The 72,089-nt window shown below is 38.9% G+C and overlaps 1 protein-coding gene across 1 annotated transcript; it reads left to right on the forward strand.

The window, feature by feature from the left end:
• Nucleotides 1-7,205: 7,205 nt before the first annotated feature.
• Nucleotides 7,206-53,553, forward strand: MDFIC (MyoD family inhibitor domain containing). Its single transcript, XM_063134035.1, has 5 exons — nucleotides 7,206-7,326; nucleotides 7,651-7,812; nucleotides 16,840-16,971; nucleotides 44,817-45,083; nucleotides 52,546-53,553. The coding sequence occupies exons 2-5, from the start codon at nucleotides 7,719-7,721 to the stop codon at nucleotides 52,791-52,793; spliced, it is 741 nt and encodes a 246-aa protein (XP_062990105.1). The 5' UTR covers nucleotides 7,206-7,326; nucleotides 7,651-7,718; the 3' UTR covers nucleotides 52,794-53,553.
• The last annotated feature ends 18,536 nt before the right edge of the window (nucleotides 53,554-72,089 follow it).

A 72,089-nucleotide genomic window follows, 5' to 3' on the forward strand; every position in this document is an offset into this window, starting at 1 on the left:
AGGTAGGGGTAGAAAGGTATTCTTTCACATGGAAAACATTTTTGTGAAAACAAAAAACAGCGTTTGACACTTTTGCAACCGATCTACAAGTTATTACTTTAACACTGTTGAGAAAATGCAGTGTAATTTTATGAGCTCTTACAACTCTATACAAAAACATGTAAAATATAGATTTCGAATGACAGTAGACTGAAACACCACTTGCTTACCGAAATGAAATACCATAATCTAGAAAATCTCATTTTTCCTCTCAGTTGTATTTTACCTATTATGTGTACAAATAACATCTAAAATTACTGTAATTGAAATACACTAGTGTGATAAAATTGTTTCCATTTATTCAGTTTGTTTACTCCATGCATCTGATAGCACTTTTTGTACAGCTGATATTACTGTTTGCTGATGCTGATTGGTACTTTCCTCATAGCCTTCTTCTTCCAGTAGTAATTTCATGCTGTTGCCATTCAATCTACTTTGCTGGAAATCTACTTATAAATAAAGGTTATTCAGAAACTCTGTGAACATGTTTCTAAAGATTTGTGTGTGTGTGTTTTAAAGTACATAATCTGTGATGGAACTATTTAGATAGTGGAGCATTATTCAAACTTAGATTTCATGTTATAATTCTTCCTTAGATTTGCATCGCTCCTTGTAAAGTTTGGTTCTGATATCATAATTGCTGCAATGTAATTTAGCTGCCAACACTACATTTTCTAAATATATCAGAATATAATAAATTATTAGTTGATGTTTTGTTGTGATGACATGTCATATCATTTACTTCATTCTACGATCTCTTCTCATTTTCCACAAGATGAATACTGTGTAAATTAAATGAAACATACTTCCTATTAAATGAGTTTAGGATTGCAGGCATAATTCCCATCTCCAGTGCTATTAAACTAATGGGATTAAATCTTAAAGATTTAACTTAAAATTAAGTTTTTCATTGTAACTGAGCTATGGACAGTTAAAAATGTAAATTTAAATTCTTATCTTCTGCTCATATCCATTAAATCTGGGTTACAAATTTAACAGAGGAAATTTGGGCAGGTTACCTGTGAAAAGTAAAGGAATCTTTTTGTCTCCTTTATTGAATCAGAACAGGCAGTATTTAAATTAAAGGAAGCAAACTTTGCAGTAACTCAAGATTGTTATTCAGCCTATACAGTCAGCAAACAAAGATAAAAGTATGGGACGTTTGTTGGTTTGATAAATTGCAACATTTATGGAGAAATGCTAGGTTGGTCTCTTCTATTCAGATGTTTTAATACCATGATGGAGGAATGATTTCTAATAGACACTTAATTAAGTTACAAACCTAGTTTGCTTTCAAGGTTTCAAGTTACAGACAAGACAGAGACAAGGCAGTAAATGAGAAATACATGCTCCCTTAGGAATTAAAAAACCAAACTGGAATACATGTCTGTATTTCTAGTTCAGTTTAGGCCTCATAAAGTACTTTAACAGATGACAATAGAAAAATTAAGTCCCTTGTAGTCTATGCAGAGACGACTAGTTTGAGAGCACAATAATTCAGTCAGTTGAAAACAAATATATGTTGATATATTTTGAACAAGGGCCCCCATCTCTCATCTTGAGAGGATTTGGTTATGTACATATTCTGCCAAACCACCCTCCACTGGAGAATTTCTGCTCCACTGTGGGCCATCAACATATTAAGTCAGTAACTATATTTGGGCCAATGTAGGCTTTAAAATGACTAGAAGCAAGCTTTTAAGTTCCACAGTTCCAGTAATTGTAAGAAACCTCATCACGAAATCCTTAAAATACACTTGGACCTTAGCTAGACCTAAGGTTTATCCCGAGATTGTCCCGGGGGTCATCCCTGTTCATGTAAATGACACACAGGATATCCTGGGAGTAGGCAGGGACGACCCCGGGATATTTTAGGACTGCAGTTTAATTGTTTTAACATTAGAGCTTGCTCCTGTAGGCATAAGTTAAATTTTGAAAGAGCAGATGCAGCCTAACATTGTCTGTTTTCACTATAGAAGATGGACCGGATGAGGGCAAACAAATTGAAGCTTAATCCAGACAAGACAGAGGTGCTCCTGGTCAGTCAAAAGGCAGATAAGGGAATAGGGATTCAGCTTGTGCTGGATGGGGTTCCACACACCCTCAAGACACAGCTCCGCAGCTTCTGTGTACTTCTGAATTCAGCCCTGAGCCTGGATGCCCAGGTTTCAGCAGTGGCCAAGAGTGCACTTGCACACTTAAAGCTAGTGTGCCATCTGTGCTTGTTCCTAGAGATGTCGGATCTGGCTACGGTGGCACATGCCATAGTTACATCCCGATTGGATTACTGTAACGCGCTCTACGTGGGGCTGCCTTTAAAGGGTGTTTGGAAACTTCAGCTGGTTCAAAGAGCTGCAGCCAGAGTGTTGACCTGGGCTGGTTAGAGGGAGCATACAACTCCCCTGTTAAAACAGCTCCACTGGCTTCCAGTCTGTTTCCGGGCCTAATTCAAAGTGCTGGTTATGACTTATAAAGCCCTATACGACTTGGGGCCAGGTTATCTGAAAGACTGTATTCTCCCTTACTAGCCTGACCTTTCTTTGACATCTTCAGGGGAAGCCCTTCTCTCAGTCCCACCACCATCACAGGCATGCTTGATGGGAGAGGGCCTTCTCAGTGGCTTCTCCAGTGCTCTGGAACTCTCTTCCCAGGGAAGCTAGACTGGATCCCTCCTTGATGTGCTTTTGGAGGCAGGCAAAACCTTTTTTGTTCGAATAATCAGGAACTCTGTCTATGCCTAGAACTCTTAAAATTGCTATGTATTTTAAATGTTTTAATATTGAAACATATTTAATTATATTTTTAACTTTTGTGTATTTTTATTTATTGGTTTTAACTGTATATGTTTTAATTTTGTAAAGCTTCCTTGAGGCACAGCACTGGGCAAAAGGTGGGATAATAATAATAATAATAATAATAATAATAATAATAATAATAATAATAATGCAAATACTTGTGCCTGAACTGATTTGTTCAAGAAAGTAACCTGAAGAATTGAGGTAAATAGTAGAGACAAAAGATGAAGTTCTAGGTCTTATTGACAAATTAAAAATTGACAAATCACCAGGTCTATAAGGTATCCATTGAGAATTCTTGAAGAACTCAAAAATGAAATTGTTGATTTAATAAAAATAATTAGCTTGTTCCTAAGATCAGTTTTTTTATCTGAGGACTGGAAAGTAGTCATTGTAACAATTTATAAGAAGTGATCCAGGGCAGATTCAGGAAATCACATGCTGGTTAGCTTAATGTTTGTTCTGGATAAATTGGTGGAAATCACAGTTTAAGATGAAATTATCATGCATACAGAATAGACAGTTCTCAAAATGAAAGGATGGAAGGATCCGCTGGGGATTATCCTTGTTCATAAATGATCTAGAATTAGGAATGAGCAGTGAACTGGGTAACTTGGTGGATGGCACCAAATTATTCAGGGTAGTTAAAAACAAAAAGAGATTGCAAAGAGCTGCAAAAGGTACCTCCAAATTGGGTTAGTATTGGGGGTCTTTGCTGGTAGTGACTGACAAGGAAAGAGATATTTGGGTTTGTTTTATTTATTACATTTATATCCCACCTTTCAAGGAACTCAAGGCAATGTTACATAATCCTCATTCTCTTAATTTTTATTCATAGAATCATAGAATCATAGAATAGCAGAGTTGGAAGGGGGCTACAAGGCCATCGAGTCCAACCCCCTGCTCAATGCAGGAATCCACCCTAAAGCATCCCCAACAGATGCTTGTCCAGCTGCCTCTTGAAGGCCTCTAGTGTGGAAGAGCCCACAACCTCCCTAGGTAACTGATTCCATTGTCGTACTGCTCTAACAGTCAGGAAGTTTTTCCTGCTGTCCAGCTGGAATCTGGCTTGCTTTAACTTGAGCCCATTATTCCGTGTCCTGCACTCTGGGAGTATTGAGAAGAGATCCTGGCCCTCCTCTGTGTGACAACCTTTTAAGTATTTGAAGAGTACTATCATGTCTCCCCTCAATCTTCTCTTCTCCAGGCTAAACATGCCCAGTTCTTTCAGTCTCTCTTCATAGGGCTTTGTTTCCAGATCCCTGATCATCCTGGTTGCTCTCCTCTGAACACGCTCCAGCGTGTTCAGAGTTGTTATCTCACAATAACAACTCTGTGAGGTAAGTCTGTGACTGGCCCAAAGACACCCAGTGAGTTTCCATGGCCGAATGGGGACTAGGAACCTGGATCTCCTGAATCCCAGTCCAACACTAACCATTACAACACACTGGCTCTCACACTGGATTGAGGTGAATAGCTCAATGAAAATGTCAATCCAGTGCACAGCAGCTGTGAAAAAGGCAAAATCCATTTTTGAGCTCACTGGGAAAGGAATGAAAAATAAAACTACCAGTATCATATAACACATTTATGATGTGACCACACTTGGAATACTGTGTACAGTTCTGGTTACCACACCCCAAAAGGGATATTGTAGAGCTGGAAAAGGACAGCCAAAATGATAAGGGAGATAAAGCAAATACTATTATGAGGAAAGTTTACAATGTTTGATGCTTTATCATTTAGGAAAAAAGCAACCAAAGGAGCACATTTGTATAAAATTATGCATGGTATGGAGAAAGCACACATATTTTTCTCCCTTTCTCATAATACTAGAATCCAGGATTCAGAACAGCTCCCCCTCCCTAAATACTGCTTCACATTATTCATTGCATAAATTATGAGATTTGTTTCCAAATTTGGCTACCAACCTAGACGCTTTAAAAGAGGGTTAGACAAATTCATGGAGGTTAAGGCTATCTATCACCACACTTACCTGCAAGGGGATTTGTCTGTTGTGGTAATAGGAGGGCAACTGCCAACTTTAGTTGTGCCAGGTCCGAGTAGTGGTGAGGCCCAGTGTGTGTAAATCTTGCAATGGCTGATGATCATGGCCATTATGAGATCTTCAAGACCAAAATCTTGCGATGCACATGATTCTAACCTTGTGAGAACAGAACATGGGGCAGGCCACGTGACCCAGCCTCATTGTGCAAACCCTGCTCCTACAAATTCAGGGTTATCCAAGGCATATGCTGGTCATCCCATTGGGGGCTAGGAAGGATAATTTTTGTGTCAACAGGGGATTGACATGTTTCCCATCTTCCTGGGGGTATCATCTTATAAGTTTTGCAGTGGTGCACATAATCATCACACCTTTAGCAAACATGGAACAAAGCAGAGTGTGGGGGCTATTCTTAATGTAGTCAAAATGCCATAACTCAGAGCATCAGAGTTAGCAAACTTTGGGCAACTACTGGAGAGTGGGAAGCATGGTGAAACCAACTGAGGCCCAGTATAAGGATAAGGACACAACAGAATAAAAGGCTCAGGCTTAAGCCAACTCTTGGGTGGTGGGTGGGAGGGTCAGTCAAATACAGCATGAACAGCTAGACTAGTCCCTTAGATAAGATAGAATAATAGGTTAGTGCTTGGGTGTCCACCTCTTCCGTGTTGAACGTAACAGGATTCTGGACTAGATAGGCCTTTAATCTGAACCAGCAGGGCTCTTCTTACATTGCTGAGGGAGATAATCATAGTGCCACTAAGTATACTGAGTATGTGTTAGTAGATAAGAATTGTGAAAACTGAGCAATGAAAACTGGTTACCTGTATTTCCTTCAAAATAAAAGTGCCAGGTGTTAAAACAATTTTTTTTAAAGTGTGCTTAACTTAGCTTCCAGTTTGACCCTAAATCTGACCAAGTTCAATGGGACTCAGGCTGCAATCCTATGTCCGCTTACGTGGAAGTAGGTCCCATTGAATTCGGTGGAACATAGTTCTTTTGGAGTGCAATCCTATGTATGTTTAGAGAGAAAAAGTCCTACAACTTCCAGCATTCCCTCAGCCAGCCTCTGTTTATGTGGCATTTTTCTGGGGGCAAGCCTGGAGGTATGCCAGCAGAAATGTGACCACACTTATACTATGTACAGTTCTCATCACGGCACCTAAAAAAGGACATTGTAGCGTTGGGGGAAAAAGGGGCAACTAAAATGATAAAGGAGCTTGAGCAACTCCCCTATGAGGAAAGGTTGCAACAGCTGGGATTGTTTAGCTTAGAAACAGGTAAGGGAAGACATGACATAGATGTAAAAAAGTATGCAAGGTGTGGAAAAAGCAGATATGAAGACACTTTCCTCCCCTACCCATAATACTAGAATCCCAGGGGAGGAAATAATAGTAAGAGAGGATGAGCAAAGAAACACAGGTGACTGCTCACATCTGCCTCTAGGTAGCATTGTGGGCCCAATGGGTTGTATCCAATGTTAGTCCTATTTAAGAAGACCCATTGAAATGGGTCAAGTTAGACTAATGTTGGATACAACTCAGCCTTCCCTACTGCGGTGCCCAGAGTGGGTAAGTATGAGAAGCTGCTTGCCCTAGAAGGCGCAGAACAATCCTGGAGGCCTGAAAGGGAGAGATTCCACAGATCCTATGGCTGCTGTGTGTGCAGGGGGCATGTGGGTTCCAGCCTCTGTTGAGAGGAGGGGGGGATTTTATTTACTGAACCATCAGATCTCTTCACCAGTAGGCAGCTTTTCCTTGAAATAAACAAGTCAGCATTAAGTACCCTTTTCAAATATGTATTAACATCACAAATAGTTAGGCCCTAAGACAGGTTTACTTGGGACCAGGCCTTTCCCATTTTAGGGCCAAAACAGACATGGCTTTAAATCCGTATCTAGCTCCTATGTCTTTTCCTTCATTCTTACTCTAGAGTAGGCACAGGCCTCCCAATCCATATTAGGAGCCTAGCATGGGGGCTTTGGAGATCTGGATTGGGGGGCCCTGCACCTAGAGTAGAAATGAAAAGACGTCGCTGCTACAACACACATTGAAAGAAAGGTCTGTTTTGGCCTTTAGGAATGACCAAGAAGCAGCGTTGCTCTTTTCTGCTGCCAGCCTGAAGTGTCCGGGGGGGGTTCCTCTCAAATGATAAAGCGGCGTGCGGGGAGAGCAAGCCAGGTCCAAATTTGTGGTTGTGGGGGAAGGGCGCGAAACTTGTGCCGAAGCTGAAGAGGCTTCCTGCGCTGGGAGGCTCCGTCTAGGCCCGGGCAAGAGGCTGCCTGGGGGGCGGGGTGCTGCTGTTGCAGCTGCATGTGAAACTAGCGGGAGGGAAAGAGGAGGTGGCCGCCGAGCGAGAGGGGAGATGTTAGGGAAGCAGCTGGGCTGAGAAGTGCTTCTGCGAAGTCCCCCCCCCCTTCCTTCTCCCAAGCGGGGAGGGAGAGGCAAGTATTTCTCCGCGCCCCCGTCCCGCCGAAGAAATGCCAAGGTAAGAGCGCTGAAGTTTTGCTTTTCTGCGGAGGCAACGGTTGTTTTCCACGCCTCCCCTACTCTGAGAGGCCTGAGGCGCAAACTTCCTTCGCGGTGTCCTCGGTAGTGCGCTCTTTCTCGCGCTCGCCTGCGTGTTTGGGCGAAAACTACCCAAAAGGGGAGGCAGGGAGACCCGCGCTGCGCCTGCTGTCGCCGAGAGTTTGCAAAGTTGGGGCTTCTTTTGTGGCGGCGCATCTGCCTTTGCCTCCGAGCGACTCAGACGGGCGGGCGTGTGAGCGCGCGTAAAATCCCTCTGAAAGACTTCATTTGTTTGTCCCTTCAGGGTCGTGTGTTAGCCTTGTCGAGAGGGGAGGTATACGCTCTTTATTACTCGGAGGAGAGAGCTGGCAGATGTCCCAAGCGAGAGAACCTCTTCCTCCGGGGCCTGAAGGGCCAGAGCGTGCAGCGCCGGCTGAAAACAGCTTTTTGATCTCACTCCCTCGAGGTGAGTTGCTTGAAAGTTTCTTTGGAAGCGCGGCGACGGCTTAACAGCTGAAACTGGGTTTTATGTATGGGGTTTGTAAGGGGTGGGGGTTGGCTTTTCCATACCATATAGCGCCCCCCTCCACATCCTGCTAGGGAGGGGGCATTCCTCTTTAACGCTGCCACAGAATGATCAGTTTGTGCCTCATGTCTCACTTCCTTTTCCAGTTCAAAACACTAGATACGCCTTCCCCAACCTGGTGCCTTCCAGATGTTTCGGATGACAACATTATTTCTGACAGTCGGCTGTGCTAGTTGAAGCTGGTGGAAGTTGAAGTTCAAAACAATTGGGAGGGCACCCGGTTGGGGAAGGCGTATTTAGTGTTGGAGAAGGTTGCACTAGATGCATGCAGAAAGTTACTGCTACTCTTTCTGCCCTGCTTTCCTGGCCTTTTGCTTATTGCCACACCTCCCAAATTCCAAGGCTGGCTGAGGAATGCAGAAGTAATGTGTACTATACCTCATTCACTTTGTAAGTCAATTGTAGTTCTTTTGAAGCTCTGGGGTAGGGTGTTAAGATGCTCCTAGGTCATCTCTCTCTTTTCTCTGTCTCTCCCCCCCCCCCCCCCAAATCTGCAGGTGTTAACATAGACAACTGCTCCAAAGTATACACTTGCCCGTTTAATTTCCTATTAATGCAATAGAATATGTGCTTGGGTGGTTAACTTTGGTTGGCATGTTAAGATTGAAGCATGTATGGTTATATTGGAGGATGGTCACCTGGGGGGGGATCTACACTATTGCTTTTAAAGTGCTTTAAAGCACTTTGAAAACGTTTTGAAACCTGTATGTGCAGTGTGTCCTGGGCCCCAACAGTTGTCAAAACTGTTAAAAGCGCTTTAAAGCAGTAGTGTAGATTCCCTCCCCAAATCATTCGTCTTTTTGTGTTAGCAGCAGAAAAGTTGGCTTTTGGATTCTCTTTTGCTATAAATAAAATGAGAGACGTTTAGGCCCTTCTCTCCCTTTTAAGACAGCATTTGGTGTCTTCTTCTTCTTCTTCTTCTTCTTCTTCTTCTTTAGGGGGTTGGACTCAATGGCCTTTTAGGCCCCTTCCAACTCTACTATTCTATGATTCCTTGATTTTTATTCTTCTACAACCAGCAATTTGGATTTAAAGGACACAGAATGATGTAAAACAGTCTTTGAAGACCAAAGAAATATGTGCCCTGTTCCACAACTGTTTAATGGTAATCTTGCATGGGTGATATTTTGCAGCAGCAATCTAAACGTGTTGATGAGTTTGGGGCGCTACAAATATCTGTTAATAGTAGTAATAATAATAAATAATCATTTATCCTGCTTGTGGAAGGGCTTGGATTACCCTTGCCATGTAGTATTCTGCAGACTCAAAATGTTAGAGAGGAGATAGAGAAAATACATTGCAGCCCAATCCAGGCCTTGTTTACTCAGCATTTTGCCCACATAAAATTGTCGCCTCTTACTAAAACTTCAGTCCTATGCACTATTATAGCTTCATCCCTGTTTCCTTGAATTATCTTGAATTACCTGTTTCCCTTGAATTATCCCCTACAGCGCTAAGCTGTCACCATTATTGTTAGCTAAATCACACCCCGGACGGCGCTCTAAAGATCCTTTGCATACCAGGAAAAGGGTTTAAGGGGGAAATGTAAAAAAATCATTAAAAAATCAACTGATGACCCAATCCAATTAAAATTTGGTATGCTTAAAGCTCTCCTTAATATCTATTACTGTGCCAATTTTGATGTTTTTATCTTTAAAACTTGCGCAGATGTAAGCATTTGTTTAATTTGTACTTTAACCATATTAAATACTGCTCCTGCGCCCCTAGTGGCCGCTCGGAAAACAACAAATGATTTGCTCCAAAACTAGTAGCAAACTAGGTTGGGGCTTTTGGCTTTATAGCACAATTAAAGCAGGATGCATGGGAGTACTTCACAGTCAAAGCAGATTATAAACTGGAAAACTTCAGAGTACTTCACAATAAAAGCAGATTATAAACTGGAAAACTTTGGAGTCCTTTGCACGCAATTCGCAGTGATTGCACAGTATAACGCTGGTGTGATAAAGCTCTAGGTTCACTGAACATATATCCCACTGAACATAGTGGGGTTACTTCTAAGTAAAACTGAGACTGCAGTCTATTGCACAAAGAGCTGCTGTGGAGATTACTGCAGCTGGCTTTTCATGGCCTTAAAGGCCTAACTGCATGTTATGTTAATAGCATGGCTGGCAGCCACATCATGGTATTTCTGAAGTTTAATCCTAGGTGCATAAGGAGGATATCAGTTGGGGCCATAGCACATGGGATTTAACCTTTCCCTGTTTAGATGTGATCTTGATGCAAATGCCCCCTCTCCTCCACTGTCTCTTTTCTGTCACTAAGGGCAGTGCTGGAAGGGGGCAACTTTGATTTGGATTGTAGCTGGGAAGGGAAGGGTAAAACCTCCCCTTCCCGTGTACATCAGTCCCAGTGGAAATCTGGGACCCCCCCTGCTTAGGATTTTTTGAAAAATAATCCTGATAGGGTGGTAAACCACCTCATTAATGTAATGCCCAAAGAGTGCCTTAACTAACTTTTTCTGGTGAACCAGCTGCACCTCTTCTTTCCTGGCAAATTTGGATCTCCCCACAGTTATTCATGCCCTAGTGATTTCCAGGCTGGTCTACTGCAATACGCCCTACGTAGAGTTTCCCTTAAAAAAGTGTTGTGCAAGATGCTGCTACCAGTTTATTGTCTGGAGCCTGGAGCTGACTATTGTGAGCTTATTGATTTTGTTAAATCTGTACTGATTTTTAGCGCTCTGTTTCTTTCCAGCCTCTATTTAAACTGCTATTGTTGACTTTAATGCTTTAAATGGCCTGGGATGTGGTGATCCCAAGGACTGCTTTTTTCTATACATGCCACCAGGTGTGCTCTATGTAACATCCGAGGGCTTGTTTTGGGTGCCTCTGCTAAGAAAAGTTTGGTGGATGTCCTCCAAGAGCAAGGTCTTTTCTTTTTTTTTTCTTTTTCTTTTTTTTTTTGAATATTTTTATTATTGAAACAACAAACACAAATCAAAATCACTTAATACAAGATATTATCATACCTTACTATCATATATTCAATATTAACCTATTAAACATAATATAATAAACATAACAGTGCTCCCCCCACCTCGGGATCTCATTCTTGTTTCCAAAAACTCATAGTTTCATCTGTTGGTGGAACCCCCCTTCCTTTAGAAAATACAAACTCCAGGAACTTTTTCCATATACTCTCAAAATCATTCGTTTTTACTATGCCTCTTTGCATTTTTATATTACATGTCAATTTATCGTTTATAGCAATGTCCCACACTTCTTTATACCATTCTTCAATACAATAATCTCCTGTAATTTTCCAATTCCTAGTTACTATCAACCTCGCAGCTGTCAGTAGGTTCGTTATCAATTCTTTCATTTCTTTATTACATTTAGGATCATCATGCAGTGAGAGTAATGCAATCCTTGGTGTAACTTCTACTTTAAATCCCACAATCTGTTCAATCTCATAAAACACCATCTTCCATAACTTTTGCACATGTATACAATCCCACCACATATGTAAATACGTTCCCTTTTCTCCACAACCCCTCCAACAATCTGCTGAAAGCTGTTTATTAATCTTATTTAATCTAACCGGAGTTAAGTACCACCTCCATACAAGTTTATAGTAATTCTCCTTTATTCTTACTGACATATTTCTCAACACTCTCTGTCTCCATAGTCCATCCCACCTCTGTTGTCCTATTTGTATCTTCAAATCAGTCTCCCAAACCATTTTCCCAGCACTATCCAGCCCTCCTTTCTCAACTAATATATTATATATTTGACTCACTAACCCCTTTATCCCTATGTTTTGTCCCTTATCTATTTCTTTTTGTTCAATTAATTCCTCAAATTTCAATGATGCAAGGTCTTTTCAATGATGGCACCAACATTGCAGGATGCCTTCCCCACAGAGATACACTAGGCTCTGACACTGTGTACTTTCAGGTGTCAGACCAAAATCTGGCTCTTTCAGGAAGGCTTTGACTAAATTGATTCTGCTGATATTTCTGTGTTTCCCCCCCCCTGTTTTAATTTGTGGTGTAATTTGAACAAACTGGATCTAGTCCAGCATTCTGTTCACACAGTGGCCAACCAGCTGTCGACCAGGAACCCACAAACAGGACACGAGTGCAACAGCATCCTCCCACCTATGTTCCCCAGCAACTGGGGTACATACCCTGTTTCCCCAAAAATAAGACAGTGTCTTGTATTAATTTTTGCTCCCAAAGATGCGCTAGGTCTTATTTTCAGGGGATGTCTTATTTTTCCATGAAGAAGAATACGGTACATATTTATTGTTGAACAAAAAAAAGGTCTTCGGGGGATGGCTTATATTACAGCGAGAGGCAAAACTGGAAGTAGGTCTTATTTTCGGGGGATGTCTTACTTTCGGGGAAACAGGGTAGGCATACTGACTCTGCTACTGGAGGTAGCACATAGCTATCAGGACTAGTATACATTGATAGCCTTCTCCTCCAGGAATTTAACCCCCTTTTAAAGTGATTCATTATGCACTATTTATGTGTTTCCCTGTTGGGGTAGTATTTTCTGTTATATTTTATTTTCCTGCTGCTGTTTTGTATTTTTGCATTAGTTGTTTTTGTTATGTATCTTCTGTGTTTTATTTTAAAGGATCTATATAATCGAGGAGAGGAGTCCCACTTCCTATGTTACCGTTGTACACAAATTGTTTACTTTTGTGTACAGTGTTACTGTTGTACACAAATGGTTGCTGCCATGTCACACAAATTGTTTACTTGTATGAGTAATTTTATACAAAAGTAAGCCAGCTGCACCAAATTCTGCAACAGTTCAGATTTTAGCACATGTGTTGTTGGGATTTGTGGGTAATTCCTGTCGGTCCCTTTTTTCTTCACACTTAATCTGGGCGATGCATTTCCTGATCACTGCAGCCCTGTCTCAATTGACTAAACGCTGAATATCATGTGTTCCTTGTAAAAGAGTATATTTTTCATAATTTCATGTGACTGTTTCAATCTCTGCAAACAGCAGAACTCTTTTATGTGATACTTTCTGTGTTAATAAGGTACAAAAAGCTCATCCTTGATGCGATTTTGGACATATTGATCACATTTGCATGCCACAACAACCCAGGAAATCCTGGGATGTTGTGAATAAAGTTGTGAGTGAGTGGGTGTGCTAGCTCTTGACACTCGATCACACCCACTGCAAGTGGGAGGAGCTAAATAACCCAGGGATAAGTGTCCTTTGGTTGTTTATCCTCTTAGAAGCAAATGGGTAGTGGAGTCTGCACATTCTAGTTCCCACTTTGTTAACAACAACCTATGGTTTAAAACAACAACCCTGTTGTGACATCTGAAGGCAGCTATTTAGTCACTTTTTATACTGTTTGTTTCATACTTTGAATGGTTTTAATTTTTGTGAACCTCCCAGAGAACTTCGGCTATTGGTCGGTATAAAAATTCAATAAATAAATAAAATAAATGAATAAATAAATATCCTAGAAGTATCAGGTCAGTGTTCCATAGGCTGAAGCCACTGTGTGGCATCTACCAGCATATGGGTACCTAATTTACTTCAAACTCATGGAAATGAAAATTCCTTAATTGTGTGAAGTATTGTGCACATGGCCAAAGGCTATTGTGTCACATTTCTTAGTGGTTCCCCAATTGTGAAATGTCCTTCCCAGAAAGATTCGCCAGGTGCCTGACTTTCGACATTTTCCCAAGCTTTTTTAGATGCAGTTTTAATTATGCTGACTGTTCTTTGCTGTATTTATGGTTTTGTGGCTTTTAGATTATTATATATTTTGTTTCATTCTTTTTGTAAGAATATAATTGGGAAGGGAATATAACTGTTGAGTGGTGTAAAAATACTTACAATAACAATAACTTGAGAAATTCTCTGACAAACTGTCCCACAAACAATTGTAGAATAAAGCCAGGCAATTCAAAGCCAGCTGCAAGTCCATGCCTTGCTTGCTGCCATTGATAAACTGCACCTGGACTTGTTGGTCACAGTATGTTGGTGGATTTTGTGACAGTTCCTACCTACCATTCCTCTAAATATTTAAATAACCTTGCAGGACACTACTTCCCCCACCATCACAAATAAGTGAAACTTGGTGCAAGCAGATACCCTCTGACCCCCCAAAATCCAAGTTTAAACACTAATCAATTGAAAAACAAATACACTCAATTAGGAAGATGATCTCTTTAACTTCCATCTAAGTGGGAGTTCAGATCTGTGACCAATGCAGGGGCAGCAAGACCAAAATCTCAGCCAGGTGAACATATACTATAATATTTATTTATTTACAATAGTTGTATACTGCTCCCCATTCAAAATTTTGGAGCGGTGTACGAGATAAAATAAAATAAAAACAATAAAACACCTTAAAATAGATTTTTAAAAGAAGTAAAATGAAGAGTGAACCGTGGCTGGTCATTAAGAAAAGGCTTCCTGGAACAATGACATTTTCAGGAGGCGTGGAAAGGAATACAAAGTTGGCCCCTGCCTGACCTCCAGAGGCAAGGAATTCCATAGGAGGGGGGCTACCATATGCAATGTGGAAAGAGGAATCTAGGTTAACTACACAATGACTCAGGCCGCTTGACTCTCTTTGGAATGGAACCTGGTGCCCTTTCCCACACAGTTGATTGGACTATAGCAGAGGTGACAAAATTCAGGCTTGCAGGATCCACTTTATTTTTGGATAGAACCCTGAAGTCCACCAACCAGAGCCAGGTGCAAAATAGTGGCTCAGGCAAGTAGACATATGCTCAGAATTAAGGAGCAGATTGCTTTTGAATTTATGCACCATCAGTTTCAGAACTGAGCTTGCAAGTCCTTTCACACAAGAATCATCTGCTGGTTTTCTTCCAAGCAGTCCCCCCCCCTCCCCCGGCAACCTAATTTGGGAGGGGGGCAGGAAGGAGATTTTTAGTTGTTGCTGTTGTTACACAGTTGGAACACAGAAACCCTGCTGTAAATCACCAGAGATTGACCAGTATATGCTAATCTATCTTCTGCCCACCTCTTGTCTATAGCTTCTCGGCCCAAGTCAGCAGTTGTGTTGCCTTTGTAGAAGGAGGTTAGCAGGAGCCAGTAATATCTGCAAAGGGGTGGAAAGACAATAGTCCATTCTCCGCACAGTGGACTGATGTAGTTGCATTCCAAAGAGAGAGAGGAAGTGGCTCTCTGGGTTCCTGGGTGCTGATCTGAATTTGTTTAATATTAATTTGGAGAACAATAATAAATAAGTACAGTGATACAATTTAAAGAAAATTGCATTGCTGCTTCTTAGCGCCTCTTTGATCAGAGACGATGTTCCCATGTCCGACCCATAATGCCAACGTTGCAGCTGCCTAAAAGTGCCACACAAGTTCAGACAAAGCATTCTTCAAATCAAGCAAGGCAGAGCTATGTGTGACTGGATTATTTTCTTCAACGTAGGTGCACGTGGCCCTGATTTGGATCAGGAACATGGTGTTTTGGGAGAGTGGGATTTAAGCTCCCCCTTCCTGTTTTTGGCCCAAAATTTCATCATGGAATCAATGGAGATGTGTTTGGGTTTTTTTTAACCCCCTCTGCAGAAATGCTGGGGATTAAATTTGCGGGGGGGGGGGAATGGGGAACCTCCTGGAGGGCCACAGTCCTGATCCAAATTGGGGCCATGCCTGCTTTCGCTTAAGTGTATAATTTGAAGAACATTTAGTTTGGCCCTCAGACTTGTATCTTGGGATCTGTAGCCTGAACTCGAGGTGTCCTAGGAGATATGTCAGTGGGGATGGGGTGAGGTGGAGTTCTGTTCTGTAATGCAGAGAATAATTGATACGAAACTGGACTTAGCAGTTTTCTGAGGAGGTTTTTGCTATACAGAAACTCACCAGAGTAAGTTAGGTTGTAACTATGTTTGTAAACTTGGAACACTTGTGGAACTAGAGAGGAAGTGCAAATATAGCACCCTAATTTAGAATAGCACACCATCTCTTGTAAAGATAGATATGCTTTGGAGATATCTATCTTGAAAACATGGGATTTTTGCTTTTGCTGTGCTGTGATAAAAATATTTCAGCAAATTTCACAATTACTCTTATTTCCCAGATCCTGTATCACACTTTACTGGTAACTTGTTTACTGTTATGAGTAATAGGATACCCCTGTTGAGCAATTTACTAAGATTTCTCAGTTTTATTAAATACTACTGTTTTGAGTGATGAGTCATACCTTCTGACTTATGTTCATCTTGATTCTAATATAGCTATGAATGTATTAGTATTAGCTAAGAACATGCAAAATTTCTAAAATGCTTAAGTGTTAGTGTCGCAAGACACACTTTGACATTTAGTTTCGTATGCATCATTTCAGTTAATAATGTGCATGTGGCAATGATATTTTTTTTCTGAAGTCAAACCTAAACCATCATCTTGCCATTTGGTTTTAGCTTAGACCATCTTGGTCTGTTTAGTCTAGCAGTAATCTTGGATTCTTTTCAGCCAGCATGGATCTTTATATATATATATATATATATATATATCTCCATGCTAGAGTCCCAGTCTGCTAGATACAGATTTCAAGTGATGTCTGTTTCGGTTCACAACCTGAGAAAATCAGAAGATCTTCAGAAGATCCTTTTACTGCTGCACATGCCTATGGTCTTTAGATTATGGTTCAATGAAGAAAATTTGCGGGGGAGCAGTGTTCTTAAGTTGTTAAGACATTTACTTATCTTCTTATAAACTTTCGGGAGATTACTGCTGTGGTATTTTAGTTAACCATAATCTCTTGGCCAGTACTTAACTCCTGCACCTTTAGCCCGGCGTTGAACCACAAATGATTTATAAGAGAATGCTTTGGCAAATTCCCATTGAAAGAGTAGCTTGTAAATGAGTAGGTAAATCTTCTTAAATTGGTGACTATAGCTTAATCTTTATTGCTTGTTGTTATTTAGAAAAATGTGGTGGAGACAGAACAGCTGTAGGAGCAAGAGAGATAACAGAAACTTCCAGTAACCAAATTATACAAGCAGAAACACAAGACCAGCCTGTTTGGGGAAATTGCACTGATGATGACCTCATCAGAAGTAAGTATTTCCAGAACTAATTGCTGCTGTTTAGACTTGCCTTTTTAGTGTAATCTGGGTATGGACTGTTGATTTAGTTAAATCTGTGTCAAATGCTTTTGTGTCAAACCATAATATGTGTGTCAATGGAATTTCTTCCCAGGCATGATTTTTGTCAGTCTTCATCATTGAAGAGTAAACATCATGTTACAAAGTGGCTGTTTTGGTGACTTGAGTAAACATGCATTATACCATGTCAGGGAGAGCTGTGTAATTCATATTTTAAGACACTGTAATGCTCTTTTCCATTCATTCATGGCAACGTAAATGCCTACAGTACTGAACAAACTTCAGAATTGTCAGCCTTAGTGTGTGTGTATGTGCATATGTATGCATATATATATTTGTGTGCGCACGTGTATATATATATTTGTGTGTGTGCATGTATGTATGTATTCCACACACGCTATAAGAGAGAACATATGTTAAAATACTCTATGGAAAACCAGTGTTTTATGTTTTCAAGTGATATGTCAAAAAAAATCCCACTTTAGCACTTGGCAATTGTAGAACTTGTTTGTTATAAATAAATAATAGATACTGTATGGTGGTCTGGTGGATTGGCAGAATTCTTAGTTTCTGATGATGGATTGACCATAAGGTTAGTGATGGCTTTAAAAGGGAGTTGGATAAATTCCTGGAGGAGAAGGCTATCAATGGCTACTAGTTGTGATGGCTATATGCTAGCTCCAGTACCAGAGACAGTAAGCCTATGTACACCAGTTGATAGGGAACATGGGTGGGAGAGTGCTGTTGCACCAAGTCCTGCTTGTGGGTTCCTGATCGATAGCTGGTTGGCCATAAAATAGTTTATCTGTTCTACTCAATAGTTTTATCCTGCAAATGCAGCTTCAATAGCTCAACAGGTTATGAAAAGCCATTGTTTTTTAGTTCATGTTTGTGCTCTAATGTGCACATGAAGCTCTCTGCTAACATGGACTTCTACTTGTGTAGGCAGCGCTTAATTGAGTCTGGTTGGTGAATGGGAGAGAACGCACAGTCATAGCTAGGATGATAAATTAGCCACAACTTTACTGACTCACTTGAATAGGCTTGACTGTGGCATAGGGTGTGGATCCTGTCATTGGCCAGTCCACCTGCTGGCTGATTCCTCTTCCTGGCCCACATGCCAGGGGCAGTGGTGGTGGATGGTAGGGCCAGGGACACACCATGGCATGGACCACTAATGTGAGCCCCTTTCCACCACTACAGACATGGCCAGTTTGCAGCCCCCATTTTGGTCTCCAAAGTCCCCGAGATCCCTTATGGGAATCCTCAGTGTGGGAGACCAGGGAACCCAATCTTGCTACCACTCACCAATGGATCCAGCCCAATACCTATCACACCTATCTAAGTTGTGACAAATGTTATGAAATGAAGCATCCGCAAAGAATTTACTGATATTCCAGATCAACTTATTTACAATGGAATTAATCTTGCAATGGGAAAGGCGAAAGCCCCTGCACGGTCTTTGCCAATTGGTAAAATTCCTTCCCCATCCCATTTAACTGGTGACTACTTTTGCCACTGCAAGATATCTTACTACCAGGAATGGGTGGGTGGGTAAGTCAGCAACTACAATCCTGGAGCCATATGGGAGGTCTGCCTTTGGGAGCCTCAGGTTGAACTGGACTCAGAACAAAGGAGAGATCTCATTCTGCTTGGTCTGCTTCTTTGGCCCCACCTAATCAACACATTGATTGGTCCAGCAGTCCCCTCCTGGGAAGGAGATGGTGCCACTGAAGCTGTGCAACCACTCCTCACCAGCCTTTTCTGCCATTTCCTTCACAAATCATGGCTCCCCATTAAGAGGGTAACTTAGCTCTTAGCACTGAATGTTCACAAAATTGAAGGGAGTCATCATGTGTAAAAACACCTGTGTGAATCGGAGGCTCAAGATTGGGATTATTGCTTATATGTTGTTATGCGGCATGGTATTCTTAGGGTGCCCACAAAAGTCCTGCAACTGCCAGAATCCCCCAGCCAGCCAGCCTCAGTTGTTAAAAGTGTCATTCTCACTTCTAGCTTCTTCCTGCATTTCTGTCTAAACATGCGTACGATTGCACCTGTAATGGGTCATTCTAATGATTTACTAAAACTATATTGGCATTCTATAATAAACAAGTATTTACAGTACTGCATAGAAAATGAAATCGGTCAAAAGCAAACATTTTGAGTTTTAGACTAACTCTGTTCAGACGACATGCTTAAGCCATGGTGGTTAAGCATTTTGAGCTAAACATTAAGGTGGAGCATGTCTTATGAACCATGAATTAGTGTGTTGTGTGGTCGTTAGTAACCATGGTAGCTACATAACCACGGTTTAAATACGCTCACTAACCATTTGCTGCAAAAGGGTTAACGGCCTAACCATGGCTTAGCCTGTTCTGAACAGACTCATTGTGATTCTGTTCACATGACATGCTTAGCCACGGTGGTTAAGCATTTTGAGCTAAACATTATGGCCTAGTGTGTCATGTGAACCATTTCTAATCATGGAGGCTACATAACCATTTGCTGCAAAAGGGTTAGCGGCATAACCATGGCTTAGTGTGTTGTTTGAACAGGCCCAACAATGTTTAAAAATCAAGAACTAATGTAAGGTTGACTTGTCAAGGAACTTGTTTTTCTGTATTAAACCTAACATAAGATTCAATTTAATTTGTCAAGAACTTTGCTTTCTGTTGACTGCTACTTCAATTACCCTGTATTCCCCCCCCCCCCCTTGATTGGATTGTTTATCCACCTACACAGTTTCAAATATTGCTTCTTTTGTTTTAAGGCTTTCCAAGTTCATTTTAAGCTTTCACATTATAAATGTTTCCAGATGTCCCTCCCCCCTACATTTTTAAACAATGCAGCAAGATAGTAAACTTTGGCCAACTTTATTGATGAGTATTCACAAATACATTATCATGGTGACCAGGGATTTAATTCTGGTGATCAAAATTGTGGTACTGTCTGCCATCTGAAAAAGCTACGGTATTTAGCCCTTTGACAAGGACTTTTTAAAATCTGTTTTTTACTTCTTTTGGTCTAGTTTAGACGAGCATCTGCTTCTCACCCCTGCGTCTCCATGTCAGCAGAATTCTGTTCCAGTCTTGTCTCCATTTCTCCTGATTCTCTTCTTTTCACCGTGTTCCTTTCTGCACTCACTACTGCTACCCATAATGGCAGTCCATGTTTTTCCTTCCTACTGAGTGAGCTGGTATTTTGTTCTTCCTGTCACCAAATACGTCTTTGCTGTCTGAAAACCCTACTTAGCATTCTTTGGGTTTAGACAATGACTGGGTTTGCATGATCACTGCAGCTCACTGTGGATTATGGTGCATGCTGGTGGCCATTTTGAATATCCGTTGGGGAGTTGCCGTGGTTTGCCATGTCATCTGCTTCCGGGTGGCTGGAGTTTTGGGAGGGGGAACCCAGCTCTAACAATGTGTGCAGCCTGTGCTTGAATGACACAGCAACCTATGGCAACCCAAATAATCTGTGGTGGGCTGCAGTGATCGTGTGAATCAGCCCACTGCTATATAATCTTACAGTAGGTTCTGATGGCTCTTCATGGCTCTCCTTTTCCATTGTATGGCTGGGAAAAGTGAAGTGCCTTTTCTTTGTCCAGGAGCGTCACTTGAACTGCTTGAACTTTTTGGTTGCACTCATGTCCCACTGTGAGAAATTGGTGTGGCTGGCAAACACTGTTTTCAGGTTTTTTAAAACATTTCTTAAAACATGGGATACCATACACATGTCTGATCTAGTAAAATTGTTGACAAACAAGGCAGTGTTTAGGAATGTTTTAACATGATTGCTATTATAAGATGCAACTTTTATTAATCTTCAGCTATCAGTTAGTTTACTTAAAAATTACTTTTTATTTTAATTCATTTGTGGTTTCTTAAAAGTTTGACTTGATTGTTGTTGTTGTTGTTGTTGCTGTAATTAAATTTCTTAGATTCCTTTGTCAGAAAAAGACCCAAGGTGACTTACAATAGAACTAAAGCATACAAAAATTTAAAACAGCTATAACAATTATTCATGAAAACACAGTTAATGGAAGTTCAAGAAAATGTAAGAAGATAAAATTCTCATGGTATGCATGGTTGCGAAGAGTGCTAATGAAGGCATACTGTTGTCATCATATTTTCCATCTGCTTTGATTTTATTTCCTCCAAGCTGCAATGTCAATATGCTCTTGATCATTTCAGTATGAGATTTGGGCACCTGTATGATTTTGTGTTGAAAAAGACCTTTTTCTTGAAACAAGAAGTTGCCTGATTGTATTATCACTCACGTTCCAAAAATAAAACCTTTTCTGCCAAATTTCAGTAATTTATTTGTTTTTCTGGTACATTTCCCCCTTTGTTTCACTGGAATATTACTGCCAAATTCTAATAGCAGAAGTGAATTCAGCACAGTTTGTTCGTTATTCTATCTATAGCAATAAGCACTATAAGTTGAAGGAGCAGCAGGCATGGGAAATTCTAGTCGCTTGTACACTTGTTCAGATTTAATCTTCCTGTTGCTCAAACAGGACTTCAGCTTTGTGATATTTAAGAAAACAAGAAGCATCTCCCATATATTCAAACTGTCATGAATAATTGATTAATAATAATCCAGTTCTCAAGATTAAATAGCCTATTATATGCCGAAGTTTTACAGATAGAAAGGTCACTGCCATCCATCACTTCAGCTTCAAATTTATCCTCTTCTTCACTAAACATCCACCTGGTTCTTTCTGGAAAGGGGTATTTTCATCCATATGGAGAGGATAAACTTGTGTTGGATATGTTTTGCTGTCTGATAAGCCTTCTATTCACTAAGAAGAGGAATTTAAGTGTACCCAGAAAGACTTAAAATGAATGCCTTTTAAGGTAATGCATAGTGCGCTATTAAAAAGATAATCCTCCATAGTGCTTGAGAAACTGAAGTGGCTGTTTTTTCAGTGTCCCCATTTGCAAGTATTAGTAAATTGTTCTCTGAGGGCTAATCATTTAGGGTTGATTCACACGATCTGTCTTTCCTGTGTGATGATTAGATGTACAATAGCTTTTGTCAAATCTCTATTGCATATAGGTTCCTAGTAGTGGAGGTTCCTACATGGGCTAGTTTATGTTGAGGCCCCAGTGAAAAGACACTGGAGGCTAATTTGTGCCAAAGTTATTCACCCAATCAGATGAAGTGTTAGTTACCAAATGGTGATTTTAATCATGCACAGAACATTCACCCATTGAATAATTATATGATGTTTTCAGGTGACTGTAATGTGGGAACCATACTTGAATGAAAAAGCACTATTAGCATATTTCCGTAATGTGCTTTGTATCAGTTTTTCTGTTTGAAAGAATTACCCACATACACTGATCTTAAATCTGAGCGGTAGGCATGGGCTACCATTCTTCTAACTATTCAAAATGTGTTGGTTCTGTTAACAGTGGTGATTCTAAAATGCAGTGAATATACAGGCAGTGTATCATCCAGACAGAATAACTTTGCTTTCCTGGATAAGATTGATATTACTTTTGCTACTTTTATTATTTATGTGACTAAGATTTGCAAAACTGTGTATACTTGTTCGGGAGTAAGCCACAGTTAACATAATGGGGTTTACTTGAGGGTAAGCATGCATAGGTTTGCACTACATGTACAGTCACCAGCCTGAAAAGTTTTAGGTAATGGCAACCCCAGATTTGAAAATCCCTTTCAGCAAAGCAAGGACCTAATTCTTTTACTCTTTCCCTCTTCTTTTGTTCATACTTCCATACCTCTGATCAGAAACACTGAATTTTTGAAGCTTTCGAAGTAAACCACAGAAAGAACTATATTAAGTTTGAAGCAAGTGATAGCTGTAATGCATTCTTATGAAGCCTGCCAAAATTATGATGCATTTTATGCTAAGTTGTATACTTCAGCAGAGCTCCAATGTGTTGGTAGTTGTATGATGCACAAGAAATAGGAGCCTGCCCACACTTTACCTGAAATAATACTGTGGAGTGAGTGAGTTGATGTTGTGGTAGTCTGCAATTTTCTGCAATAATGATATATTCAATTAGCCATATTTAGCATTTGAAACACAAAATTAGATACTTTGTCAAAACTCTGAGGCAAAGGATGTAGTCTTAGTGCTTCTTGGTTGAAAAATGTTAACCATCTCTAAAATGAACAGTATAACAAAATATTTTAAACAAAAATGTATGGTAATCTGCTTAAGTGTCAACAGATTTATACTTATTATACATTACTATATGAAGATAGTACGGTATGAAATAGATGCAATCTAGATTTCTATTTGAGTAGTTTACAAGCTGTTCTTGTGAGTTTACACCAGCCTTTTATTTAATTAATTAATTTCTATCAGATGGGCAACAGAGGATAGGGGGAACCTATCCTCAACAGGGTGTTCCAGAGCCTGGGAACACCCATGGAGAAGGCTCTGACTCATGTCCCCTCCAAGCATGCCACTGATGATGTCAGTACTGAGACAGGCCTCCCCCAAAGATTTTAAAATCAGGCAAGCTGATATAGGAGAAGATGGGTTTTCAAGTAGCCTGGCCCAAATATGTATAGGTCATAAACATTACCTTGAATTATGCCCGGAAAGAGCTAGCCGGTGAAGCTGATATAACAAGGGAATTGCATCATTTCTGAAACTATCCCTGGTGAACTGTCTGGCTGCAGCATTCTAGACCAGCTTGGTCCACCACAGTCCCATGACAACCCAATATAAAGCACATTACAGTAGTCCAAACATACGTAGGAATGAGAAAAGTACCAGTCTGCAAAACTGTCACCAGTCTACATGCCCACATGGGTTTGTATACCAAGGGCCAGCTAGAATGGGCAGTCAAGGCAAACAGCTCACCTTAGGGTAAATTGCTGACTTAAATTGATTGAAATAAATCTTCAGATTTAAATCTGGAGTGGGTGGTGTTCTATCGGTAGAGAAAAACTCTCATAGGCATCTAATTCCACCTGTCTTGGAATGTGGTGAACCAGGCTGGAGACTAACCAGAATCTGGATGAATTTTGTCATGTATCTGGAGGTTTTGAAACATTGTAGGGCTTATCAAATAGAGATCGAGGTCTTATAGCACAATATCATTGTGAAATGTTGGTGTAGGGGGCCTGATAATTATGAGTTCATCAGAAGCCATGCTCCTGGTGGTTTTGCATAGACCTATGGCCCAATTTTATTTATTTACTGCATTTCTTTACCGCCGAATAGCCGAAACTCTGGGTGGTTCACAAAAATCAAAACCATAAGTACAATTTGAAGTATAAAACCTAAACCACAATGAAAAAATACAATATAAAAGTACAACCAGAATAAAACCGAGCAGCAATACAAAGATCTAAAATGCAGATTTAAAACAGGAATGTTAAAAGACTAAGGTAATGATAAAATGTTAAAATACTGGGAAAATAAAAAAGGTCTTCACGTGGTGTCAAAAAAAGTATTATGTAGGTGCCAGGTGAAGCTCTCTTGGGAGCTCATTCCAGAGCCGGGGTGCCACAGCAGAGAAGTCCCTCCTCCTGGTATCCACCTACCTCACTTCTTTTGGCAGGGGTTCACGGAGAAGGAAGTGAGGCAGGTGGCTACTAGGAGGGCTTTGTCCGCTGTGGCACCCCAGTTGTGGAATGTGCTCCCCAGAGAGGTCCGCCTGGCGCCTACACTGTACTCCTTTTGTCTCCAGCTGAAGACCTTTTTATTCTCTCAGTATTTTAACACTTAATTTTAACTTAAATTTAAATTTTACTGTTTTAACTCGTATTTTAATCTTATTTCAAATCCTGGTTGTGCTTTTTATACTGTATTTTGTATTTGTGCTTTTAACCTGTTGGTTGTTTTATTATGGTTTTAATTTTTGTGAACCGCCCAGAGAGCCTCGGCTATTGGGCGGTATAAAAATGTAATAAATAAAATAAAATAAATAAGGACTCCTGAAGATGACCTTAGGGTCTAGGCAGGTACATATGGGAGGAGGCGTTCCTTCAGGTAACCTGGCCCCAAGCCATTTAGGGCTTTAAATGTTAATACCAGCACTTTCAGTTGGGCCCGGACATGGACTGGCAGCCAGTGAAGCTGGAAAAGGACTGGCATAATTGGCCAGTCCCCTTTAGCAATCTTGTTGCCCTGTTTTGTACCAGCTGAAGTTTCCGGATCAATTGGAGTTCACTCAGAAAAGAGCCTTTAGTATGGCCCCCTTTCTATGGAACTTCCTGCCCTGATGATCAGGCAGGCGCTGTGTTGTTTCCAGCTTTATTCCAGGAAGCCTTCCTTGGCTGACCAGCCATGGTTTTTATTGGCATTCTGTTTTTAAAAGTAACAATTTTTAATGTGGTATTTATTTTGTTTATCTTTTTATTATTCACCGCTTCGGAATCTGTTTAGATGTGTGTGTGTGTGTGTGTGTGTGTGTGTATGCTGTAAATAAAAAAAAGTCTATAAAAGTCTCTCAGACTGCTAAGTTTTAGTGAGTGGATTTCAGCTCCAAGATAGATTTTAGGATGGGATCTGGATGTTCAGTGGAAATGTGGACCAAGAATCTAGTTCTGCAGAATTAATACAGGAGCTGAAACTAGTAGTTATGGGCATCTCCAATTCCAATGTCATGATGACTACTAGCATTGGGCCATAAGGCCTTTTCTCTGGCAGTTTCCTAGTCCTTCTTTCAGAGCTGGAACATGTTTTAAGTGCTTTTATAGTTCGTATCAGGTGAAGGTGTGTTTATAGTTTTAAATTTAAAATGTAGTGATACAGTGGTTAGTGCTACCTCTTATAAACATAAGAGGGTGGGTAGTAGATCTGGTTTCATTCTCTTTTGTGATGAGCAGAGGGCATACAAGTTGGAACTGCTCCTCCTTTGAATTTGTACCAGGCATATATGCCAATTATGCCATGTTCTGTGTGACTTTATGCTTCTCGTTTGAACCAGAGGGAATGAGGTACCTATTTGCATATTGACTTGTGTTTCTGTGCTAAAAAATATCTTGTGCCAGGTTATAAAACCGTGGAAATAATGGGCCTAATTCGTTCTTGCACTATAGCAGAAGGTCATGTTTCTTGTTTTATCCTTGTTTACAGTATTTTGGAAAAAATAACCTTATAAACCTTTAAGTTCATTCAAAAGCATTAGTTGTATTGGAAATATTTGTAAATGTAATATGCACTAAATAAGCATTGCTAAGATAATTTTGATTTTTTCTATATGTGTTGAAAAAGAACAACTTTTAATTTAAATAAACTCACCTTTTAAAAAACATTTCTCCATGGCATAACAAGAATACTGCAATTCTTTAAAATGTTGAAGATAAAGGAGAATGTTTTACTGATATTTGATGCCCATTCAGTTAATTCCTCAAGATAAGGACTTCTGAGTATCCCTAGCCTCTGCTATATTGAAACTATGCGAGCATAATGATTTCATAGAGATTTATATCTTCCTCTGTGAACTGAGAGGAGGATCAGAATTTTAACTTGCTTGGGAAAAAAATATATAGCATGGATAATTTCATTCCATTATGGTGTCTTTACCATCTCCACCGTGAATGTTCTGATACAAATTTACAGGAGCAAAATGAGGGATTCCTCCCACCCTTTCTCAGTTTTGAAGTCCTGTGCTTGCTATCTGTAGAAAATATGACACCCTATAGTTGAGTAGTAAGAAAGAATGCTGAAAACTGGTATGTGGCTGAATTGTTTGGCACTGGTGTCAAATAGCTTACACTTGACTTCCTTTTAGGAAAGCGAGTCCATAACTTTTTCTATAATCCATGGCCAATAATTTTTCCTGCTTTACTGTAGCAGAGTATTCATATGATAGGCAGACACAAATTGCTTTAGTATTGTAGTAAAAAAAAACCTTTTGTCATCTCATGGTTAGGACTCTCTCTATGTTAGGTTCTCTGGTGTTAGATGTTCCAAAGTCACCATGTTCCTCAAATATAGTAAATTTTGAGGCCGTACACCTAAAATTATTAATCTTATAGTTGAAATTGTATATAGAGGAATAGTGCATGTGTACTGTAGCATAATATCGAATTTATTGGAATGTTAGTCTGCAATGTACAAGTGCTTAATGTGAAGCTATGAATGGTTGCCCTACCATCCATTGGCAAGTAGGCTCCTTGATCTGCCTAGAGCTCGTGTTTTTCTGCTGCTATGATACGCTAGCTTTTTAAATATGATTTTAAGGGCGCAATTGTAACAGGATGCCCACCAGCCTCTGAACTCAGTTGATGAGCATTCTATACAGAGCGGGAGGAGCGCAGATGTGATATTCCCCTTTGCACTTCCCCAACTCTGCATTTTTGCTAGATGGGCTTTTTTGCCCATCTACTAGGGCTCTGCTGAGCAGGAGGAAAGGAGGCTGGGGAGGCCGGAGGATTCTTCATAAGCTGGCCTCCCCAGTCCTGTCCCCGTCCCACCCACAGAACTGCCCCCCTTTTTTTTGTCCTCTCCAAGGTCACCTTTGTGATTGCGCTGGCTGCGAGGGGGAGAGGGTGGGGAGCCCAGCGCAGAGCACCAAATCTTGCAGCTGCCATTGACAGGAGGAGTGAGGTAGGCAGCAATGGGGTAGAAGAGGAAGAATGAGGAGATGGATTGATGATAACCCCAGAAATGGAAAGACCTACACCGCAAAGAGCCCCCCACCCAATAGAGCAACCTACAGTATTCAGAAGGGAACTGCATTAACTCCAAACCCAACATATAACACACTGCCCTGTTAAACCATGATTTGCTGCATCATCCATAACTTCTGTGAGTTGAGGAGTAATCTCCTGGAGAAGTACCCACAGCTTCTTGTTCTGGTGTTGAAGAAGATGCTGTTCTGGTGAGTGGCAAGCACACACTTCTTGATCCTTGCCTGGAATGTGCCAACCATCAGAAGGTGAGGACGATCCAGTCCACTATTGCCCACTTCATCTGGAATTACGGATGTCCAGATTTTATGAAATCCATCCTGCGGATGTTTTGTGGATTGTGTGGTGGTGTTCATTCTGGCAGTCGTTCACAGATGGATTTGAATTCATACCCCCCCCCAATTATGCAGAAAAATGTGTATAGAATTCCATAAGAAGGTTTGCAACAATTTACATAATTTATTTAGAGTATTGTCCCCTATTCCATTCAACTTTCCCCTGGGTATATTTTACAGCATGGAATATGTCTCAGGAGAAACTTGTGCATTTTCCTGCAAATAAATTTGTGTAAAATTTGAGAAAGTTGAGAAAAATAAATCTGAAATTCCATGGACTTCGTGAAGCCTAAGGAGGCTGGTCAGCAGCCGATTCTGTAGGTCAGATTCTTAGAAATCCAAACGCATTTTAGTCCATCTTGAATTTCTCCAACATCTCTATCTGGGGCCCACTGCTCCCCCCCCCACCTCCCAAGTTGGTATTGATCCCAGAACTGCAAAGTAGCCCTGTGATGACCACTTACAAATGTTATGATTTAGCTCTCCCACGCTTCTCTTCTCTTCTCTTAAACTACACGCTTGTAGTTTAATAAACTGCTTTCACCTGTTTTTCTACTTATTAACCAGTAAAGTTTGTCTTTGAATTACATTCTGCTGTGATTAGAGCATTACTGTTTAGAGGTGCCAATGCCTGAACTGTTAGTTGCAGGATTTGGGGTGTGTGGCTTTGTAAAGAAACTCATGTGAACACAGCAGTAAGATAGTGGTTGTCAGACATGTTTCCTTTCCCCAGGTTAATGGTGAGATGTTTTCATTGTGGGTCATCAAAATGGAATTGTACAGTTTCTGGCGTGTATGTGAGTGAATTTAGTGTAATGCTTTGTGGATTTTGTCTATAGAATCTTCACTGCAATACTTTTCTGAAGGCTGCAAAGCTCTGTTGGCCAATTGGGGAGGTTTGTTGGGGTGGGGAGAGATGGTTGGAGGGGAGATACATGGACTGGTTATTATTGTACACACATCAGTATTTCCCTTCTCTGCAAAGTCAGACGTGTGGTAGCTCCATTGAGAAATCCACAGCAGTTTCTGTTGGCAGAGAGATACTCCCTTCCCAGGTTTCCCCAGGGTAGAAAGGTATTGAAGATTTCTGTAGACAAGGCTTCTGGCTGTGTGCCTTGGAAGTGGGATGGGGTGGGGAAGGAAGATGAGCTTGCCAGTCTCTGAGTGCTGCCAGGAAGAGATGAGAACATTTCCATGGCATGTTTCTCCAGTAGCCCAGTGGTAAGCAAGGAGCTGACGTGGTGAAGCCATGCCGCTCCTACAGTGCCATGAAGGCATTTGGGAGGGAGCAGGCAGAAGGAGTGGGTGAAAAGCAGACCAGTAATGGGGGGAAACCCCACAATAATTTGTTTTGTCATCTGTGATTCATGGCTAAAGCCACAAACCATGGCTTACACAAACTGTGGTTTTGTGTTACACACAAATGTGACCATAGTCTGACTTGAGTAGTTCATTTTGCATGAATGCAGAAAAATCTTCTAGAAAATGTGCTTTTTTCTTTTTTGCTTTAGTAATTTAGATTTATTTAGGCCTTGTATATGGGGCAGAAAATACTTTAGCTTGGAAGGTGTTTTTTTACTAGCCTCCACTTAAGTAGGTTAGGAAGAAAAACTCTTTTATCGAGGGGGCTGGCGGAAGAGAAATTAATGTCTCCATCCCTTGTTTGCCAGCCTGCTGCATTTCCGTAGTTAAAAAATTGTTGAAAAATCAGCCACACTTCACTTCCTCTGTGGCCATCATGCAAACAAATTGAGCTGGTAGAGGAGGGAATGAGAAAACCATTTCTCCTCTGGCAGACAGCATGCTCATCTGCATGGAATTATATCCATTTGTTTGAGGGGAATTCCTTGTCACCTGTGGTGACCAAGGGATTAGTTAAGGCAGACTTCCCCAGCCTGATGCCCTCAGATGTTTTAGGTCACAACTCTGAGCATTCCTAACCATTGGTCTTGCTGGCTGGAGCTGATGGGTGTTGAAGTCCAGAACATGTAAGGGACCCCAGGTTGGGGACGGCTGAGTTAAAATTCCTTAAAGTCTCTGAAGATCCACATTTTAGTCTTGTTTTTAAAATAATCTGTAGTCTGCAGGTTCTGTTTTCTTGTTTTATAGTATTTCATTGTGTTTTTATTGTCAATTTGCATTTGTTGTTGTTTATTCGTTCAGTCGCTTCCGACTCTTCGTGACTTCATAGACCAGCCCACGCCAGAGCTTTCTGTCGGCCGTCGCCACCCCTAGCTCCCCCAAGGTCAAGTCTGTCACCTCCAGAATATCATCCATCCATCTTGCCCTTGGTCGGCCCCTCTTCCTTTTGCCTTCCACTTTCCCTAGCATCAGCCTCTTCTCCAGGGTGTCCTGTCTTCTCATTATGTGGCGAAAGTACTTCAGTTTTGCCTTTAGTATCATTCCCTCAAGTGAGCAGTCTGGCTTTATTTCCTGGAGTATCGACTGGTTTGATCTTCTTGCAGTCCAAGGCACTCTCAGAATTTTCCTCCAACACCACAGTTCAAAAGCATCTATCTTCCTTCGCTCAGCCTTCCTTATGGTCCAGCTCTCGTAGCCATAGGTTACTATGGGGAATATACTTTTGTATTTTTTTAAGTCTTGCACTCCACCTTGAGAGGGTACTACCCTTCAAGGGAGCCTAAAAAGAATTTTAAATAAAATAAATAAAGTAGCACCTGTTAATAACCAAATTATGTGACTATTGAAGATCAAGGCTGTCATCTGATTTTAAAAGTCTTGGGTTGCAATCCAGTGATTCTACCTGACACTAAGTGCGACGTAACAGACCCTTTACACTAGGTCTGTCACATAAACCCTTCTCATGCCAAGCACCACCACTTGAAAACCTGAGGGAGGGTTAAATAAAACTTTTCCCCTAGCTATGAGGGAAAGAGGTTTAATATAGGGTCTCTCAAAATATTCTGTGGGAATACTCTGGTGTGGGTGTTTAATAACTGTAAGGCAGGTAAATAATGCTAAGCTGCCACGTGGTATTTGGTAGCTAACAAAATAAAAATAAGTTTATTGTTGTTTAAAAGCTTTAAATCAAAATATAATACTTTCAATCCTGCCTGATCTCAACTTTCCACACACCAATGACCTCACTTTCTTCCAGGGTGGATAAAAATCAATGATTTTTTAAAAAATAAAAAAAATGGATTTTTAAAAATTTAAATCAGATTTTTTTAAATAAAATGCTTTTTGAGGAAAAAATCTATCTAAAGATAGTTTTCTATTTACATTATAGTCCAAAGGTTATTCACCATGAAATAAGGATTCATTTTTAATTCTGTAGCATGAGGCTGTATATTCATGCAATGTTTAAATTTTTTGATAAATGAATTCCATTAATCCATTCACAATGTCATGCTCTTCCAGAGGTTTCTTTAAGATTATTGGGCAATTTTTCTATCTAGAAGATATTATCACAGATGCTTAATTTACAGTTCTCAAAACTGTGAATTCGTGTCTGCAAAGATCACAATCCCATTTTTCCTTTGCAAATCTTTGTACACAGAATCAACCCTTTACCTCTTGTGCTAAGTTTCAAAAAAAGCAATGAATACATTGTTGGGAGTGGAATAGATCTGCATAAGAAGCTAAGATTAAAACTAATCTGAAAAGTTGTTATTCTAAAAATGAAACCATCTGGTCGTAAATATTAAGATTATACGAGCAAGAATGAGTCTTTGGTAACTCTGAGTTGTGTAAAATATAGTGAGGAAGAGTGCACTTTTTGGGGAGGGGAAGTCACATGATTAAATCCAGTCTTTCTGAGTAGTCATTTAAATAGTGATTTAAATAATAATTTAAATCAAATTGATTTAAATCAAATCCACCCTGCTTTCTTCACACCAATTCTAAATCTCTAGAATCCAAACTCTTAAACTATAACTCAACAACTCTCCTCACATGTACTCAAACTCACATACCTCACAAACTCCCAACACTCTCCTTAAATACTCCTTTCCCCCCATCTATGACATCATAAACCACACCCACGGAGTTCTAACATTCCATACTTACCAGACATACTAATCTAGACATATACACTATACTCAATTGTGGGGTAACGCCACACTAAGCTTCGTTGAACATGGCATATACTGTGTCACCTGCCCAGGAATTTTGACACTGAATGGCAATGGCTCTCAAGGCCTTCAAGCAGGGTTCTTTCTTAATCCTACCTGGAGATGCCAGGGATCAAACTTGGAACCTTTTGCATGCAAAGTATGTGCTCTGCCACTGAGATATGTTACCTCCAATCATGCATGGAATTATATACATTTGCCTGTATGGAAGGCATACATACTTGGAATACATGAGAGAGCATGCACTGGATTGATTTTATTTGATCAACTAATTATTTTTTGTAAACCCATAAGTTTGTATATATAGGTACAAACAATAATTTTGAAGCAGAAACCCTACTTTTGTTTTGAGTTGTTGCATAGATGTTTCATAGAGGTGGCATCTTGGGGGCATTCTGTTCAATAGGAGTGAGGAGGGGAAATTCCTCTTTTTAAGCTGGCAATTGCAGTTTTTATAAGTACTTGCATTGAAAGTAACTTTTTTAAAAAAAAACATTTTCTGCATGATTAATCAGGGCATGTTTTTTTAGTTAATAAGGAGGATTTTAAAAATTGATTAATATAACTGATTAGTTGATTAAATGCTGCAGTCCTATTAAAAAATAGAACTTTTAATAAAGGTTCCAATATGAACTCAAATTGAAATTCCTTAATATTTGTACTTCTATGCTTTTAAACAAAGACTAGGGCCATGTTGAGTACTTTTTGCTAAATTATGTAGCTTGAAGTCATTTTAATGGCATGTCATAGTTTGTTGTGCCTCTAATAATGGCAGTGTTAGTAATTTCCATGGAGCTCAAGAACAACAAAACATAGACGGTTTTAGCTTAGAGTCTATCCACACCTATTCCATGCTATTTCACAGTAAACCATATGTTACTGTTCCTTGATACAAATCCTTCTCTATGAATTGACTTGTTTAAAGGGGTACTAAATTCCCTCACCCTATGAACTGTGTGTCTTTCTTAACTTGCATAGCCTTTATTATCCCCATCCTGATATTTAACAGCATCTCTCGTTAATTTAATTCATTTTGTCTCAGGTTCCATCTCTGGTATTTCCACTGGAAGAGATATCAGCAGTTGCTAGGAAAGACCTGTTTCTGAGACCCCATAGAGTTTTTACTGGACAGAGGAAATCTAAACTTTTGAAAGCTAGATGGACCAATGGTCTGACTCAAGATCAAGCGACTTCACTTGTTAATGTGTGCTATGCTGGTCCCTTGATCTCTTCTCTCTATCCTACGCCTGGCACCGACGTTATACTCTTTTCGACGCCAGGTGAAAAACTTTTTATTTTGCTAGTATTTTAACATTTTATCATCTCAGTCTTTTAACTTTGCTTTTTTAAATCTGTATTTTAAATCTTTGTATTTTTGCGTGGTTTTATTCTGGTTGTATTTTTATATTGTGTTTTTACATTGTGGTTTAAGTTGTATATATTAAATTGTACTTACAGTTTTTATTTTTGTCAACTACCTAGAGAGCTTCGCCTATTGGGCGGTATAGAAATGCAATAAAAATAAATAAATAAATAATGCTGCCCCTGCATCTGAAGGAGGCACCAACTGGGCCATCCACATCCTATTCTGTGTGTCTTGCACACTGTCAGAAGGTGGAAATGCAGACAACACGTGATGTGGCCCCCATGTCATAATTCTAGTAGTCTCAAAGCAAAAATGAATTGTAAGGCGTTAATGATACAATTCCCCTCTCAACAAGTACCAAACTGCTGGAACCTTTAATAGCATTACTGGCATATCCAGTGTTGATTGCAATGCTTATGTGTAATGGTCTAGTAGGTATAGTATTTGGGCATTGTAAACCTAAAGTACTGTCATAAAACAAATTAACTGAGAAAACAAAAAAATAAAGGAACATATCCTGGTATGTAAAAGAGTTAACGGAATATTAAAAAAAAAAACCTTAGAGGAATAACCACCTGCCTTGCCCTGAGACCTCATAAATTTTTATGTGACAGAAAACAAAACACCCTTGATAATGTGATTAATGAAGGTGTAAGATGCTGATCAAGAATACTAATGTGTAAAATGTTAGGGAGACTATAAATTAGTGTTATAAAATGTTGATCACTGTTGTAATTGGTCATAAAATTAGTGGTTCCAGTTAAGTACAATGAACATGTACAAAACCAGAGGAACAAATGCATTGATTTCTTCCCTATCATTTGGCAACTTCAGAATTCATTCAAGGAATTTCATAGTTTGCACTGAACAGAGTGTTTCATTCCCTCATGGGCTCATTGTGGCTAGAGTTTTTTTTTTTAAAGCTAAATGACTACTGAGACGGAATTTCAGAGATTGTTTTCCTACTAGTGATATAACAGCTGTATCCTGAGCATCCATTCTGGCGACAGAAACCTGATGCAACCTGGGCAAAACAGCTGCCATGGCAAAATGGCTGTGTGTTTTACAAATTTGTATTAGAATATATTGGATTCAAACGGTCTTATGCCTACCGAGACCCTTGAGGAACATTTTTGGCACTGTCCAGTAGATGGGGATCAGAAAAGGACCAAGTGTAAGCATTTGATAGAATCATGTTCAACTGAAACCTACCCTCCTGTAACTTAAGCACGCTCTATCTTGTCCTGCACTTTGGGCAGCAGAGTACAATTCTTTGCCCTTTTCTTGGCGTCAGCATTTCATATATTTGAAGAGTGCTATCGTGTCTCTCCCCCACACCACCCCAGGCCCATTTTTCTCTTCTCTATACCTTGAGAGCCAGTATTGTGTAATGCTTAGAGTGTTGGACTGGGACTTGGGAGATCTGGCTTTAGTCCTCACTCAGCAGTGAAGCTCACTGGGTGACTTTGGGCCTCTCACTGACTCTCAGTTTAACTTACTTCACAGGTTGTTGGGATAAAATGGAGAGGAGGAGGACCAAGTAAGTCACCTTGGATTCCTTGCAAGAGGGGGGAAAAGGCAGGATATAAATGTAAACAACAACAACAACTTTCCCCTCATTGAACTTGTTTTCCATACTCTGTGCCATCTCCATTGCCCTTGTCTGAACCTTTGCCAATTTGTCTATAACCTTCTTAAAGTGTGGCACCCGGAATTGAACATGGTGCTCTGGTTGAGATTGGACTAGAGTAGAATAAAGTGGAAATATTACTGCTTGTAACTTGGAAGTGAGTTTCATGGATGAGTGACGATTTCAATCTGGCTCTCTCCAGTCCTTTTCGAAATGCTCCAGCCACAGTACCTCATTGGCTCTCAACCACTATATCAGTCTAAGTGGCCATTTTTCAACTATTTTGCCCCCAGAGTAGGATATTTTAAAGCTCAACTAAAAACTTTTCTTTTTCCTAAAGCTTTTAAAACTTGATGTTGTGCAGACTTCTACTGTTACTTTCTACTGTTAGTTTTACCCTACCCTGTGCCTGCTTACCCTACCCTGTACCTGTTTGCATTCTCTTCCCCTCCTTATTGTTTTACTATGAATTTATTAGATTGTAAGCCTATGCGGCAGGGTCTTGCTATTTACTGCTTTACTCTGTACAGCACCATGTACACTGATGGTGCTATATAAATAAATAAATAATAATAATAATAATAATAATAATAATAATAATAATAATAATAATATAGGGCTTCCATTTTTAATTAAAACCAATTGAAAATCAGTAATGTTGTAAAATTATATTGTGAAAAGGTTTCCCCCCTTTTTAAAAAATGAACCCCAGTTTTTCAGATTGCCTTTGAACATAACCTCAGATAAAACCAGAGCAAGTTCCTGAGATGCTTAACTTAGAGCTAGGGCAGAGAATATGTAAACATATTTTTGTCTTTATTTCTAAGGATTTCTTTTCTTTTAATTTGCTCTATGATTTTACTTGGTCAGTTACTTGGTTTCTCATATGTACTATGCAGATACCTGAGGTTTATCAACTTTGTCACCCTGAAGATTTATTTGGCACTGCCCATAGTTAACCCCATGTAGTGTTGAAATTCTTTTGGCTTAAGAATCCTATCACAAATCTATGTAGTAAGGTTTATTCCTGGGGTGACCTGCAAAAATGCCCTAAATAGAGATATTGATTGCAGATTTTTCTCACGTGACTGTTACCATCACACAGTTTCTCCTTCTCTGCTCAATGAAAAAGATGTTACAGTATAGAATATCTTTTTTTCTCTTCTATGAATAGTTTTAGACCCATCCAAACAAACCTCAGTATGAGCTTTCTAAAAAAAATTAAAATACTAATGTACAGTTTTGCCAAAGTACTTCTTCATAAAGGAAATCCTGTTTCATAATAATATTTCTTGTAAAACATGATGGGGTTCCAAAGAAATAGTTGATGGCTGATAGTTGGTACTTCTGTTTTCTTTGTAAAGTCAGCATGGTATAAAAAATTCAGTATGAAAAATTGATTTTAAAAAGATGGATTGTACCTTGATCATTTCTTGTTGTTTAGTTAATGTATGCTTTCTGAGATGCAGAAGGTGCAGTATATGCTCCTTATTTCCTAGGAAATATTCAAAAATAATTGCTGACAAAAGCCACTTTGCAGGTTGACTCAGAGGTATAGCTTGTAACTTGAATGTTAATATTCTAGATGGCTGTGCAGAGCTATCTATTGAAGTAGTTTGAAGATTTGAATGGAGGCTAGTCAGAATTTTAAAGTTATACATTGTTATTGGCATTGTATTTTTGACTTATATAGACATTTTGGAAAACCAAAATGGATGACCCTCTTTCATGATGGACATATACAATTTTAGATTAAATTTCAGAAAGAAGGCAACAATAATATAGTTCCCACCCCACCACCTACCCAAAGCTGGTAGTTGGACAATATAGGCTTGAATGGCAATTATCATACAATGAATACATTTCCTGCCATGTCGTTTATTTTCCAAGGGATCTGGAAATCGTACAGCATTACACAAAAAAGAAATTACATGTATTTCTAAGTGTTGAGTCCAAGGAAATGTTTTAGATGATAAATGCAAGGCTTAGTTCACACAATGTTATATGTGGACAAGCCTCTGTGAGTGAAGACTTGAACCCGAGTTTTACTTTTCCTGATTCTTGGTTTGTCTTTACATACAATCCAGGAATCCTGATTTAAAATAAGATCTAATTTTTTAAACTATCCAGATTCATAATCAATGTTTTGAAGTTGGCAACTGATTTTTTTTTAATCCATGGTTCCTGTATCATCTCTAATGACAAGCCAGGAATAGGAGAAAGCAAAAGGGAATTATAGTTTAGTCCTCCTCACAGCCAAACAAGCAGGGAAGGCTGAGCATTTAAGCCTGAGACTTGGTCTGGCTCACAGAGGCAGTGGACCTGTTCACATGTCACGTTAACCTATGGTGGCTTACAAGCTATGCACAGAAGCTTATTTTGCAAATAGTCTATTGTGCTCTGACAGATGATCGGATAAATAAGCTACACAGTGTAGTTTATTCCCCCACTTGCCCCTCCTCCTCTTGTAGTCCTTCTGCCAGGCTGGGCAGATATCTCAGCTTCCTTTGTGGATTGTCAAACTCCTTTCTCTGCCCATGTGTGTGGGACTATGGATTTTTAATGGAAAAGTGAGGATTTATCCACACATAAAACAAATGGTTTCCTTTCCTTCCCCTTCCTCTGCTGAGATAAGGGGTGGCCGGACTGGAATAGAGGAAAGCATACACTGCATGAAAAAATGTGTGTGTGTGTCCAACTCCCTGAAAGATTGCAGGAATGGGATGAAACTTAATATATAGGTTTCTCTTATGGGGAGCCACCAACGTATTACTGGGTAAATGTGGAACTTTGCATTTTCTTGGAACAGTTTGGATTTATCTACGGATACTAGGGAAATGCACGGGGGGACTTATTTGGAGTTGGAGACACAGCTGAATGTGGCAGGAAAACAAGTTTGCTCAGTGATTGTTTACGAGGAACAGAACGGCAGCAGCATTTTTGGCTGCTCTTGCCAAGTGGCTCTGTAGGCGATCTACACTAACCCACCATAGGTAAAATGACCCTTCCTGTAAACCTTTGCTTCTCAGGGTGGCTTAGTTAGGGGAAATAACCCACCATTGGTGGGAAAGAGCAAACAAATGATATGCTAAACCATCATGGATTAAATAGATGGTGCTATATAAATAAATAATAATAATAATAAACCATTGTGGTTTATTTAACCTATTGGGGTTTAACATCTCGTCGAAACCCAGTCATTGTGTAAATAATGGTTTATTGTTATGTGCAAACCAGGCCATTGAAAGATTCAGACAATCTAATACAATCCCCTTATACTAACCTAACACTTCCCTACCGTATACTTTTCAGGTTCAACAAAAGGAGCCCCCTAAGTTCTTCTATTAAAGAATTGTGAATTCAACAGTCCGAGTGCTTTCATAAAACAAAATCACATGCAAATATTGAAATGAATTTTTAATAAAGAAAAGAAACAATAATTATGGGATTCCCTATGGATAAAACAGGATAGAGAAAATCTCAATATATCTAATCCATAGCTCATTCCTGTAATAGAAGGCCACACTAAAATCCATATTTTTAGAAAAAATATGCAATATCTAGAAATATACTCTGAGAATAAGCTTATTACAAAATAGTCCAGTTTTTTTGCTTCGAACCTGCATATTTCTCCATTTTTTAAAAAAAATATTACTTTAAAATAAATACTGCATATACTAACTGTGGCACCTAAAGTTTCTGTACAAAAATAAAAACAAGTTGTCTCTATAGTTTTACAATGTAATAGTGTACAATGTGGTGATTGAGTACTAAACAGATAACTAAAGGTTACAATATTGTAGGATTCTGACAGCAAGTGTGTTATAATGTTTGTTGCCCTCAACTGGAAACCCTGTCGTTCAAATCACCCCTTTGCCTTAGGCAAGCCACGTTCTGTTATTATACACACACACACACACACACACACACACACACACACACACACACACCAGTCTTCAATATAAGGATGATAGTCCTGACCTACTATACATGGTTTTTATTATCATTGCTGAGATAATCTACAAGATATGCTTTGCAAACTCAGTATATATCTGTTTAGTTATTATTTATAAGGATAGAATGCTTGGTAAATTTCTTTGCATTGTGCTACACTGTGCTGCACTGTGAACTATCTAAGGTTTTTCATAGGATATTTTACTTCTACTCATTATGAAAAATACATAAAAACCAATTCACGTTTTCCTATTTTAATAGTTTTTTTCTGAAATAAATTATGATACAAACATTACACACATATTTCCAGATTCCTAAATATCACAGAAATTAAATATATTTTAAATCAAGCACAGTAAAATTCACCTAAAGTAAGATGCTACCTCCCGTATCTGAGACAGTAAGCCTGTGTGCACCAGTTGCTGGGGAACATGGGTGAGAGGGTGCTGTTGCACCATGTCCTGCTTTGTTGGTCCCTGGTTGACAGCTGGTTGGCCACTGTGTGAACAGAGTGCTGGACTAGATGGACCCTCGGTCTGATCCAGCATGGCTCTTCTTATGTTCATAATTAATATACTAGTTTAATTTTTGCATTCAGGAGCAAATGTTAGCATCATGTACCGTTTCTAATACATTCCCTCTTATGCTAAAATCTGAAGACTGTGTGTTTCACAGTCCTTATTGCCATGTTTTCATAGGTACTTGAACGCATTTTAATTTGTTTGAGACTTTTACATATAAATAAAGCAGTGAAAATAAGTTTGTATAGACACATAGACGCCACAAAATGTATTCAACAAAGGCTTCATATTTTTTGTCTGCTGGAAATCGCAGTGAGTTTGAAATCTGAATAGGGATGTGCAAAATCACTTTGCTCCAAGTCTCCAAAATCTTCGTAATAAATATGCGTTAAAATACTGGAAGTATTTTATGCTATCTACTAACTTCACAATTAAATTACTGTGTGAAGTTGGTTAAGTAACACAAAAGTTATTATATTAAGGTGTGCTTTATGAAGAGGCCAATGACAGTGCTGCAGTGAAACATGCTAATAGATTATATGCTGCAGCAATATATTGCCTTTTTATTGCTTTTCCACAGGCAGCAGATTCATGTATAGTTATTACTGGCTACATTATCTGCTAGTTTTCTATCAAAAGTGATTCATTCTATTGAATCATTAGTCCAATACTTACCATTCTTGGTGAAAATTCACTAGTATTAACACACTGCATAAAACATTGACCTAAATCCATTGGGTTTGCTACACCTTGAGAACATTTTAACCTTGGCAGCACACAATTTCTTAAGATAGTTTAAACTATCTATTGTGAATATTTAACAAGACAGTATTCTATGTTGTGCTGTGTTTTTTAACACACACACTTGGTGACCACTGCCATCTTCAATTTAAGATGCTGAATGTTCATAAATCTAGTATGGGAAATATTGATGTGTATTGCATTAGTTGCTGAATAACAAGAATAAAAATTTGCTCATACATAGTGTAAAAATGGGGTCTTTTGTAGCAGCACATGGTGTGTTTAGAATGATATAACAGACACTGAATGTTCACATATCAAACAAAATGCCATCTTTCTGTAGAAAAGAGGTGTCAAAAAGTTTCTTTGTACCTTTAACGCATGTGATTATGTAGTACAAAATGCAGAGTTTGTAAAATTTCTTGAATATACAGGCAAAAAATGAATAATTCAAAACAACTCATAAGTTCTACATTCTATTGTATCTTTTATAACGCAGGCAGAAGATAGCATTGTGTTCCCAGTAGAGCTGAATTTGCACAAGTTACACCTCTGAAAATGCCAGATGGTCTATGGTCTACTTTTGAGAGCTGTCACATATGTAAAGATTTGAAAAAAAGAAAAGAAAAGAAAGACAGCTGAATGAGAGCAGCGGATCATTAAAGGGAGAGTGAGAGTCCCTGGGTATCACTGTGTTTTAAGAAAGCGTTGTGTCGTTTCCCGTATTACGCTTTTCTTTCTTTTTCTTTTCTCTTTTTTTAAGATATACACAACCTTTAAAAATAAAGTAAAAACACTTCTGTGTTAAACTGAATGGTTGTGACTTAATCTTAAAAACTGTCAAATGCTTTTTATTCTTTATACTAGAATGCAGTCATATGGTTCCTAATTGGTTTCAAGTGTATTTTAACCATAAGATTCAAGTCTCCCTGGTGAAAAATTATCAATAAAGTTAAAATAAATTTAAATTGGTATAACTAATACATTTGGGGGTTTTATTCACTTTTGATTTGACCTACATATCGTATGTGAATACTCTAAAGCCAGTCAGCTAAAAAGTTGTATGTTAATGTTAAAAGACTGAAATAAGAGTACTTTGGGAGTAGAATTTATCTCTTGATCATAGTAAAAATAATAAAATTAAACTAAAACAAATAATTTTGCATGGTTTGGTTTCTCCATGATTTTCCATTGCCCATTAATTGGCAAAATACACTGGATGTTTAAGAAAGAAAATATGATCATGTGCCATATATTGTAATATGATACTGAAAGGTAAACAATTGCAAACAACCACTTACAATTTTGCTAGATTCTAAAGGTCATAACTGTCAATTCTAATAGCTTTGTCATTTAGATTTACAGAATTCTTCCTGTGTTCTCTCCACTTATTTATTGATGAACAAAAACGGCTCTCCCAACAACTGAGTTATTGATGGAGCATAACATTTTATATCCAAGAATTCCAAGTAATATATCTACTTGCCAGACTGTTACCTGGCAAGATGCTTCCGCATCCCTGAAATGATTACCTCTTTATTAAAACCTGCATAGGATGAAAATGGAACAAGATTAAATTAGTCTTGCATAGGAAAGGGGAATGTTGAGTTCTGTTCTATGCCAGTGATTGAGGAAGTTGTCTGTCCGCACATTAAAAGGAATATTCTATATAAAAGCTATCATATAAGTTTTTGCTAATATCTTTGGAGATTTCCTTTTGTCAGTGAATTACCAGAATACTTGTGATTACTTGGAGGTACTTGAAATAAATTTATCTTTCTGTGAATGAGTGAAGCTTTGGTATTGTGTCCTTACTTCTAAAAGGCCAAGTCAACCAAAAGATTTGGGGATGGTTGTTGTTATTTTTGTTTTTGTTTTCCTAACCTGCCTGTCCACATATACCTAGTTAGTCATGAATCCTAAAAAGAAAATAGAAAAAAAAACTTTTGTAGAGTTTTGTTGTTTGTCAGACACACTTATTGTACTGGTTTTATCAATTTGACAAACATTTTTCTTTTTTAACGTTTTAGATACTATTAACATTCTTACAAATTAGGATTTTGTTTACAGCTCAAGAAATATTGCTTTGTGTGTGGGGTGGGTATATATGCACAGATGTAAAGGAGCATTGTGATCTGGTTTGCTCTCTTTTGATAGCTGGGTTGGTGCATCAAGGTCTACACAGCTAGGTAGACGATAGTTAATATGAAATCCTCCTAGCCATTCTGTTTTCTTTCAGAAGTTTACTAAGTCTTGCTAATGTTCATGGTTGGTTGGTGTTATTGTGCATGCTTCTTCTTTTTTAAACTGACCTTTTGATCTGTGAGGTCTCACTATTGGATTAGGAGGCTGGACCTTGAGTCCTGTCAGGATACGGCCTGTTCTCCGTAGTGTGGGGGAAGGGGTTTTGGGGTTAGGGTTTTTGAGGTTAAGGGCCATGGCTAGACTAGGCCTACACCCCGGGATCGTCCTGGGATCATCACTGTGCATCAAAATGACACACAGGGGATTCTGGGATCAGGCAGGGACGACCCCTCCATTTGCCTCAGATAATCCTTAGGTCTAGCTAAGGCCAAGTTCAGAATCTGAAGAAATAGAAGAAGGACTAGAAGTATATCAGCCAAGACAGAATGTGGGGGAAAAGATTCCCCAAGACTCTTAAGGAGTCAAGGATGAATCTTCCCAGGTGCTTCAGACAGGATGCCGAAGGCTCAGGGTCTATTCTCCCTCCACTCCTGGGAAAGACTCGGTCGCAGGGGGATTTGATGTTTTGTGATGCACCTACCTTGATGGCAGATTCCAGAAGGGAAAGCTGGTAGTCTCTTTTACCTCCCTATGGGAATGATCCTATGGATTTCCTCAAAGTTGCAATGCATCAGTATTATTTCACACAGTTTTAAACAAGGAAATTCTGGGAGACATATAGGAATTTGGAGTGTGATGCTATCAACAATGATAAATAAATAAGGTTTTGATTTTCTGTTAGTAATGGTGACTTTTTGTTGTGTTTGTTGGCTCTTATGCTTCGCCTTTGTGAGTCGTCTGCTTTTCTTTTAATCATTGTGGGTTTTAGCATCATTGTTTTAATTCTGTCATTTTTACATTAGATAAAATTAAACAGCATTGGGAACTTGCCAGCTGAAATGCAGCCTAAAACTATAGTAAATAAATAATGTGGCTTAATTTTAATCCATGTTTAGAGAATCCTGTTTTGGCTCAGGATATTCAATTGTATCTCTCCTAGCTTCAGAGCCCTAAGTTTTCTAATTTTTAAGACAAAAATCCTCAAAGTAATTTTTAAGATGAACTCTGCATGACTTGTATTTTCTTACAACAAATAAGTATATTCTAGGATATATTTATTAAATATATTTATCCCTCTGATTTAAGAGTTGAGCTTACTAATTTGTTTCTGCTCCTAAAGTCCTGGAAATTGTAAGTAAGAACATAAGAAGAGCCATGCTGGATCAGACCAAGGGTCCATCTAATCTGTTCACACAGTGGCCAACCAGACCTAGGCCAGGGACCAACAAGGCAGAACATGGTGCAACAGCACTCTCCCACCCATGTTCCCCAGCAACTGGTGCACACAGGCATACTGCCTCGAATACTGGAGTAGAGGCTGCTCCCTTAAACTTTCATTCCACGCAACTGTAAAGATACTGGATAGTAATGCAAGTCAAGTTCTGAATTATGCTTAAGGGGAGAATCCAACAAAAGTTCTGATTTCATAAATGATTACAGATCTTAGGTTTACAAAATGGTTCCCTAGTGCTCTTGCAACCACTTGCACAATGGGAAAATGAAGCGGATTTTTGCTACCATAGCAATTCCTTCCTTTAATGGTATGTTGTATTTAGGCCTATTTCATTCTTTTTACCACTTATGGCGAAATGAAATGAAATATGGGAAACCTGTATTTGGATCTCCCAATTTGTTATCTAATTGGGAGATCCACACCACACACACAGACACACACACACAATCGGCAGCACCAGTGGTAAACGGTGATTTGGATTGAAGCCTCAGCATTGAAGGGAGGGAGCAATTCAACCCTTTCCGCCCCATGCCATTTTTCTGATCTAATCTCCTCTCCTCAAGTTGATACTTGCCCCATTTTCGCTAGTAGACTAAATAGCAGATTTAGGAAATTTGTGGTTTAGATTGGGAAAAATGTGTAGAGGGTGGCAGTTAACCCTCTAAAGATTTGCAGTCTAGCACACCCTTGATGGTTGTTTTTGTTTTGTTTTTGAGACTCCATGCATCCCCAGTTTGTCTTGGGCTTTCAACCCCAATCTTCTCCCTTTGCAGTTTGGGAGTGAGTGACATGCTAAGAACAGCAAGATGAAACCTGATGGGGATAAATGGGATCCTCAGATTTTCATACTTAAAGGGGTCTGTGTTCTCTAATATATGCAAGCTTTTGTTTTTTGTTAACCTGTAGTGATTGACTAAAGAAAAGGAAGAGCATACTCTGCACAGATGCGAAGTAACCACTCTCTTTTGCTTTCTCTCCTTATAAAGCACAACCTCAACGTTTGCCTCAACCAAATGCTTTGGCACTTGAAAAATGTAAAGAAGAAACTGGCAAAATATTAAATGGGCATGCAAGCCTGAGTAATGGAAGTAGATTTCACAATGGAGTCAAACGTGGTGCACCAGATAGCAGAAAATTCTCAGCACCTGTTTCCCAAAAAATGCACAGGAAAATTCAGTCCAGCTTGTCTGTCAACAGTGAAAGCAGCAAGAAAAGCTCTGCGTATTCTCATAAGCCAGGTTCTTTACCCGAAGGTAAGCTGAAACCTTATAAGTAAACTGAACACAGAATAACCAAAACCTATTCCCGCTAATAATTACACAATCAACTAAAAATAATTGAAGAGCATGAGTCGTGCTCCAGAAGCAAATAGAAATCATTACAATAAAACGTAAGTTACTTCCCCAAAGGAAAATATTAAGCATTTGTAGGAAATTGAATGAGAGATTTCCTGCTTTCAAACATATGTGCACCTTACTATTGATCGTATGTTTGGATGGAGGAGTTCTGAATTGCTAACTGACTGGCAGTGTCCTCGCAGATGCAGCCCAGAGTGGAAATGCTTTGATTTAGGAGATTGGCAAATACTTTAAGTACCTGTAATGGTTAATTCTTTGTGGATGAAATTTTGTCACTGAAAATGGCTTAATGCATTTCCCAAGTCCTATATATTCTGACCAGAAGGTATTCAAAACCTAGGCCAGTATTTTAATTACCACCATCTACTTCTATATGCATGTATAAATGCTTTTTATTCCTCCCCTGCCCCACCGCCCAGTGCACAGTATATATCTGCAAAGTAAATATATTTCCTCCTCTTCTCCTCCTCCTTCTCCTCCTCCTCCTTCTTCTGTTGTTCTTGCTGCCCGCAATTACTCCAATGGCCCTAGAGTTCCTGAACCTATTTTTAATCTGCTGATTTCCCTTTCAGTGCCAGTGTACTCAGCAGACTGCTTTGTCTGTTAAACAGAGGCTGGCAAATTCTCTTATTTTTGATGGTACTAGCATGTTACTTCACACTAGAAGTCTGTCTGTCTCTGCAAATTTTGGGGGAAAGGTTAGGAGGCTTAAAGGCCCAAACACACAGGTTCAGAGATAAAGAATATGAAGTGTTTTTAGTTGTATGGACTCATTCCTGGGAAGCAGGATAAGAGGCTAAAAGAAAAGAAAGGAGGGGAACAAGGCAGGATATACATTTTGGACCCAATCAGTAAGTCTCCTGTATTGTTATAAAAAATCCAGGTGAATTTTAACAAGCTTAAATGAGAACTGTGTAGACTTTTTCAATTTATTTTGGTATTGGTTTGTAATATTACATGGACCAACTGTAGGGGAAGTAGATAAATTGTCAGAAGCTGATCTTGGCTGCTTCCTTATCTTGTCCAGCTTTTGTCCCTTAAAATTTTACATTACAGAACATGATAAACCTACCTTTACAGGTCATTACTGGGTTAGCCAGCTATCACTAACAGGCTTGGTCATGGAAACTATGTAGTTCTCACTGTAGTTTGATTTTCGGAAGGAGCCCCCTGCACTATTAACAACTCTGTATTGGGTTGAAAAATCAGAGAAGGAGGCGAAGAAGAATCTCTTATAGTCATAGTAAAAAATATTTGGGGTTAGAAGTAATTCCTGACAATTCCTTGAAATTTATTTTACCATACATGAATCACTGCATATGTTTAAAATATGTAAATTTTGTTATATTGCTATTACATTGCAGAACCTTAGTGAGTCAAAGCCATGATTTCACATAATACTAGTCTTTGTAAAACATTATTTTACCTGTCAGAGCATTTTTACGCACTCAGAAATACTGTTTGTTAACAGTCCACCCCTAAACTGTACCATTTCAGATTGTAAATTGGAGATTGCATGTTTAATGCTCCCTTATAGTACATTCCACTCACACACATGCATACACATACATGTCTTGCAATTGAAAAAGCTAGTTCGGGAAAATAGGCTAAGCTTATTTTGGCAATACGGTGGCATTCTTGACAAGACAGCTTTGATGTATGGGAAACTCTCACCTGAAGTATTAGTCTAGGAAGGGCTGGACCATATAATATTCTGAATACGACAATTGAAATATTTTTAAATCAGTTTTTATTGTGGGGATATGAGATAGCTCGTATCCCAGGTCTCCTCTCCTCCCCATCCACTGGAACGCCTCTTTTCCTCCCTCTCAGAGATCGATTTTCTGACCTAAGAGTCCACCTGGTGCATTCCTTTCCATGTCTGTTGTGGTGGTCGATGTTGCTTCTCCAGCTCTGCTTCTGAGGTTGAAGTGATGTCTCTGACCTTGGAGGGGGAGAACCCCACTGTCCTATGACCTTGCAGATGATGGCTGGGGGCCATAGGAATGCTCCCTTAACCTCTTTACCATGTAGCCTCCAGTTATTTTTTTGCAAGCAAGGAGTGTTTGGATGTACAATGTTTATCAACTTGAGAATATGCAGATAATGCAGCAACTTAATTCAACAGGTTCAAAGTGCTAAGACTACTTTTTTAAAAATAAATAAATTGCAACTGGTTTTTTTTGTTAAAAACTACATCCATTCCCCCAATGACTTATAAAGGGAGAGATTCAATTTAAAGGATTGGATCTCTCTCTCTCTCTCTCTGTTTGTCTATCTATCTATCTATCTAATGATCAGGGATAAATATGTATATGAATATTTTTGTGTTAGTAAAGTTAAATAATAAAACCGATATTTCAGTCAGCTTTTATTTTTTAGTATATCATCAGCTTATACCCCATTCTAAAAGCTTTTTGTTACATACGAACAGTTAAGACTATTTTGGCTGAGGCTTGACTACCCCCCCCCCCAGGGTTATTGGCATTCATTGTTTAACCTTGGCCTTCAACTTGCCTCTGTTTGGTGTCTATACAAGTCTTGTAACCCCTGCTGAGACTTCTGTTCCCATCTCTGCATGGGCCTTGAGTGAAGCCTTGTTGAGGACCTCAGCTGCCACTTTGATAGTGGTTTTGTCCGTTTGATTCTTGCTGTGATAGAGCAGAATACTTAGAGGTTTCTTTTGAATTTCCTGATCTCTCTGTGAATATAGCTAGATAAAACCTGACCCAGGCCAGCATTTTGTAACTGAGCATACTTTCCATAAAACTCTTCCATTAAGACTTAGAAATTGACCTCTCTCCCCTAATCATGACATTTTTGACCTTTTAACAAAATTATGCAGTTTGTCATTGAGTCCTCCTTGCTGAAGAATTGGAAGGCAGTCAGTGCCACACTAGTTTTCAAAAAGTGATCCAGGAGGGAAACAGAAAATTGCATTCCCATTACCGTAATATCTATTTGAGATAAACTAGTAGGAAACAGTATTGAAACTAGAATTTATATTAAACATATGGAAGAATAAGTCTTGTTGACAAAGAATTAGCATGGCTTCTGTGAAGAGAAGTTTTGCCTCACCATTTTTTTTTAGTATTCTTTGACTGTGTAATCAAACATAAAGATGATTTGGTGTCATTGTGTATTTGGACTTACTGAAAGTCCCTTACCAAAGGCTCCCATGGAATAAGAGGAAGGGTGACTTTATGGATTAGTTTATTAACAAATCACAAAAAGTGATACATGTTGAGGCAAAGAAAGAAAACAAATACCAAGATCACATATAATCTGATGTTATTTGAGCTGGTGTGATTAACTAAGAAAGAGCTAGGAGGCATGGTAGATACTAGATGAAAATATCAAATAAACATGTAGTAATGAAAAATAAAATTCCCTGCTAGGGATTATTTGGAAAGGGGTTAAAACATTGCCAGAGCAATAATGCTTTATTATATCTTGCATTTGGAATACTGTGTATACTTCTAGCCTCCCCATCTCCAAGATGGTTAAAAAAGATTGCATTGGAAAAGTTGCCAATGAAAGTAATCAAATGATCAAGAGGTTTGAACAACTTCTGCATGAGGAAAGGCTAAAGTATATGGGACTGTTAATTAGAAGAAAGATGACTCAGGCTGCAATCCTATATCCATTTACCTGGGAATAAGTCCCATTGAACTCAGTGAGACTTACTACTTAAGTAGGCATGTATAGGATTTTAATGCAAGGTGTTTTGGGTAGGGACACACACACAGGTATATCTCATAGGACGCTAGAATTTGTTGTCATCCAATGAAATTGGTTGGCAGTAAATTAGAGAATTCCATAACACTTGCTTAAATGAGTTTAAAGGGACCTTGGTAAAATTCATGGAAGATTTGCTTATCAATGGCTATTGGACATTATAGGTAAATGGAACATCTGTGTTCAGAGATAATATACCCAAAGAGGGAGAGCTTTTGCCATTGTTCTCACACTGGTTAGAAGACGGACACTAGACTCTGGGTCTCATTCAGCCGGGCTACACTTACTTATGTTCTGATTAACATTATGGATATTAGCTTATTGTTGGATAGTGCCAAGAAAACTCCTTCGATAAGGCTGTGTGAGAGAGCTTTATTGACTTTAAACAGTTCAGTTTTATGTTGTATATATTTAGATTTCAAAGATGGGAAGTGTTTGTTTTGAATCATCTTGGCCTTTAGAGGTTTTTGTTGTTGTTGCTATCTTCTCCCACTCCCAAGATTGAGCATTTCCTCAAATGTCTTGTAGCTCAAAGTAATTGGGAATTTATGCATTTGGAGCCAAGAAGTGCCTGTGACATCAAGGGAATGTGGATAGTTTCTGTAACATAGAACTCTGGAACCTTACAGATGTGTTGACAGTGAAAATTAAAATGCCTCCCTACATGGAACAGGACCATTTTAGTGAATAATTGAAAGGTGTCTGTTTTGTAATATGCTTGTGCATCCCCTTCTCCCAATGAATACTGGGTAAAAACGTTCCATACATCCTGCTGTAACAGTGTCAGTGAAAACATTCACATTATTGGGAAAATGGAGACACTGGAGGATTAAATCCTTTCACTTTTGTTGTGTTGCCATTTTAAGCAGCTGATGAGACCAGACAGGCCAGATATTTACTCAATAGAATCTTGATCAGGTTTCTGATTCTGAAATACATCATGCTTTTGGACAGAATTATCCATAGTCAGGAAAGCTCCTTTTAGGCATCCATGAGAATTTGTGTGTTTCCAGTGGGACATCTAATAACAACAACAACAAAAACAACAACAACAACAACAACAACAACAATAATAATAATAATAATAATATTTCTTACCCGCCTCTCCGTTTTGATCGAGGTGGGGAACAGCAGTAAGTATAAAATACATAAAATACTGATTAAAAACATAGTATACACTGTTAAAACATCCTAAAAGCATCCTAAAATTCCACTGGTTTTCTGGTTTTCTTTCCTTGAACAGCAGCATCTCCTGCTTTTCAAACTCTGAATTTCAAGAGTATTTACTGTGCCATGTGATGTAGGGGGCTGGTTTGGGGAAGGGAAAAAGTGAAGCAGTATTCTGTATATCAGGCCTAACGCCAGTGCTCACTCTGGCCATACATAGCTTCAGTGAGCCTCTACTAAATGGAGTGGAAATCTCTGGCCTATAGACCAGAATTAGCCCGTGGGGGTTCTTGATCTGACCAATTTCTTCTCCAGGACCTAAACCCCCTCTCCTGGCAGGGAAAAGTTCTTACCTGCAATCAACAACGGATCAGAGCATTTCTGTGCAGCACAGGGGGAAAAAAGGAAGCTTTGTGCAGCAGGGAAACACTCTTAGCTCTGGCCAGCTCCTGACTGGAGATAAGAGCTTTTCCCTGCAGAAGAGAGGGTTGGGGCCAGATTCAATACTGCTTATTTCAGAAGAGACATGGAGAAGCCTTATTCTGCTTTCTTCTGAGTAGGCGTAAAATTGGTAATAACATTTGGCTCCACCTGCTTGCCTTGGCTTTGTCCTTGGCCATGCCCACTGATGGAATTCAGCCCTTAGGATCTTTCCCAGATTGGAATTAGGCCTTTGTGCTGAAAAAGGTTCCCACCCAATCTTTACTATGTTCTAAGTTACCATGTAAACTATGGAGGAAAATTGTTTAGGAAGGTTGTTTTGTCTGTGTAAGCTTGAAATAGAATAGCAAAACATCGCTCTCGGAGGTGCCTAACCTGAGCAAATGAAATGTTGTTTTTTAACTCTTCTTTTTATCACAATATGCATTAAGAGTAACCACAGTTAGAATCATTATAGTGCCCCGTGTTTTCTGTGGGCATACATACACCACTTTAGCCATTGCTAATTATCCCAGAATAAAGTATCATTATTTAGACCACTGCTTTTTGTCTGCTTACATAAATAGATTGCAATGGCTCTATTCAGAACTGCAATGAAACTGCTTCTTAAAAAATTATCTATATTGCCCTACCCAACTCCCCAGGGTCCCCCCTGCCTTTTTCAAACTGGGTTTCATTTTGGAAGCCTGAAAACTGAGCCAATAATATCTCCCAGTTATTTTGGCTATTGTATTTGCATCACCATATGTTTGCATTCTACTTACAATACTTACACTTTGATATTACTGACATTTTCTTAATCAGATGTATATCTTATGGTTTGTTTTTTGAAAAAAGGTTTTGTTTTACTTTGTTTTATTGTAATTTTAACGTTTTGAAAATTTCATTGGGAACCTGTAGAAAGGCAGGGTATAAATCAAATAAATATTTTTTCTCTTGTGATTTGCATTGAACTGTATTAAAATAAGCTAATTTTCTTGAGTGGGTGTTGAAGCCCATACAACTATTTGCTCCTCTCTGTTCCTCCTTTACACTATATATACTCAGAGAGCAAATTGTATTAGATTTATTCAAGTATAATTACCATGACAACAAGCTAATTAATCCCCATCAGTCTGGCTTTGGGCCTCTTCACTGATCTTGTAGTCCCTGGCTTCAATTCACATGTCATATCTGCTGAGCTTTGGATGAAGGTCACTTATAGGAACATTTATTCTTCATATAAAGAACCCAACCACTCCCCTTATTTTACCATCTAGCTCATTGGTGTTTCTATTCCCTGTTTTGTGACTCATGACTACTATTCATGCTACATTCAGCCTTAAGTGTTTGTATACTTCTGTCTATTGCTTGTAGGACTGAGCTAACAAATGGGAGTAAAACTATTTAAGCCAGAATGTCTATATATGCAAATTTCAAATATCTTATGATTAAAGAACATTCTAAAAATGCTACAGATTTTAGAAGTTCCTGAAGTTTTATATTCTTGTACTGTTATGTGGGGTGGGGTGGGTGGGTTCTGTTTAAATTTTTGAATACAAAGAATGGCTGAGATTAAATGTAATTTACGAGCCGGAAATTGTAATGTGCATGTTTTGCCCATCAGAAATTGACCATTAATCAAAAATTAATTTAAACTTTGTACCCAAAATGTTTTTGTCCGCAATCCCAATTCCTCTTTATCTGCTAGAATGGATATGCTTTAGATTTGTATCTTAATGTTTGCTGGCTGGAGTAATGTCAACGCCCTGTTGCCATTTTTGTTTGTGCTAAAATTAGTTATAGTCTGTAAATACATTTTGCATCTCAATTCTGAGCCTCTGAAATCTTTGGGCAGCACATAAGCAGAAGACAAGGAATGTGAGCTATGTAATGTGGGAGGAAAGATGTAGCATTTGTTTGGATTGCGGTTTGTAAAAGTCCCTTTTCTTTTCTTTCTAGAGAGGGCACTTGGATGTAGTATTAACCTTTTACTTCCTCTTCTTTCTCCCCGCCCTCCCAATTTCTCAAGATTGCTGTGTGCACTGTATCTTGGCCTGCTTGTTCTGCGAATTCATCACCCTCTGTAGCCTTGTCTTGGGACAAGCGTCATGTGGTGTCTGCACAGCGGAGGCCTGCTGCTGTTGCTGCGGAGAGGAAATGGGAGATGACTGCAACTGCCCATGTGACATGGACTGTGGTATAATGGATGCCTGTTGTGAATCATCAGACTGTTTGGAAATCTGCATGGAATGCTGTGGGATTTGTTTCCCATCATAATTTTTTTATTTATCCTTTGTATTTTTTTTTATCTTTAAAAAAAGAGGGTTCTTGTGTTTGTTTTTTAAACTCTTTTGAAGGACACTGTTAAATGCTCTCACAACAACCTAGTTATGTGCACTGTTAACTTCATTTTAGAGAATAACTGAAGAAAAGAAAATCCATAAGAACAAATGCTTCGTGGTCTAATTTTCGATACCTGTTAGGTGCCTTTGTAAAGGTTCCTTTCACACAGGTCAAACGGCCTGCATGAAGACAGGAGGCCTGAGGTCCCTAGAACAACCTAGGGTTTCTTTTTAAGAGTTGATTTTTCATCAGTGAACAAGTTCCTAAAAGAAATGGCAAGCAACAGGAGTGGAGTAAACACATCTTGGCTCCAACAAAGTAACAATAATAATTTCTTGTGGGGTTTCCACCTCAGTGACCCTCTCGATGGCAAATATTTGTAACAGCTTCTGTTTAAAACAAATGCTTTTCTAAATAGAACTGCCATATGTCCTTTATGTTTTTAACTGCAATGTGAAGAAACATTTTATTTTATCATCTGTACATTTACATAATTTAAGTCTGTCAAAAGTGCATCACTAACGATCTGGTTCATGTTTTACATATAAACCTATGTGTGTTTGTTCAAAATAGGTATAGGGCTGCAGCCTTAAAGTACTTCCCACCACCACCACCAAATTGTTCTTATACTATATGTCATGATTTAAGAAGCACTAATTGAAGGCAGTCTGAGGAAGAACTCACTTGGTTGCCTGCCCCACCAGCTACTGGCTGGTGTTTTCATTCAAGTCAACAAACTCATGTTTTGGGACGAAAAGGTTTTGAATGAAAGCTTATGCCAGAATAAATTTGTTAAGTCTTTACGGAGATCTTTATTGTTTTTCTGTTGCAACAGATGTGACACAGCTATCCCTCTAGAAGTTCTTGGACATGACTAATGTGTAAAAAAATCAAGAGTTGGGGACAACTGGGTTGTCCAGAAGAAAGTGAGACTAGCTATACAGGAAGTGCTTTCCCATGCAAAGAATGAATTAATTGGATTTTTTAAGTTTTAAAAATACTGTGAAGAAGGCTTGAATACAAAAATTGAAATTCTTACTAAGAGAAGTCTTGTCATATTATGGTTTTAAGTAAAGGCTTTGTAGTGAATGTTTTGGGGACTGCGGTGTATTTTTCTTCTTCTTTGTGAACTGTACAAAATTATTCTCATGGCATAATCAAAATCTGCCCCAGTATTTTAAGTTGACTTCAGATTTTTTTCCCATATATTGGAATATGGTAGTGCTAATTTACATTAATCTCTGAGTTTTTCTTTTAATCATTAGCTCAGTTTAAATAAACAGTCTAGTTATCCTGATTATTCATTGGTAGTCCAAATTTCCCAGTGGTTCTGCTCATTTTTGGAATTTGTAGACTATGTTTTCTTTATCTGAATAGAGTGGCAACAGTTCCTTTTCATTTTAAAGAATGATCCACATGTATGGCAAAGAAAAATTCCTGAAAAATTTAAAGTTAAGCCTGAACCTACAAACACTGACTTACCAATGCTTACTACTGAGTTGTTACCGAAAAACAAAACTTAAGATACTTACGTATTCTCTGGAGCTACTTGCTTGCTTCTCAGTATATCATATGTTTAATGCAGAAGGAATATCTTTCCTTCTTCTGGTACCTGTTCCCATTCTGATTTGTTGCTGCTACAACTATAAGATTGAATTCTGATCTTTCATCCATTGTACTTCAAAGAAAAAAAAATCGGTAATAAAAATAGTGGATTGAATCCACATATCTGCATACCGAAGGGGCAAGTAGAAGCTGACTTTACACCTGGTCCTCTCTCTGCCAGACTCCAGAACCTAAATCCTTATGGTTTGTAAGGAAGAGGGTGCTAGGGAGGATGGTGAAAATTAGGGAAAATTGAGAGGAGGTATTTTCCTGTTCCACTCACAAAGTGCCTTCACCTGATCTGTTATTCCCCACTTTTCTCTCAGCCCCCCAAAGCACAGCCCAGTCCCTTCAGCAGCCTCCCTCCCCACCCCCAGCCCACATTTGAGGGACCATTTTCAGGAAGGCTGTGGGGTTTCCGGCTACACCTTTCTTCAGGCAGATAACTGTATCCACCCCAGTGATTTTACACTGGTATAATTTCATTAATATTTTAGTAACTGAGTTTTATAACGAAGTTATGTTGAGGACTCCTTGAAAGTCCGACCTGGAAATAGAAGAAGCATGTAGTTTGAGTAGCAGTGCCTTTGTCTTTTTCGAAACACAATATCTTTAGGGAAGTGATGGTGCCACACTGGGCAAGGGGGACTTATAGTGCATTGGCAAGTATTCCCTGTCGCAGAATTGGCAGAACTGCATGATTTTTAGAGAAAGGTGTGAGGGGATATACACTGTCCTGAACAAACATGCCTTCAGTGATTTATATGACTCAAGAAGCTATACTAGGTTTCTCCATTATTTGACATAGATATTAAGCATTATCAAACAAAACAAAACAATGTTAGGGTGGATTTGGTGAAATGCAAAACAATTTTCTTGGTCTTCTGTTTTTAGTGCCACTGTGCTGCAGCTGTCATTGTATGAGGCTCACTTTTTCAGAATATATAAAACTTTAATTAATCCAGGAATATTTTAGGAGGGTTAAGTATCACTCTTGAAAAATGAATTACTGTACTGTTGTGGCTAGTAATATGCTATATCTGTTTAGATTATGTTTTCAGCATCTTTAGATAATGTATTTGTAACATCATCTCCTTCTAGAGCACTTCATAAATTGAACTTGCACTACATTGTTAAATTCAAATAAGGAAATTCTGGACAATGTAGTTTGTTCTCCTTCCTAGAAGTAGAAGGTGATTTCAATATTAAAACGAATGCTAGAAAAGTGTTTGTACTTTTTGTTCCGTTTGATGTGAAACTTTTTAACTACTCCAATACACAAAGTGAAAGTTCTGTCTAGCCTTGGATGTATAAAGCATTCAAATTACTTGACATTATCAGATTATTAACCGTTTTTATTCCAAAAATGAAATGTTGACTGTACTATTTGTTTGACATGCTAAATATATTCTGCTTCTATATGTCATAGAAATATTAGCAGTTTGTGATATTTATCTCCTCGGGAGAGCACATTAGTGAATAGTTTAAGAGACTTCTCTATGTTTAATTAAAGTTTTTCAACACTTCCTAGAGCCAACCTTATGGAAGCCATATATGACTAAAAGTTGAGTAGTGTGAAAATGCAGTTGAAGTAACATTTTACTAGTTGTCTAATCTGACCATTTAAATGAAGGCCAGATATCTTCAGTTAAAACAGAATTGTGAAGTATTCCCTATTTTTAAAAAAATGTTTGTTACTTGCTCTATGAATTTTCTATAAACTGGATCAATTGATATAGAACACTATTTTGAAATAAAGAAATGTATTTTGACTCATTGCCTAGTGGTTTTCATTGCAGTTTTGCATTTTAATACCAGAAGTACGCCGATGGTTGTAGAAAGAAACAGACAGTGCTTTCAGAATGGCTTCCTGTTACACCCGTTACTGACTATCCTGTTTGTTCACTTTGGAAATCTTGGATGTTATGAGTGGAATAATTTACCTCCCTGCATAACATACTGAACTTTAAGTTTCTGAAGAAATAATTTTGGTCACAGTAATTTCATTCTAATTACCTATAATATAAAGACTAAATGACCAATTTAATTCCTTTTGTAATTCTTTTTAGGTGGAATGGCACTTAAAATTGCATGACTGCATTTGATATATTTACTAAAGTATTTCTTTTCAGGTTACTAAAACGTCATACTTTGACTATACAGTGCTGTAGAGAATCTTATGTAACATTTTTTACCTGGAAAGTACATAATCAACACTGAAGTTCATTGGAGCACAAGTTGATTATACACACACTCCCAGCTAAAATAATGAAGGGGTCTGTAGTGTTTCCTCCCTTTCTCTCTGGGTGCACCCCACTCTGGCTTGTGTCTGGGAACAGCTAATTTGCTTCCTTTTCTTGTGGTTGCAGTATTCCATCTGCTTGTGAAAAGTCTAAGATACATCCAAACCTCCCGTTTTTGCATCCTAGGGTAGTGATGTGGGTTGCTCAGAAAAAAATCCAGTGTAAATTAGGGCATTTTGCATTGGCTAATTTGCATTTGAATTTTTTACCTTTTGCATCAGAAAATGTTCTGATGTCCAGCCATTCGCCCTCCAGATGTTCTGGCCTACAACTCCCATCAGCCCTAAAGCATAGGCAATGTTGAAGGATCATGGGTGTTGTATGCCAAAATGTATGAAGGGCCACAAGATGCCCATCCCTGTCCTAGAGACTAATTAGTTTACATGTTTATTTTATTTGTATTTCGTAAACAAAGGGAAAAAGTACCCCATAATAATTTTTTGTCTCAACATGCTGTAAGTATTAGATCTGAAACATTTGAGGAAAAAAGTTAAAGCGCACTTTACAGAACTATTATGTGGCTCCTAGGCGGTGTCTCAGGCATCATAGGATGCTACAGATCTGCTCCATGCCTATAGACAGAAGTACAAGCACGGAGGAGGAGATCCAATTGTGAATTTTCCCATTCCATCCACTCCTAGCTGTGGTGGAAATCTCTGGGGCAGCTCCTATGGAAGAGGAAAGGGGGTATTCTGGGGGAGAGGAGAACCATGGATTGCAAGTTCCAGGAAAATCTCTCACTCATCACACTAGAAAGTAAAGAAGCAAAGTGGGCCAAGAGGCTAAACACAAAATTGTGAGGAGTGGGAGCCTCCATCTTCCTCCCACCCTGCCTGGCTCTTTCTGGCAGGGCTTTGGATAGACAGACGGATCCTACCTCTTAATGTAATATTTTTTGGGAATACTGAATCACCTGAAAAATGGATTCCCCCCCCCCCATGAACAAATAAAGCCCCACTTTGCTCTCCTAGAGCCATAGTTGTTTAGGAATATCATCCCACAATACTCAACTACTGCAGTTCTTGAAGTAGCATGTCCACATATTTTCTCTGTTCAGTGCTTTCATCTTTGGTTTTGCAGAGTAGTTTGACTATGTTTAGTGTTCTAGAGAAAAAACATCAGCCTATTGCTAAAGTGGATGCGGATGGGGAATAATCTCCACGCCATGTTTTGTTTTCCTGTGAAAAGCAGGCGCTTAGTGGGTATTATCCTTGCTCTTCCATGCAGCGGTGGTGAATTTTATATAATCCAGGACTAGTACAGAGGAGCAAGTTGAGAGGGAAAAAGTAGGGAGATTGGTGGAAGCAACCCACAGCACCCAAGCACTGAAAGTGCTCTTGCTTAGTAAATGGATATCGAAAAGTGAGAACAAGTTGCTTCCCCTTTAATGCAACCGAAACAATTTGCACAAAACCTGGGGTTATGTTGTGACCACACGTTCTCTAGTACTGCCTTGCACTGGGAACAGCAGGCAGTTGATAAGGGTTGGGGTTGAGGATGCACCACTCTGATTGAACAGGACTCATATATATTGAGGTCTCTCTTTGCTTTTCTTCAAACTGACCAGGAGTTTGAGCTCTCTTCAGATTGGATGCGCTCTTCAGGTGCCTCTGTTGATCATACAAAGCAAGTGAGTTCGGGTTTTCTGTGGATACATTTAATTAGTGAACTTTCAATTAAACCTAACCATTCTATCGTCAAACCGTAAATGTTCTGAAAGAGAAACTTCGCAAGCCTAGAAATATATCCTGCAAGAATGGCCTGTGTTTCAAACTCGAAAGGAGCTATTACTTCCAGGCATTTCAAGTGCGGCACTTGAAGGAAGATCATGTTCTTGCTCTCTCTCTCTCTCTCTCTCTCTCACACACACACACACACACACACACACGCACACACACACACTGGAGATATAGAACTGCTTGCTTAGCTACAAGTGGAAAAGGTGAAAGGGTGATGTAGCTGGATTAGGTTTTTCCTCTTTCCCAAATATTCTCAGTGGGAAAAGCCAACAGTCTGCTTTTGGAGGGAAATTGACCAAAATTTGACCAAAATGAGGCAGGGCTGTGGGCATGTGGCAGTAAAGGGAATGGGGATATTGAAATGATGGTAGCAAAGCCATAGAAAGATAAATGTTTGCAGCTTTTGATTCCCTTGGGCGATGATTTCATTTTGTTTAATTTATGTAAGCAAACTTAATTTCCTTTGAGTGAACTGCAAAATAAGCCCAAATCATGCTAATGCCTGTGCACAAATGAGCAGTGTAATGGTTGCAGGTTTGAACATCTGCTTTCTAATAGCTTAATTCTGAAACCTGTGGTGTATGTACTACAATTTCAAAATGTGGTTTGCTGTCATTCATTAGATACTTCTGCTTCTGCAGGTGATAATACTGAAGTCTGCACTGGCCAGGATCTAAATTACAAATCTGTAGGTGAGCAACTGCTTGGGCTTGCTCAATGGGATTCCTGTTTTACTTCTCTTCTTTCAACGTTCGAATCCAATGCCCTATCACAAACTGCTTTTAAATGAGTCGAAAGCTTTAGAAAATGTTTGCCATGAGCAAAGGAGGACACCTGTTTGAGAAACACAAGAACAAAACCTCCTTGTGCAATTGGTTTCACATATCTGGTGCTTTGAATCCAGGCTAATCTCTCTAAGCCCAGATAATAAAACTTTTTCTGATGTTTGATTAGCACAATGGTGCGATTTTCATTTTGCAACTTACTTTTTAAGTTAATTCTTTTTTCCAACTGACCCCTACCCCAAATGCTTCAGTCCTACATACCACAGTTGGGGAACCTTTGAAAGTCTGCAGGCCAGAGGATACCAGTAAGCAAAGACCCATCCATGTTGTTGGGATGGAAATCTGCCTCCTCACATCATCAGTGACTCACCTGGGGAGCTCTCTTTTTTACCGCATGAGCTTTCCCTGGCTAAGGAAAGTGAATGGAGCAAAGCTCACTGAGATGCTGGCTTTGCTCTCCTTTGTGTCCCCCTGCTATGTCCACTTACCTGAGAGTAGGTCCATTAAATTCAATGTCACATGTCTGAGTATGGGATTGTATTGTAAAACACCTATGCATGTTAATTGGAATTAAGTTTGCATCCCTATTGAGTGTGTTTTGGATTGCATCTTAGGTTTCTTGGGGTACACTGGAGTTTGCAGCTCCATCTCTGGGTAAATTAAACACTGGGTAAATTAAAATTAGATGAAATTGCTTAAATATAGTAAAGCCATCTATATTTTTGAAATTCATAAATATACCGAACAGTACAATTTTATCTGGCAATTTATTTATAATACCTTAAGTTAGGTAAGAAAGTAAAAAAAAAAGGTAAATACTGCATATATCCCACCCCCTGCACAAGTTTGTTGTGTGTGTGGGTTTTTCAAGGAGAGTAGGGTGGGGTAAATCCTTCCCCACTGCCATGGCTTCAAAATTTCAAGAAATTTTATATCCTTTTAAAAATACAAAAATCGAGAGGTAGACTGCGGTTGTGTGCTGATAGAATCTTGTTTATTTTTAATGAGTTATTTCTAGCTCCTGCATAAAGCTAGGCTTTCATTTACATAGAAGTAAATAAAACAGTCACCATTTCTACACCATCCAAGGACTAAAGCATAACGTGTACTCAAAACCCTCAAAGTGTAATGTGAAATCGGTTAAAAATAATTGTTTATGAGGGTCACATAATGCTTTGTGCTTTGCAGTATTGGCTTTCAACCCCCTTTGCTTGCTTTGTCATTGTTGCTCTGCTCAGAACGAAGTCCCTTTTTAGCGTTTGAAAGTGCATAGCATAGGCTTCATGCTATATTTACTAGAAAATCATTCATTACTTATTAAAACTATATTTAAAAATAATTTTGAGGTCAACCATGCACGTTCCATTTGCCGTCCAAAGCTGCATACATTTACATTATAAGCACCCCCTATTGCTCGCCTTGGCTTATTTTCTTACTGTGTTACATCTTACTCTGTGCACATCTTTCAGAGCTTAGCATAGTTTGCACAGGACTGCTGCAGGCCAGTGGTGTTGCAGGCCTAGAAGCAACCACTAACGAAATGCTCACAAACCTTTTATCTTTCCGTATATAAGGGATATTAATTTAGTTCCAAAATCTAGTTAGGTTGGTTTTGATTTTTATGTTTCAAAGTCCTACTGAGACAGGCCCCTAAAACCTTGCCCAATGAGAATAGGGATGGACTTGGGCTTTGAGATAGCGACCTGGTTTGCATGTCATGACAGCCCATCATGGCTTAATTTACCCACGGGGGTTGTCACGTTGTGCTGGGTGCCCGTGGGTACCCAAGTTGCCATGGCTTCTCAAGTCATGTAAACCCAGGCAGCAGGGATTGTTTGAGGGACAGAAAACTCTCTGATAGCCATGGCTTGTTTTGAATGTTATTTGAGGTTTTTCTAACCTTCAAACAACCCCTTCTGCCTGTGTTCACATGACACCACAAGCCACAGCAAACTGGGTGTCTGCAGGTGCCATGCAAAAATGGTGCCCAGCATGATGCGACAGCCATGGGAGGATGTCAAGTGATGTGCAGGTCCCTACTCTTTTGACTGAAAGAGCACAGTTCCACAGCAAGCTTAGTTAAAAGGAGATAGGTTTTAGTGAAAATAAAAAAGAGAATTCACCCATTCACTCATACAAGTACAGAAGTACAAAGGAAAAGAAGTTAGGCTTAACGGCTTTTCCCCCCCAAATAGCATATTGCAGTGTCCATCAACAGAAGCGCTGCACTGACCCAGGACTCAGAGCAGGCATGACACATCCTTCAGGTACCAGGATCAGAGACAGGACCCAGAAGCTTGGGCATGCTTCTTCCTTTCTTTTTTATGTTTTATGTTTTAAGGCTTTTTCTAGCTTCTACCTCAAATACTAGTAACAATAGGATTTAAGCTCCCTCATTGGCTGTTAGGGCCCCTGAAGACAGCCAAAGACAGGCTGAAGACAGCCTCACAGCCAAAGCTCTGTACCATATTCCTCAGCCATTTTACCTAATGTAAAAGTGTTGATGTCTCCTGAAGTTTGCCATGTCTTTGTGGTTTCTTGTTTTTCAAACTCTGCTTTTTCTCCATTTCCTCTGTGATCATTTTAGGCTGTTCTAGGCCATCTTATGACATGCCAATGTCTAGTTTACTTGCTGACATTTGGGTTTTCCCCATCTGGGACTACTTCTGTTCTGCTAAATGTTTATGGCAGATGCTTAAATAAAGGCCTATAGTTCAATGTTAGCCAGAGTCGCTTTGCTTCAAAGCAGAACTTTACAGCTGTTGTTTTAACCTAAAATTTCAATACATTGATCTCCTACACTTACGTTGAGGTACATACCATCCCCCCAAATGGTCCTGAGAACTCAGTGAATTAAATTTGCATTTTTGCTCTTGAGCCGTTGTGGCTTTTTATTAAGGTATGTTTATAATACAGCATTTTGAACCTTTTTACATTAAAATGTAAAACTCTTATGCGTTAGAAGTTGTCAAAAATCATGCCTTACAAAATCATGCTATACATGTATTATTTGCCAGTCATTGGTACCATGTTCTGAAGCACTAGTTAGAAGGTTAATTATCTAGTTTTTCTGAGTATATTTTAATAGTGAAATGATGCATCTAGTCTTTCTCAATACGCTTTAGAAAACATATAACTTTAATTGAAGGAACATTTGTTCAAGGAACATGGTATGGCCATCTAGGCTAATGGGAGAAGGAATGGAGAGAAGTTAAGCAGACCCACTTCCTATGACAGAAGAACCGGTGCAGATATGGAGATGGTACCAATAAGGTGAGAGTAGGAAAGTGCACTCTCAAGTCTGGAGCACTTCTTGAAGTGTGCTGCTGCCTAGAATTGTGAAGGTAGGTTATGCCCCATAGAGCAGCAGGTAGCTAGACAGATGATCTCACATGCCTCTTCCCATGCCCATCAGTTATGGCTTAGGCCTGACAATAGTGGCACTAGGGGGAAGTAATGGCTGGCTATCCATGTTTTATTTCCAGTCCACACACCGTAAGATCAATAACAATTCAAGTACCAAAAACCCAAGACAACATTAAAGTATATACATTCTGTTAATACAACATGACATTATTAAATTTAACAAGTTCAGACTCAAAACAACTCAACCTCACTTCACATCTGTGACCTTGTTCCAATAGCTATCCTTGCCAGTCTGCCTGTGCTTCTCATAAGGAGGAGCTCAAGTGATACATGCCTCAGGGTCAAGGCCCCTAACCGTAACAGTACAATGAAAGCAACTGTCAAGCATCCTTTCCAGGACATATTTAAAGACAGCCATCTATACCAGTTGTCAGGTGTTGTGAGAGCTTTCTAAGCTGTGTGGATAGATTTGTAGAATTGTATAGAAATCCAAGATGTTGTGCTTGTACTCTCAGATCTTTCGGTTCAAATCCAAACTGCGTAGCACTGATCAAGTCAAACTGTTGCAATTCCAGCTTCTCATCTGGTTGTAGTTAAAATGCGTGGAAAGAAAACTGAATTGCTGATACGCAACAATTGATGGCCAAATTCTCATCTTGAGTTAGTCCAGTTGAAGTCAGCTGGAGTAATGCCCACATCAAAGCCCCGTCTACTGAAGAAAAAAGTGTCCCAGGTGTTTTCTTTTGGTGCAACACTTTACAATATGAAACCATGTAATCATATTCCTAATATGTAAGCGCATCACTTAACTTTTTCATGAAATGACAGATATGTGAACTTATAATTTGTACGCCCTTTCCAGACATAAACTTTCACTAATCTCCGATTGATGGGAGAACTGGAAAATGTCAGTTTGAGGCAAGCTATATACAACCTCGTAAGTTGACAATCTTGTTCCTAGAGGAAGATCAGTACATTTTTCTTAATGCTGGGAAATCATGTCGCCGGTTACATCCATCGAAGTGTATTATAAGAAACTGGCAAAGTGGTTCTCCAATCCTTAAAGTGCCCTACTGGCACACAGCCCATTAATTTTCCTCTGGATTATATTGGCGTTGCGTTTTGAGGATTGCACTTTTTAATGTAAAGTGAATTATGATTAAACAATATGGTTTTGCCAGTGTACCTATAAAATATAACTCTCAATATGTCTGTTCTGTGATGTGAAGGCAAGACTCCTTGATTACATAATAGGCTTCAAGTGATGGCTCATAATCTACAATAACCTTCAAGGTCATGAGCACTGTCTGTAGCAGAAGAAATCAAATATTGGTAACAGATCTCTGCTTTGGCTGAGGGTTAACTGTCTTCACTGGTCTTCAAGTAAAAGTGAAAGAAGGCACACTTAGGGTTGAATATATTCAGTTTTGTTACACAAGAAAGATTAATTAACCATATTTACACAATTACATTTTGGTAAACTATTATGCCAGTTTAACTGTAACACACATTCTTGCTAAAAATATATTAAGGAACAATCCAAAGGCAATTTAGCTGCTGAAAGGCATTATTTTGTATGTAATTATTCACAAATTAATGACGAAAATTAAATTCCAATCACTGGGAAAAGAATGAAGCAATGGTGAGAATCAGAAGTACAGATTACTTAAAGCAAAGCTGTGAAATGCATAATAGAATTAAAACATTCCTTTATTCAAATTCCATGCTTAAAAAAGAACAAGTCCATCATCTTGAAATTTGACTTGTAGCTTGACATTAAAAATAATATGAGTAGAATTTTCAGTGGGGTAAGCACAAAACTAGTTCAAGTAGTGTCACTCTCAATTAATGTACTCAGGTGGTGTGCCCATTAAAATTCCCACTTGTGGGTTCTGTTCTCTATGCAAATGGGGTCATTACCCGGAGAATTTAATTGGGTGTGACACTGGGAGTAGGAATTTTCCTTTTAAAATAAACCTACTTGCACACATTTTCACTAGGAATTTGATTGTTACACATCCTTCTATTGTTTGACTCTATAAATATTTACCAAAAAAAATCAGATTGCCTTCACTTATTTATTTATTTATTTTTAACAGGTGATTCATAATGCATCAAAATGACTTTACATTATTCTGTGCCTTGCATATGCAAGACTTGATAGAGGTCTTTGATTTTGTGTGGGTATATGCTTTGTTTAACATAGTATTGTCATTTCTTTAGTCTCCTTTCAGGCCATCTCGTGGTGCTTTATTATGAAAATTGTTATAACAACACTCTTTTGAAGGCTATGGGACCAAAGGCACACAAAATGTAGCATTTTTGTATATTTCTAAATTTCTTATATTTATTCTGGGCATCAAAAAGTTTTTTGTGAAGCTTTTTATTTATTTTTTACATTTTTACATTTGTAAAAATCTCATACTTTATTTTGTAACCTGCCTTGGGGGCTTTTAAAGTTGAAAAAAAAAACTTTGAAAAAATAAATATAGGACATACTCCTTCATATGGATGGACAAAGTAAGTGTTTGTCACACAAGATCTATCTAGACTATCTTTTTCATGAATTGGGCTACCATTTTCTTCATAGATGTAAGGGTGTGTCTATGTAGACACACTACATTTGGAATTTCAAATTTAATAGGTCTACTGTAAAACCAGTCATTCTCAATTGCAAGGTGTGACAAAATGGTATTTTGAGTTATTGTTTATATTTGTATATTTAAGTGTTTGGTTCAAGGTTGGATTTGATGTGGCTAATTCTTTTCTTTTCAAGAAATAGTAAGTAAGTGGGAGGGGGAGCTGTGTGAATAGTGTCATTGCATTGGTTGATTTGAAAGAGAGAGAGAGAGAGAGAGAGAGAGTAAGGGTGGGAGGAGAGGCAGTTTGGCAGTTAGAGTTGGTCAGAGTTAGAAGTTAGTGAGGGTTGGAATGAGTTAGGGTTTATTAGAGGCTCATTTCAGGATAGGATTCGGAAAGTGAGGTTATAGGATTTAGAGGTGGTTAGTATTTCCAGGGAGATTGAGGGAGGGAGATTTATGTGTACCACTTGAACAAACTTGAAGTGTCTTTTTAGAATATTGTACTTATATGAATAAAGTACATTTTTATTTTGTTATTTCAACCACGTCTGCTCAGTCATTTATGTTACTTCAGTTGGTCAATACACAGTCATTCTCACACACAAATAAATAATTAAAAGAAAGTTTATTGTTCCCTCATTCTTTGAGAGGTAAAGCAGGTGTTGGCAGCAAAGGAGAAGTTTAAATAGATGTCCCAGAAGCGGGTGACGCCACACAAGGGCTATTACATCTCATAAATGAAACAGTCATTTTTTGTTGCAACAGTTGTACCCTGGCATCGCCTCCAATGGCATGTGGTAACCCAATTTCTGCTGGTTATCTACAGGTTGTGGGATGAAACCAAGTTTGCTTCATGCCTCAGTAATTTTGCCTAGGAGCTATATTTTAACAACAACAAATAATCTACCACTTCTATTACTTTGCAAAGTTTTGAGGTAATAGAATGGAACATAATCTACAAGCGTGCATATCTATGGGTTGATCACTCTGTTATTCCTCCAAGTAAAAGCCCCCCTGCATGGAAAAAACTGGCAAATACCAGAGTGGACGGGGCTAGAACCTTTCCCCTCTTGGTGTTCTACTTTATTTTTATGTATGTCCACTTTTAAAAAGAGGAGAAGGGAAACCTTTTGCAGTCTGAAATAGTATGGCCCACTATACAATCTTAGGATTCTACACCCTTAATTTTGCTGCACTACCTAGGTCAGTTCCTGATCACAAGCCGTGAGATGGAATATCTCAAGAAGTGCAAAGTCCTCCTTGACTTCCAGTTTTGTGTGTCTCTTGATTGGGCAATATTCCAACCCACCCATTCCCGTTCAACCAAAGATAACTTGGTGGGCAAACCTGTTCATTGGACTAATTAAAAATGCGGAGTACCTCCTCATTTCTAAGTGTAAGGGAAGTTGTATCCCCTAAGTATTTTTGATCCTATAAGTATCCTCTATAATCGACAGTTATTTTACTATAAAGCACCCCTGCTGATATTAATGGGTCTCTACTACAGCCTTTAAAAACTATACTTGAAAGGGTACAGTTCATATAGAATAGGCCAAGCACAAAGGTGATGAGGACATCAGTAAGGACTAGGATAACAAGTGCAAAAGGGAATGTCTTCAAAAGCATGGGATGAAGAATCTACTTGGACCTAATTGTTTGAATAACAGTTAATTTCTACTGGAAACGGGTAAAATACATTTAATGTTAATTTGAAAGGCAAAGCTAAATTGGACTCCCTGAGAAAATACTTTAAATAGATGAACTTCCTGGAAAAATAAACATCATAGATAAAAAGTGAATTTGCTTAATATAAGGAGTTATTAAAAAGTGGGGGGGTTGAACAGCAATGTGCTGCTTGTTAAGATAAATAGTCCACTCATGGAGCAATAAAACATTAAAGTTCAAATATCCCGCAGGGGCTTATTCAAAGTTTACACGACAAGCTCCAGTTTGACATAATAAAGGAACTTTGGGATTTCAGCCTCTGGAACTATTGTGGTTTTGTTCACAGCCTTGAAAAGAAATTAGCATCTTGGAAGCTTTCGAGGCCACTTTCCATTTTACTTTGTCCTAGGCCAGATCTACATCAAGCAGGATATAACATTTTGAAAACGGTTTGATATGGAGTGTGTCACAGGCCCCAACAGTAGTCAATAGCGTTATAAACCATTTTAAAGCAGTAGTGTAGATCCTGCCCCATTTGTACTTTTTGGCTAACTCTTCATATGCAATAATCTGAGCTGGGACAAGATGGTAGAGTCCTGTGGTAGTAGAACATATACCACTTCAGATTGTAGTTGAAGGCATCATATTTTTAATGCTTCTCTTTGTTAAAGAAACCCCAGCTGTCTGTAAGTAGAAAACAAACACAACAGGGAGTGGACTAAGGTAAAACATTTCTCCCTGACATGTTGTGTTGTTGCTTTTAAATTTGTAGGATTTTCTTTTAAAATGGCAGGCATAAAAACATGGCACATTTGGCAAAACCTTTAGGACTTCATCCACCATTCACAACATTGGAATGACGTCGCTGCAGGCCTCTGAATTTCCATGGGCAAGACAACGTCTATGGGCCCCCTCCCTCAGTGAATCTACCTTCTCTCCAGCGTAATCACCAGCTACTCTTGCTTCTCGTCCTCTTTCTTATTTATTTAAAACATTTCTTGGCCGCCTTTCAGGGCAGAAGCCCCCACAAGGCGGCTTACAACAATAAAATACATAAAAACATAAATATTAAAAGCAATAAAAACGTAATCATAATAAAATAGCAATTAAAAACAATAAAACCAGCAAGAACAACAATAGCAGCAATAACGCTATTCATCATGGGAAGGCCACAGTAAAATAAAATGTTTTTAAGGCCTTCTTAAAAGCCTGCAAGGATGGTGCATAGTGGGCGGCAGTTTGGTTGATTGGCTGGAGAGCCAGCAAGACGTTTCAAGCATAGTCAAATTCCCCACCTCCTTCTCTTCCTCCCTCCTCCCCTGATGGCTGCTACTCTTTCTTATCATTGCTACCACTTGTTTCCTTGACAGGCAGAGAGCCAGTGGCATCTACTACTACCCCTTCTCACTGCTGCCGAACAAGAGACAGGTGAGAAAGCAGGTTGCCATGGTGTTCAGGAGGAGCAAGTCCAGTGGGCTTTTGTCAGGGGGCTACAGCTGGGGTTATTATTATTATTATTATTATTATTATTATTATTATTATTATTATTATTTATTTATTTATATAGCACCATCAATGTACATGGTGCTGTACAGAGTAAAACAGTAAATAGCAAGACCCTGCCGCATAGGCACGGGCCTTTGGCACGTGCCTGACTATGCCATCCTGCATCTGACCCTAAATGCACACATAACTTGAGAGGACATTACAGACTATTCCAACTGAGGGTACACACACTTTTAAGTCACGTTGATTTAAGGGAGAGTTAAGTATATGATTGAGTTAGCACCAATTCAAACAAACAACTTCATATCAGTGCAAATGTAAGGCAACTAAAGTTTCAAGGGCATGAATGTGTTGTAGAGATGAATATGCACATATCGTCGTGGTTTTCTTTTCGTTTTATGGAGGAATTTCTTTATTGATGGAGGAATTGTGTGTAAGACTGTACTCACACTATTGCCACTTATCCTATTTTGTCTTGATTTGCCCCCTGTGAGACTCTACTCCCTTTTTCTTCTTGTGCTTGCTTCTCTTTGCAGTGCATCACATACATATCAATACAGGAATTTTTGTTTGCTTGTTTGAGGGTTTTTTATAACAGACTTCAAAAAGTTCCTGGGGCAGCTTGCAAAGATCTGAAATTACAGCAAAAACAAAACTTGAAAACATTGTGATTTAAAAGAGTGTCCGAAAAGCAGTCAATCAAAATAACACAAATTCATATAATTATAAAAGAGATAGCAGAGATGAAACAAGTTGGATTAAAAAGCTGGGATAATTTTTTCAAGCCTTTGCCTGTCTCTAAAATGATATCAAAGCATTGGCCGGTTGAACCTCTCTGGGACAACACTTCCATGATCATAGTGACCTGCCAGGAAGTCCCTTTACCCTGGTAACCTCTTACAGCATGTCAGATGGTGAAGGCACCTGAAGAAGGGGCTCAATTGGGCAGCTACGTGTGGAGATGAGCAGTCTTTCATGGGCCCTGTGAAGGGCTTTAAAACTCAAAAACAGCATCTTAAATTGAAGCTGGAAACAAAATTGAGCCAGGGCAGTCTATGAAGCAAAGGCATAATGTCATCATAATGCCCAGTCCCAGTTAATGGCCTTACAGGTCTGTTTTGAACTACTTGAAATGTTTTGACCCAAATGGAAAGAGTCAGTGGGGGAGGCCTTCCACATTTGCTCATGAACAGCATTTCTGACGTTCAGTGGATCAGTGCCCTCTTTTAAGCAGTAAAATTGCTTGGTCAATATTTGTTACAATTTATTTCTCTCAGAACCATGAGGAATGTGGGAAGAAAGTTGCTACACAGGAATATGGGAGGAAATACAGAAGTAGAACGCTAATCAGGCACAAGTCTGACACCAGGTGGGCCCTCTACCAGAGGTTTCTCATATACCATGGAAACATATCTCAAGAAAAGCAATAGTAAGCATACTATAATTCTTCCCGCATTTGTATAATTTAAATTAAATATAGGTTTATTTAAAAAGAAAACATTCCACGCTGAAGTGCATAATGACATTGTGAGCTAGCACTAATAGTATTGTAACTTCCACAACTCACATAACACTAGGTTGTCACATATTATCATATGCACAATGTGATTGTTGCATGGAGACATCTGCCTCAAACACTTTAGTTTAGCATGATCAGTTTGCCGTCACCCTGTCAGAAATGGCATTATAATGCCAAAGTATTGCTTTAAATATAGTCTGGTGGAAAAAGCCACCAGAAATAAATTTGTTGATTTGGGGTTTCAAATTGCTTCAGTGTTTTGTCTTGACTGGTATGGAGGATAAGCATATGCCAGCTCAGCTTGCTCTGTGGGGGATTTACTCATAGTGAATCTCACTAATTTAATCTGTTTAGTTAAAAAGAAAGACTGCACACACACACACACACACACACACACATACACACACACACACACCCTTACACCTATATCAATAACACATTCTTCATTTCCTTCCTAAGTATTGAGTTAACAGTGCGAGAGGACTTTTTTTGTCATTGATTCTTTTCTTTTTTTAAAGGAAATGTATGATGTATGTTCCATGTTGACCAGCGATCCTTCATAAAAACCATAATTTAGAGATCTTTCATTTTAATTCCATTTGTTTTTGGATTTGCCAGTCTGATCCCATTTAGGGTTAAGCATGCTGACAGCTATTGATTTCAGTGGGTTTAGGTACATCTGATTTTGCACAGATTTAGGCTGAGTACTTCCAAATTATTCCACATTTTTTAAGGCCACCACTCTGAATATGTTCTCCGTGTAAATTTGAGTGAAGGACATAATGAGGCTTAGTTTTCAGTGGTTCTATAGAACCACCTTTGCATCTGAACCTGCTCTCTTTGGAAAGCAATAAATACGGTTACATCCCCTCATATCCCAATTCTCTGAGCACTGAGAACTCCAAGTGATTGCCCAGGATTTTGACTTCCTTGAAATGAGATCACTGGAAGCTTATGGTTGTTGTTTTTATATATGGTTTATTCACAGATTGAGCATTGTTGGAAGTTAACAACTCTAATATTCAAAGGGATACTCTTCTCCCTAGGAATTAATTTTAGCTGTATTACAGCTGGAGACACTTTGAAATGCAGGCCATGCTATAGATGAGTCCTACAAAACCTACTGGGTGAGCTCTGGTTCTTGGTTTGCAACCAGCTCTATGGACTGAGCAGCATAGTCAATTTGAAAGTAAAAATGTACAAGAGTTATTGAAAAGACTGAAGTCTCACACATACAGAAAGGAGTAAGAGAGCCTTCCTGATGCCCTCCATTTGTGGAGGGCATCAGGAAGGCTCCATTTCTACCACTCCATTTCTACCACTCCCAGAATTCCACAGCCAGTTTACTTATTGATTCCTAAACGGCTTGAAAGACCATCTTCTCCCATATGAACCTGCCCTTAATTCAGATGCCCTTCTGTACATCTCACCACCAAGAGAGGTTAAGTTAGTAAGCACACCGGATAGGGCCTTCTAGCGTCTCCAGCTGTATCCTATTAATACATCTAAATTAAATTCCTAGTATCTGTTCGAATGTTAGAGTTGCGAACTTCCAACAATGCTCAACCTGTATTCCTGTGGAATTCTCTCCCAAAGGAAGTTAGGCTGGCCCCTTCTCTTTTCAGTTTTTTGCGGACTGTTAAAAATCTTTGTGTTCTGTATGGCTTTTTAGTATTTTAAATCTCTCAGCTCAGCACTCAGTTTTTAAGATTCTCTCCTGCTTTCAATATCTGTGGTTGGTGCTGATTTAAAGTTATAAAATTTGCTTTTCAAGAGTTTGCCAAGTGTTTTAAAATTGTTGTAAGTTCTAACCGCAAGTTTCCATGGGAGCCCTATTTGAGCCAAAAGGTGAGCCATAAATTTACCACTGAATCAAATAAATAAATAAATAATCTGGAGGCCACCAGGTTGAGGATGGATGGAACTAAAGATAAAATTAAAGAAAGATTCTTCCAATCTTTCTTGAAACATGTAAAATTGCAACTGCTAGCAGTGGGGACGCCCATTTCTGAAATCCAGAAATGGGGATGACCTCGGAACATGGTTGTCAGGTGACCCCTCCAATCTGTTTCTAGGAAGAATATACAAAAGTTAGTTGTTGAATGCAAAAGCCTCTTATGGGTACAAGGAGCATCAAAACCACTTAAAATAAATACCTAG

Source organism: Elgaria multicarinata, chromosome 9 (assembly GCF_023053635.1).
Source record: "Elgaria multicarinata webbii isolate HBS135686 ecotype San Diego chromosome 9, rElgMul1.1.pri, whole genome shotgun sequence".
Taxonomy (NCBI): domain Eukaryota; kingdom Metazoa; phylum Chordata; class Lepidosauria; order Squamata; family Anguidae; genus Elgaria; species Elgaria multicarinata.

Coding starts and splice junctions, on each gene's coding strand:
- MDFIC (XM_063134035.1), top strand. CDS start 7,719: ATGTCCCAAGCGAGAGAACCTCTTCCTCCGGGGCCTGAAGGGCCAGAG. Junction 16,972..44,816: donor TGATGATGACCTCATCAGAA/GTAAGTATTTCC, acceptor CTCCTTATAAAG/CACAACCTCAACGTTTGCCT. Junction 45,084..52,545: donor GCCAGGTTCTTTACCCGAAG/GTAAGCTGAAAC, acceptor CAATTTCTCAAG/ATTGCTGTGTGCACTGTATC.